The 72,089-nt window shown below is 31.7% G+C and overlaps 5 protein-coding genes and 1 long non-coding RNA gene across 6 annotated transcripts in view; 3 read left to right on the top strand and 3 right to left on the bottom strand.

Moving 5' to 3' along the window:
• Positions 1-6,240: 6,240 nt before the first annotated feature.
• Positions 6,241-8,184, top strand: LOC148312511 (BOS complex subunit TMEM147). Its single transcript, XM_088277251.1, has 4 exons — positions 6,241-6,414; positions 6,496-6,637; positions 7,031-7,153; positions 7,713-8,184. Exons 1-4 carry the CDS (start codon positions 6,338-6,340, stop codon positions 8,061-8,063), a joined length of 693 nt encoding a protein of 230 aa, XP_088133377.1. The 5' UTR covers positions 6,241-6,337; the 3' UTR covers positions 8,064-8,184.
• Positions 8,185-11,550: 3,366 nt separating this feature from the next.
• LOC148312512 (DDB1- and CUL4-associated factor 8) lies at positions 11,551-24,457 on the bottom strand. Its single transcript, XM_088277176.1, has 11 exons — positions 24,061-24,457; positions 22,678-23,134; positions 20,672-20,850; positions 19,894-20,067; positions 18,508-18,683; positions 16,588-16,763; positions 15,403-15,586; positions 15,156-15,292; positions 14,573-14,768; positions 13,023-13,142; positions 11,551-12,283 (listed from the first exon to the last, which is right to left on the bottom strand). Exons 1-11 carry the CDS (start codon positions 24,284-24,286, stop codon positions 12,101-12,103), a joined length of 2,208 nt encoding a protein of 735 aa, XP_088133302.1. The 5' UTR covers positions 24,287-24,457; the 3' UTR covers positions 11,551-12,100.
• Positions 24,458-26,337: 1,880 nt separating this feature from the next.
• On the bottom strand, positions 26,338-33,693 carry LOC148312513 (tRNA (guanosine(18)-2'-O)-methyltransferase TARBP1). The gene is made up of 7 exons (XM_088277177.1): positions 30,686-33,693; positions 29,848-29,919; positions 29,429-29,759; positions 28,038-28,706; positions 27,414-27,571; positions 26,680-26,856; positions 26,338-26,591 (listed from the first exon to the last, which is right to left on the bottom strand). Exons 1-7 carry the CDS (start codon positions 33,478-33,480, stop codon positions 26,444-26,446), a joined length of 4,350 nt encoding a protein of 1,449 aa, XP_088133303.1. The 5' UTR covers positions 33,481-33,693; the 3' UTR covers positions 26,338-26,443.
• Positions 33,694-34,499: 806 nt separating this feature from the next.
• On the top strand, positions 34,500-37,002 carry LOC148312514 (acylglycerol kinase, mitochondrial-like). The gene is made up of 3 exons (XM_088277178.1): positions 34,500-34,870; positions 34,952-35,250; positions 35,918-37,002. Exons 1-3 carry the CDS (start codon positions 34,761-34,763, stop codon positions 36,787-36,789), a joined length of 1,281 nt encoding a protein of 426 aa, XP_088133304.1. The 5' UTR covers positions 34,500-34,760; the 3' UTR covers positions 36,790-37,002.
• Positions 37,003-37,036: 34 nt separating this feature from the next.
• On the bottom strand, positions 37,037-37,777 carry LOC148312515 (uncharacterized). The gene is made up of 3 exons (XR_015839225.1): positions 37,567-37,777; positions 37,361-37,490; positions 37,037-37,172 (listed from the first exon to the last, which is right to left on the bottom strand). It is a non-coding gene; the product is annotated as an uncharacterized LOC148312515 (long non-coding RNA).
• Positions 37,778-72,067: 34,290 nt separating this feature from the next.
• The window catches only part of LOC148312516 (esterase FE4-like), a 5,353-nt gene continuing 5,331 nt past the window's right edge, over positions 72,068-72,089 (top strand). Inside the window, exon 1 of the mRNA XM_088276710.1 lies at positions 72,068-72,089. This exon is cut by the window's right edge and continues 107 nt beyond it. Within this exon, the coding sequence (XP_088132836.1) occupies positions 72,068-72,089 (22 nt within the window).

Genomic DNA, 72,089 nt, shown 5'->3' on the forward strand with positions numbered 1-72,089 from the left:
CATATGTTAAAAGTAGGAATGTCTAGTAAATGAATTATTTGAGAGCGCATAATTCTACCTCTGGATTTATTGTATCTTTGGACAACTTATTACCTACATCAATTTCACCCTTTTAAATATATTTTAAGCACACGACGTTTATAATTGCAGTTTTAATTAGTTTTCGTCATAATAACAAGAGCTTAGTCTCTTTGTGGAGAGGTATAAAATATGTTTGAAGTAGTAATGTCTAGTACATATACTATACTATACAAATTATAATAAATAGATGAAATAACAAGAAATAAAAATTTTCAAATGCCGGAATTCATTAAAACTATTAAAATTTAACCTTGTGACGAGCAATTAAAATAACTAAAACATATTTTTAAGCACACGACGTTTTTTAATTGCGAATTAAAAAATCATACAAATATATATATTGGCCCGGTCCTCGCTCCTCTTATCTAACCCTCATTTAGTTAAAATGTCTCATATTTTATATTTAATTATTGCTCAATACCTATGTGTCAAAAAAACTATATAAGAACGGAGCCGCTTTCTTCAACCCTCCCTTCCCGGTGTTGTGTACCTTGTAGGTACACATTGCTTCTAATAACCATAATATATCTATAAATATAATAAATGCAAGGGTAAGATTTAAGGTATTCCTCCGTAACATATTTACGCATTGATTGAAAAAATAATATTAATAATAATCCGAATTTATCGGGTACATCGGAGGTATTTTGTGAATATCGGAAACAAATTCGCGTATAAACAGCGCATGAAGAGTGTGCGGGGACCGCGACACTCTTGCATACTTGCACTGTGCAAGCGTAAGGAGCTCAAAGCTAAATGTTCTCTGGCTTAGCGGCAGTAGCTTTTGGGCTTCCGACAACAATGGATCTATGCTTGTTCCGTGAGCGTTGCCAGATGTTTTTTTATTGTTTTCAGCAAATAAATCTAAATTATTATAACTTTTTACTTCATTTACAATTAATTAAGAGAATTAGCTAAGAATGTCCGTATTTTTCCGATTTACTATTGTATAACTACCCAATATTGTAGTAACTACCCAATACCGTTTTAAGCACGTTTTATTTAAGCACATGTCGACATTTCTAATGATAATTTATATTCATATCTACCTCCCATATTTTTCATAAATTGTCTCTGGCGAATTATCTTTTGAAATTCAGATTTTCTTTTGAAATCATGTGGAGGTTTACAAGTAAATTCACAAAAAAGTCCGCCTCTGTAGTGCAGTGGTCAGAACGTTTGGTTACCCCACTGGAGATTCCGGGTTTGATTCCCAGGCGAGGCCAAAACAAACGTTTTTTCACTCGAATATTTATTTAATATTACCCTGGACTGGTATCTGAAGCGCAGGGCTGATCACCATTATTTAATGTATTTAACGATCAAGATAAAACTGCTTCTATGCATTTTAGTGCCCTGAGTACCATTGGGTGGGGATAAGGGTTTGAAAGAAAAAATGTTTTTTTTGGTACTCGAATAAGCTGAAATAGTATTATATTTGTTGACACAAAAACTTGATTAAAGTTTGACCTTATTAAAAAAAAGTCTATACAAAGAGATTATGTCGATTCTCAACCACTGTAACTAAATGAGAGAGGGGTACACGCCACATCCGTTCTTGTTTACATTTTTTTGTATAGACTTTTCATTACAAGGTCAAATTTAGAAGGAAATTGAATATACGACCATCTCCTGGTGATTCGTGATCCAAAAGGCTCATCGTGCTTATTCTTGAGAAAAGGTACATTTTTTTAAGTTTTAGCTTTAATAATAAATTGAAAATACAAAAAATATAAATTTAAACAATGATTGTTTAAATAATCCATTTAAATATCTTTACTTTCAAAATGGGTTCGTTTCTTTACTGATTTGTATCTTAAATAATATAATAGATGTCACTAGCTTCGATAAAAATAATCAGTTTAGAATAAATAACAAATTAATATAAACAAGCATGTACATCATTTACAACATCATGACTTTCAGCAGAATGAATTAAGTCACTTGAACATGTTCCGGAATAATAGAGTTCAAAGAAGAAAAGTTTCCTCCAGTCATTCTTTTGCTTTACTCTTTTATAAACATGAAATAATTATAATTTATATCTGAGCATTAACGTTGTGATTTTCCATTTTATAATTAAAATGTAACTTTGTTTCAAAATCACTAGAAATATTTTATTATAACTTAATTATAATGTCTACCGGTTTCGAAGCTAACCGCTTCTTTATCAAGACTGATTGTCTTCATAAAGAAGCGGTTAGCTTCGAAACCTGTAGACATTACAATAAAGTTATGATAAAATATTTATGGTGATTTTAAAACAAAGTTACATTTTAATTATGAAATTATTACTTATTAATCAGGCAGAACTGGGACGGCTGGAAGGGTTTGAGATGTGGTGCTACAGGCGCATGTTGGTGATTCATTGGTCGGGATATGTAGAGAACAACGAGGTAGTAAGCAGGGCTGGGGAATCTAGGTGGTTACTAAATAAAGTAACACAACATCGAGCCAAATAAATAGGCCATTATATAAGACACCCAGGCCTGCTTCTTACGATTGCGGAAGGCATGTGCGAAGGCACAAACAATAGATGACGAACCCGTTTAACCTATGTAGGTTTAGATGTATGTATACCAAATTACTTCCGATATGCGTTGTAGTAGATACGCTGAGTTGAAAAGGCAAGTGGAGGATAGACTGGTGAAGACTGACAATGAAAGAATCAAACCAATCATTACATTTATTGTAACTCACGAAGAAGAGAATTGTAAAGAATGTACTTTTAGTTACATACAATCATAATAATTCTTAAAATTACATTCCTTAAGGTGGAGACTGACCGGAGCATTTCGTCGTGACGTAACACGTTACGATGCGAGCATTCAGGCAGTCAGCACACCGAGCCGAGCCCTCCATCCATAGTTTCGGATGCTCGGTGATGCTCGCCGCGAGCCATGTTACGTTGTTATGTTACGACGAAATGCTCCGGTCAGTCTCCACCTTTGCAAGTGATGAGTAATAATTTTATTTAAATAAAAGAATAGTGTGTAAGAAGCCTAGAATAAACCTTTCCGTTGAACTCCGGTCCCGGAACACATTTATTTAAATTAATGCATTCTGCTACCATTACCTCGTTTTATACCATAGTTCTAAACAGTTGTAGGTGTGTATGAATAGTTGCAGCAAAAATATATTAAAGACATACAGAATACTAGTACAGAATAAACCTTCTTTGCTCAACTTTTATGTAACTAGTTTTAAGAATTATTTTGAAGTCAAAAGAGAATCAAAATCAAAAGTAAATCAATATTTTCCAGTTTCACAATGAATTGGTACTAAAAGCAATGGATTCATGAAATCTACTGGCTTTGCAAACCTACAGGAATTAAATTATTTAATGCTTTTTTTTAAGTATCAACACTAATTATTGTGAGACTTAATCAACAAATTATAAGAAATATGTGAACGTTCTCAATTTTTAAGTTCTCCGATGACTTTTCAGTTAAACAAATGTCAAGACCAGACTTATAATGAACCAAAGTGAACCAGAATGCAAGTAAATAACACCGGTTTTTTGAATTCTAGGAAATATGGCTCAGAATAAATTTAATTGTAATAATAAAATACAAAATGAGGCTGTCTTTAATAGAGGTGGGTAAAAGATTCACATCAGTGGGTCTATGCACTTAAGCTATCCATTCTCTACGATCAGATCAATTGAACAATAGATCTTTCGTTGGCAAAATTAAGTCAAAAATATAAATTATCAATAAAAAAAATTCTAATCACTTAGAAATATCACTTTCATGTAACATTATTTTCTTCTCCAAGTCTTTCTTGGTGACTTTTTTTTATATTTTCAGCCCTTTGCTTCGAAATTTTTGCCATCAAATAAATTTTTATTGCAAATTGTTTCAATTACTAACAATAACAGCCAAATAATTGTTAAAGGTGGGGACTGACCGGAGTATTTCATCGTATCGTAATGTCGTAACGTCGCTCGTGGCGAGCGCTCCGACTATGGATAGAGCGTTCGGCTCACTGTACTGACTATACGAATGCTCGCATCGTAACGTGTGACGTTACAACGAAATGGGGAGCCATTTCGTTTGTAATCTCTCATGGTGGGGACTGACCGGAGGGTCAGTCCCCACCATGAGAGATTATAAACTAGTGAATTGGTAAACCAATGAACAGGTCAGCATTAATGAACGAAATTTACTCTAAATTAGGATCCAGTCACTCAATCTATGTACATTAACAGATCATTAATATGCAGTCATTTACAAATGTCTTACATCAAGTCTTAAACAAGATGATTCAGTTTATTTAATTTTCCTTTTGATTTTCTGATTAACACATTGCTGTCGGGTGGTTTTTTCACTAACCCTGACCCTAATTATACTCAAGACAGTTTGCTACCCGACCCTCAGTATACTAATCACAAGTAACCACAAACCCTATTCCAATATATGCAATGTTTAATGTAAGCAAATAGAACGTTCATAAGAGTTTCCTACTCTTTACCAACAATATGTAAAACACGCTTTTAAGCGTTTCCCGCAAATAATGTGTTAAGACACTGCTCATAGTGACTCAAGGAATTATAGGAATATCCTCCATATGAGGAAATTTTTAAAGTTATTAATTTTTATCTTTTACAATTCCAAAGTAATCAGGCACATATAATGCATATATGTACTGAAATCCTGGCATCTTGTCCTGAAATAATTTACTAGTAAGTTTGGTTTGTATCTCAATTAAAGTTTAAATATTGATATTCTATGCACAGCTTTGAATGAACCAGTAAATCAGTGCTATTTAAGCTTTTGGAATCCTCACATTGTTTTTCAGCAAAAATATCTTTGTCTTAGATAATTTCAAATATTGAGATAACGGTTTACAAAAGTGTGTAGTTATTTAAAAATTTACATTTTAAACCCTGATTCTAATGTACATTTAAAAAATTTTTAAATGTTAACAGTGGAATAAACTCTTCTTTTAAGATAAATTATTAACTGAACACATATGAGTTTGAAACAGATACATATTATTAAATATAAACAACTCATTTATTCAAACTTCACATAAGTGGAAGAAAGGGTTGAGATAAACAAAAAAATATTATAAATTGTGTTTAAAAAAAAGAACTGAAGCCAATTAAAAAATTACTTACATATTTTTGATAAATAATCCCTCCAATGATATATAATCCATTATTTGTATCACAATTTTTATACATGTACAACAAATTATTTTATATTTTTTTATTGAATGAAAAATAAATGTGGAAATGAATTTTTTTTATTAGTTTTTACATAAATAATTTTAATAAAGTTGTTTGATTTAAATTTGACTTCTCTCAACCAAGGCTGAGAGCAGACTGATTTCAGCGGTAGATTTTATCCTTCGGTTACGAGGGAGTGTTCCCGATAGAATGCTTCGGAGCGGGACTAAGTACGTTTCATCCTACTCTTACTTGTATAGAATATGCACACAGTATTCTTCCTCCAACCCTTCCTCTCTATAAAACGCATAGACCTTTTTACAAATACTAACAAAGAATAATGCAAAGGGGTACGGCTTTTTACCCCTCGGTTTTATAGGACTTCTTTACGCTGCAAAACGCATTATTCATATATCATTTTGCCACATCGCACAAACAACTCTGATCTCTGCTTAAGACATTACCAAAATATTATTTTAATGATTGGTTTCCCTTTGCAGTTTTCTGTAAGTATTTTTTTATATAGCATATATATATATTTATCAACCAATAAATATGATATTTACACAGCGCAATGCATTGTATGCAGTATTACATATGGAGGGAGCTTTTTCACCCCTTTCTTATTTTGTAACCCTTTTTTATTCATCCCCCTCTCTTTTTTTTAATACCACACACATAGATATCAGTGCATACATTACAAATACAAACATACATTGATAAAAAATATATTGAACAAAAAGTTATGAATTGTTTAGTGTTGCCATTTTGTGCCTAACTTTTTGGATACCATTATTTAGAAAATAAAGCTTATTTACTTCAATGTTCTTCCATCAAGTCAAATAAAAAATTATTGTGCTTTATAAACGGTATACGTTTATTTTTATAATCGAGTGATTTAAAGGTATTCGATAGATACATTTCTTTATTATTTAGTGTAATGGCAATCCCACTGACATTTAAACGTTGCAAAGTTGGCAGCCATTGCTGTCACATCGAAGTTCGGTCCCAGTCATTTCGTTTTATAGTTTTTTCATAGGTTAATTAACATTTTTCATAAAATTATTAAAAGTATAAATAAAAATGACGCTTTATCACTTCGGAAATTGTTTAGCATTAGTTTACGTTCCGTATTGGATGGCGTACAAATATTCCGGATTGTTAGTAAATCTATATTTTATACTTCCGATTTATTAATGTAGGGATTATGTACTTCTTTAATTAAATTATATATTTTTCAGATCTGAATACGGCGCATTTTGGAAATGCATCCAAGCGGGGGGCGTATATGTTTTTACACAATTGTGTAAAATGCTTGTCTTGGCTACATTTTTCCCTGACACAGACAGTGAAAACATTTCTACGGGAGTGGACTTCTTAGGGGCAAGTTATCCAATTCAATTCAATTCAATTCAATTTATTTATTTATATATAATATACACATTAGAAACTTAAATTTAAATCGTATACATTAACAAAAATATAAAATAAGCAAGAATACTATTGCTAAAGGTGTAGAAGAATCCAACTTCGGAAAACTCCTTCAGACACATGGAATAGATCAATATCCAATGAGATATTGTTCAACATAGCGGTAGCTCTTCCTACAGGCATAACCATCGGCAGGTTGGTCCTGTGTATAGGAATGTGAAACAATCTATGTCGACGCTGTCTTAGGTAACTATCGGGAACATACAGACCAAAGTGAATCATTATCTTGTAACTTCGAAAGTTATCTTAACTTACAAATAATTTTTTGATTTATTTTCATCTTAGGAATTCTTGAAGTCTACTATTGAAATTGCAGACCTGGTCGGCTTGTACGTAGTACTCGCCGGCATACCTGGAAAAGGCCACTCCAAAGTTCTGACTGCTGGAATTGGTTGGGCAGGTGCAGAGGTAATATGAACACATATCTTACCATCACACCGCTTCTCCGCAGGGGTAGGCATAGGGAATAGAAAGCCACACCACTCTGTCTTTGCAAACATTCCTCGCCTCTTCCACATGCATGCATCTCCTCATACGTATCCACCGATTATTCTGACTCCTGACTTGACGCTTTCAAGTATCAACACATCATCTGTATAATGTTATTTGCATTTTTCATTATTTATTTCTTACTTATCCTTTTGGGTTTACAGAAAATAACAAAAAATTAGTCCAGAGGAAATCATCTTGCGTGTTTAGCATTGTTTTACCTCCTGCGTAGTGTAATAGTCAGCACGATCAGCTACCGCACTGGAAGTCCCGGGTTCGATTCCCAAGGGGGGGGTTCAAATAAATATTCGCAGGACTAATCACCTTTCTTTCATGTGTTAATGATCAAGATAACACTGAGTTTATATGATGCAGTGCCCTATGCACCATCAGGTACGGATAAGGGTTTGCACCATCACTATGGAGGTGGACAAAACCAAAAGGTTTACCAATTTAACTGTTTTTTTTTTTTTTTCAGGTAATTCTTACAAGAGCCTTGTTACTATGGTTCGGTGCAAGGGGTGCCGAGTTTGATTGGAAGTATATACAAAAGTGTTTTGAGTCAAACATCGCTTTAGTTCAGCACATCACTACGGCCACTTTAGTCTGGCTTTGGGGAAGACATGACCTCAACAGGAAGTTGGTTCCTGCTGTAATAGCGATGCTTGTGTTGACACCGTACAAAGGTTTAATACTAGAAGCCATTGTTGCTGTTCTAGGATCAGGACCATGGATCGGTCTAATGATTAAAGCTCTGTTTACTCTGTTCATCGCAGGAACAACACTACACATCTACGCTGGACTCGCCCAAAAACTGGGCATCTTTTAAGACAATCAGCTATATAACAAATTAGGTTATATTAAATATTAAAATTATTTATAGATTTTTTATGTGTAGTATTTAATTTCATTATGGTTTTCTTTACCAATTAAAGAGTGATTGTTACATTGATTTTGTTTGATTATTGCACTTACAAATTTACCCTTTTACCTATCCGGAAGTTAGTTTCTGCGGAGAAAACTGTACCTGGGAGGAGGACCTACATTTTTTTTAACTTTAAAAAAATCATCTTCTTCAAATCCTTATCAGAACCCAATGCTGCATAGGGTACTGCATCATATAAACACGATGTTATCCTGATCGTTGACACATTAAGGAAAGATGATCAGTCCTCTGCTTCAGGTACCAGTCCAGGGTAATATTAAATAAATATTAGAGTGAAAAATCGCTTATATTTATTTGACCCCCCCTGGGAATCAATCCAGGGATCTTTTTTTTTTCTTTATTTTAAATTCTTTTGCATTACATAGCATAAATTCAAATACAAAAAATATTAATAAAATATAAAAATGAATACAAAAAAAGATCCCACTAAGGCATGGCCAGTGTTGGTATACAAAATAAATAGTCATAGTACAGGGTATAAGGGTATAGGTTTCTAAGTAGAATTAGTTAATACAAAATACAAAAAACTTAATATAAAATACAAAAAAATACTTGACTCTTAGTAAAAATTTTTTTTTAAAACAAAATTAAAAACATATAAAAATTGAAAAAGTAAAAAATTAAAAAGCTAGCGATCATGTGCTGAAAGAAAAGGAGCTTAAATCTGTCTCTTCTATAAATAATCTAAGCAAATTTTTAAATTTACACGAACTTAGGGAATTAACATCTAACAAATAGTCTTTGTGGAATAAGTTGAGCCTGTAGTACAGTAGCCGAGCGTGCTAACCATTACACTACGGAGGTGGAATCATAGTCAGATATGTACAAGATTTTTTTCATAGTCAACATATTTTCTTGAATAAAAAAAAATCACTCTTAAATATGTTTGAGATCAAAATTATCTAGGTTTTATTTCATGAGTTTTCTTTTACAGCGTCTTACGATGATGGCCATATTCCTCTGAGAAAAGTTTTGTTTGGACGAACATATACGGTCACACTCCCTGACAGGTTAAATAAAAAAAATTTAAAAATGTATATTTATATTTATATATATATATATATATAAATATATATATATATATATATATATATATATATATATATATATATATATATATATATATAACGTGGTAATATTTTCCTTTTGAAAATTAAGTGTAAATAATATGTAAAGTGGGTGTATAATAATAAAATAAACAATGTGTTGCTTTGTAATTAAAGTTTATTCTTAATTTATCTTTATAATAATTTTTATATCTATCTATCTATCTATCTATCTGATTCTGACAGTTAACAATATTATCGGAAGTCTTTTGTTTAATTCTGAGCGACGCATGCGGCATCTGGTGGTAGAACTGTTTTATGTAGGTACTTTTTGTAAGTACTTAATAAAATGTATAGGTAGGTACCTAGTTATTTTATTACATCTCCCCCCTTGGGGATGAAAATTCATAGTAAAATTTTCACTCGTCCTCCGGATCATCTTCTTGTATAAGTTTAGTGATATGATAAAGTTTTTTTTTTTTTTCTTTCTCTCTTTTTTCCTTCTTTTTTTTCTTTCTTGTTTTTTTTCTTTCTTCCTTTTTTTTCCTTTTTTTTTCGTTCTTTTTTTTTTCTTTTTTTTTTGTATTTTTTTTTTTCTTGACCCTTTTAAAGTAGACACAGTTTTTCTCAATCCATTTGTTTTTTTCTTTTGAATTCCTTCATTTTTATTCAGATCTCTTAAAGTATCTTCTAATATAACCAAATGTACAACTTTTAATTGTTCATCTGCATTTTTATTCGATTCTAAAACTGGATTCCGGCTTAGACAATCTACTTCTAAATTCTTCTTTCCTGGAGTATATTTTATTTCATCTTTCGTAGAAGTTTTTTCTACTTTATTTTTATTTTCATTTTTCAAGCACTGTTTCTGTGTTATTTGTATGTCTTCATTTTTATTCTGATCTTTTGAAATATCTTCTAATTTAACCAAATTTACAACTTTTAATTGTTCATCTGCATTTTCATTCGATTTTAATACTGGATTCCTGCTTAGACAATCTACTTCTAAATTCTTCTTTCCTGGAGTATATTTTATTTTATCTTTCGTAGAAGCTTTTTCTACTTTATTTTTATTTTCATTTTTCAAGCACTGTTTCTGTGTTATTTGTATGTCTTCATTTTTATTCTGATCTTTTAAAATATCTTCTAATTTAACCAAATTTACAACTTTTAATTGTTCATTTGCATTTTCCTTCGATTCTAATACTGGATTCCTGCTCATACAATCTGCTTCGAAATTCTTCTTTTCTGGAGTATATTTTATTTTATATTTTGTAGAAATTTTTTCCACATTATTTTTATTTTCATTCTTCAAGCACTGTTTCTGTGTGATTTGTAAATCTTCATTTTTATTATTAATCTTATCATCGTCCTTTGTTTTAAACCAGCATGTTGCTTCAGGGTGATATCGAGTTCCCTTATTTAATTTTTCACAAATCTTACATGGACTTTTATCTTTAATTTTATCACTAGTTCTTAGATTTCCACGTCTTCTTTGATTATCTTCTAATCGTTTTCTTTGATCATCTTCTAATTTTTCTCTCTCACTCCGAACATATTGTAGTAATTGTTTTAATACATCTAATGTTTCATAATCCATTTCCATTTAACAAAATTGTCGTTTTATAACGTGGTAATATTTTCCTTTTGAAAATTAAGTGTAAATAATATGTAAAGTGGGTGTATAATAATAAAATAAACAATGTGTTGCTTTGTAATTAAAGTTTATTCTTAATTTATCTTTATAATAATTTTTATATCTATCTATCTATCTATCTATCTGATTCTGACAGTTAACAATATTATCGGAAGTCTTTTGTTTAATTCTGAGCGACGCATGCGGCATCTGGTGGTAGAACTGTTTTATGTAGGTACTTTTTGTAAGTACTTAATAAAATGTATAGGTAGGTACCTAGTTATTTTATTACATATATATATATATATATATATATATATATATATGTGTTTTCTTTTACAGCGTCATTATGATGGCCATATTCCTCTGAGAAAAGTTTTGTTTGGACGAACATATACGGTCACACTCCCTGACAGGTTAAATAAAAATAAAAGATAAATTTTAAAAATGTATATTTATATTTATATATATATATATATTAACTACAAAAAAGATATTGAACTATCAAAAATGTTAAAATGCGGCATTTAAAATATTAAATATGTATATTGGAACGGATGTTCTTAGGTGGCAATAATACTCCCAAGATAATAAGAATATTGAATATTGAATGAATAAGATGATGTAAAAATATGTACAAAAAATGACAATTATTTTGTTGCTTATTTTACAAAAACAAAAATAATAAAAAAACAAATTTTCTGTATTTATTTGCTTTATTCGACATGTATGTACATAACCACAACTTATGATTTAGGACAAAATAAACTTTGATTTTAAAGTAATTTTTGTTATATAAAAAGAAAAAAATAAAACTACATGTTTGTTTCTGAATTACATTTTTAATAATCTAATAATGTGTATGAGATTATTAAAAACACTTTTATTGAGACAAAATTTCACAAGTTTAAATGAAAGTTTGCGATATCAAGCAAGTTGTTCCTAAAGTAAGGAGAAACATTTATTTTATTTATATTACAAAATAATTTAATTTCAGTGACAATGTTAGCACAAAGAAGACTTAAAATATAAAATACAAAAATAAGATTTCAACTGGAAACAAAGAAGGCAGATATGTAACAATTTAACTATATTATTATCTTGTAGAAATCTACGTAAATATAAATATCTCCATGTGCAATCTGTATCTATACAAAATGTGTATAAAAAGGAACATGAGATAACATCTTTAACACATTGGACAAATGCCAAATAAAATTATAAACTAGAGATAAATATTAAAATGGCCTGCAGACATGATTATCAAAATCTGAAGCAGGCGCTTCATTGGAAGAGGCGTCATCATCAGAATCTTGTCTGTTCAGATCCGATCTAAACATGTTTCCTCCCCATATGCCGTATAATCCAGGTAAAAAGGTGAGAGGACTACGCAATTGAGCTCTGGAGTTTTCAGTAACAGCCTAAAATATATAATAAGGGTAAGGTTAAATTATAAAAAGGGATAAGAATACACTGGAGCAAACATCAGTCTGATTTGTAAGATTTTTACTGTTTCAAAGATAGGAACTCTATAATACGTTGTTACCAGGGTGCAGGTTCGCAGTAGCAAAAATAGGCAGTGTCAATTTTATTTAAATGCAGGCACTGTGGCGTAGTTGGGAAGACGCTCGACTGCGAAACTGGCGTTGCGGTTTCGTTCCCACCAATTGTAAAATAAATTCAAGAAAGATTTATTTTCAATTGGTCTAGGTGTTTGTGATGTATTTTTCACATTTACATTCCCTGTCCTTACTATCCTACCTGCAGACAAGCCTCTAAAAGTAGAAGCTTTGCGTGTTACTCCTTTTTAATTTAAAAAAAGTTAAATATTATAGTATAAATTTTTTTTATTGGATCTATTATACAGTTGTTGTATACTATGTACTTCTTTTTTATTTGGCCTATAGTATACAAAAGTCTACATTTACAAAAGGAAGTATTTCTTAATTTTGCAAACAGTTAATCTTTTGGAGAAGCAAATCTTTTTCTATGGTCGGCCGAATGGCCAACAACAAATTAAATCTGAAAATAATATCAAGATCTTTTAAAATTGCGGCTTTTAATTTGTGTATCATAAAATATGTCTGTTTTTTTTTATTACAAAAAGTTATATTATTTTAAGAGTTTAATAGGAAAATATCTTAAAAGAAAAGATTGTACCTCTCTCAACCCTGAAAGTTTGGGATCTTTTTCATTGGACGGAACCCATATTTTGATATCGTTATCCAAACCACAGGTGGCTACCACAGGGCAGCGGGGATGACACTCTATGCTATTTACCTGTTGAAAGAAATAGAAGATATTACAAGTATAATATATACAACATTTTGAGTGTGTCCAAATACTTGTTCACAAAATATGGATTATCTCCAATTACAGGAGTTATTTTCATATTATTTTTTGACATCTCATCAAAGAAGAAGAAGAATATGGAAGTCTGGGCATTGTAAATGCCCAGACTTCCATATTCTTCTTCATCTTTGATGAGATGTCAAAAAATAATATGAAAATAACTCCTGTAATTGGAGATAATCCAGATTTTGTGAACAAGTATTTGGACACACTCAAAATGTTGTAAATGAATTATCTGGTCAAATTATAAGCTTAAAAAAATAATAAAAATGAAAATGGTATTTTCTGGCGTTTCTCATGTGTGTGATTATAATCCAGGATTCGGACCTCACATACTAAAATAAGAGTTTCTGCTTAATAAAAAAGCTTCTTTACATCTCACCAATAGATGTCTCTAGTGAAGTTCTAGTGATTCAAGAACAAGGTTTCTAAATTGGTTCATTTATATAGAACTTCCAAGAATTTGAGTAGTGTGGTTGTCAATAATGGGTAGAATTGGTGAATGTTACACGTGTGTAAAGTGGCCACTTAAACCAGCCGATGACGGTCGTCAGCCCCGTAAATGCCCAGACTTCTGTATTCTTCTTCATCTTTGATGAGTTGTCAAAAAATAATAGTATAATATATCTTTTCAAAATAAAGTATAGTCCTTCAGTTTTCCTGGTTTTAATGATGTTATCTTTCAATATTATTTGATAAAAATTTGCAAATTTCTGCGGTGTAACAAAGACATTTGTTTACTAATGCAATTTTCTGTTAGACATTCTATAAATTATGTGTTTTAGAAGGGTAATTCACTATATGTATTTTGTATATTAAAAGCATTGTTAATATTGTGGTACGGTAATATAACACTCTCCGTATCATTCATCATTCACTTTGTGTAATGCATGCCCCAAAAATTATTTGGTATCACACAAAGTGAACGATGAATGATAAGGAGAGTGGTAATTCATTGGTTATATAGTCTCAATTTATGCAATTTTGCTTTTTCTAGGCAGTCACTTTGTGGTAAAACCTATGCATTTTTTAATTTAAGTTTTACTTGGTAAATACCATGCGGAATGCATTGAAAGACGTGTCACAATAGATTTTTTTAAATAGTGGTATGTATTTACCAACTAAACTTAAATAAAAAAACTTATGTTTATTCTGGAAAAAAAACTTTTGTTGACACTACCGTAATGAATATGAAAAATTTATTAATACGGCCGTCATCTATGGGTAGAATAATGAATGTTAAACACTGTTTAAAGTTCTCAGACTCCCATATTCCCATATCAATAGACTTCTTCATCTGTGCTGAGGTGTCAATATTAATCTTAAAATTAATTCATAATCAAATATAGTACACTTACAACGCCACCTTCATCTCCCATCATCCACTGCACTATGGCTTCAGTTTTTTTATCCCAAGTGTAGATGTTACCACAATCTGATCCGGACATGATAAACTCACTGTGCGGACCAAAGAAGGAAACCCCTTTAAAAGTTGCGCAGTTGCGGTGGCCGGAATACCTATACGTGAAGCCGTGACTTCCTGGCTGGGGATTACTGGAATAAACAAAAAACACAACTAACTCACTAACCATCACGCCGCTAGCGCAAAAGTAGACAACAATCTGTCTTCGCAAACAATGATCGCCTCTTACACATTCCTCCTCATACACACCCGCCAATTATTCCATCTTCTGACCTGACCACTTTCAAGTACTTGAAATACTTAATCATACCAAGTTTGCCTCGGTCTTTTTCTGCTTCTACTTCCAACTACATTCGCCACATAAATTTGTTTAACTGTTCTATCTTCACTCATTTGATTCACATGCCCAAACTATCTCTTAGTATAAGTACAAAAAACTTTTTATTTTTTTATTGTTATGTATTAAAATGTGAAAACACCCCAAAACTCATCTAGAGATACATATTTCTGTTACTTACTTGTCAAGAACTGAATCGAAAAGATATATATCATCATCATTATACGACGCTAGTATCTCGGATCCATCATAGTTATAAATGGCACAGGTTACATATAAAGATGTAAATTTACATTTGGTCTTCTTGGATCCACTCTCCTAGAAAATTAGAACATAATTATTTAATTTAACATATCCTTATGGCATTCCATTAGCCAAAACTACATAATTAAACGGATTTTATAGAAAGAAAAATAAGGTCAACGTACTGGTCTCAGAAAATATTCAGGGCAGTAGGAGCGAATAGCTGAAGCATTATTTCCAGCTTTGCGCCTATCGTAGACTTTGACGAGACGATTGCGTCCCGCCACGCACAATTCGTCGGTGTTCAGAGGATGACCATCCACACTGTACAGAGCTACTGGTACACCGCGGTGCTTAACTTTCAATAACCTAGAAATAACAAAGAATTTCAATAACAAAGAAAAACAATATAAAATTCATCATATAGTTCATGTTTTACAGTACCATTACTGACTCAGGACATTGCGGCACCATTACTGACATTACTGGATTGAGGAGTGGAACACGTTGAAAGATATGCATATGATGTAAGTGAAGAAGTTTGAAAAGAACATAATTGCTATATAGGAAACAAAATGGAGGAGGAATAATAAGTATTATTGATAAAGAAGAAGTTAAGGAGAAAAGAATAAAGATATTATCAGCGCACAACTTACAAAAGCTAATAAATGTTAAGGTATGTGCCTATAGTAATTACTACTACTACTACCATCACGCCTTTTATCTGCAGGGATAGGTAAAGAGGATGGAACGCCAAACTTCTGTACTGACAAACACTCCTAGCTTCCTTCAAGTCCATACATCTAGTCATACATACTCTCCGATAATGTAGACTTTTAACACCACCAGATTTTAGGTTCTGATTGATCTGGTTGTGCCTTTTTGGCCATCCTAGTTCAGTTTTCCCGTTCACATTTCGCTCACTTCTTTCAAGAACGTCATAAATAAAAAAACTTGATTTATCAGGAGAAAGTTTTTAAAGTTTCAAAATATAACACAATGTTTTAAAAATAAGTATCAAGCCACTTTTTAAACTTTTTACTGTGCAACAGATCTTTTTAGGTAAAACCTGAATGTTTTTCCTCCATTTGAAAAATATTTGGTTTATTAAAAAAAATAATTAAACAATACCTTTTCTTCAAAATGCAAAAACAACACTTTCTGCCCTGTAGCGGGTAAATATCAAGTTAAAAATATGCCGCTTTTGCTGGGATATAGTACATTTTCTCGGCATTCCGAAAACATGCACAACTGAAAATTGACGATTTTTGATTTATGACTTTCTTGAAAGGAGTGAGCGATTTGTTAAACATACTTTCACCAATCGGTGTTTGATTTTAATATTTAATATATAAACCAAAGCTTGTTACTTGTTGGGCCCTCCTTGCCGAACATCAGACAGCATGACCAGTCCATCTTCCCCGGAGGATATGATAACGTGGGGCTCCGCAGGGCTCACGTACAGCTTGTAGGCAGGACGAGAGTGGGTGGCGAGGCGGCGCTTAAACACTGCACCCCCGCTCGGCGGGACTTGAATAAGACGCACCTTAAAAACGCAAATGGTCAACTGTTAAATTCAATTCAATTCAATTTATTTATTTATAATTAACGTACACATTACAAACTAAAATTATATAATAAGTGTATACATTAACACCTCCGCCTCCGTAGTGTAATGGTCAGCACGCTCGTCAGGGGGGATCAAATAAATATAGGTGATTTTTCACTCAAATATTTATTCAATATTACCCTGGACTGGTACCTGAAGTGGAGGGCTGATTACCTTTCCTTCATGATCAAGATAACACTGCGTTTATATGATGCAGTGCCCTATGCACCATTGGGGTGCAGGTAAGGGTTTGATTATACATTAACAAATAATCGAAAATAAGCAAAAATACTCTTGTTAAAGATATAGAAGAATCCCGCATCGGAATACTCCTTTAGACACATGGAACAGATCAATATCTAGCGTGATATTGTTCAGCATAGTGGTAGCTCTTCCTACAGGCATAACCATCGGCAGGTTGGTCCTGTATATAGAAATGTGAAACAATCTATACCGACGCTGTCTTAGGTAACTATCGGGAACATACGTACAGACCTATGCTCGGGATAATTTCAGGATTATCGATCATACTGCGCAACAATCGATAAAATTGTGATGTCATGTGATATCAGTTAGTCTTCCATATAATATTGAAACTATTAACAATACACAAGTGCTGATCTAAGCTAAATTGTTTCATTGTAACAAAAAATAAGATTACGAAATTTGAATAAATAAAATTCTGTATTTAAATAAATTATGTGCAGTGATCTTTTAAAAGACATTGGTAATTTTTGTTTTACAAACTAACAAAGCAGTATATTAAATCAATTATTAAAACCAATAATAAAATTTTATCATTTGAATTGAGACGGTTGAATTTTTTTTACGTTTCTCTATTTAGTTCAATTTCATTATCTTAACTAGTGTAGAAAAAAATCATTAAAGGACCATAATTTTAATATATGTCAAAATTTCAATTATCGTTGTTTGAATTAACTTACTGGTCCAATGCCGAATCTCATTCGACGTCGATTTTTTGCTCTTAGGTCCCATGTCGGATGTTATTTGACATTTTTTTCATCATTAGTATTATTTATTTAAATTCCAAGCTTACATATTCGTGACTCGTATCTATTACAACAGTATGTGGAGGAGAGGACAAAAGATTTTTTTCCAATTGGAATGTAACTGTCTACCAAGATTTTTTTATTTAATTTTGGGGATAATGGGTTTAATGGGTTTAAGGGGGGTTAATGGGTTTGGGGTTAATGGGTGGGGTTAAAGGGTTAATGAGTTTTCTTTATTATTATAATATTAATCATATTGTATATTCTTTCAGTAAACAATGGATAATGGTCATGATACAGAGAGTGACATTAACCAAATATTTTGACATAACAACACAAATTTAAGAAATCTATATATATAAACATAAACATTTTGTCAGGTCGTGGTCCCATGGTAAATGTCGCAGACTCTTAAGTCAGAGTTTCGCGGTTCGAACCCACTATACCACAATTTGATACCTATTTCTAATATCGAGCCGCTTAGGATCACAGAAATAGTATGAAATTAAAATACTAGTGTAAATAATAAAAAGCACAAAATTTCCTTCTTTTTTTTAAAATAAGAAATAAAAATAGAGGAATCACTTCCTCCAAACCCATCTTTGGTCAGTCGATAAATTTGAAAATATTTAGTGAAACAGTAAAATATTTTTCTCATGTTAGAAATTTACCTGTCCATCCCTGGCACATGTGACTATATTCAGCTGGCTTTCAGCATTCAGGTAAAGAAATTTACTTTGAAATATATTAGTTTTATGTCCCGATTTAATCGTCTGCAAGCTCGTATTTGTGGCCCAATCCCAAATCACTACATTCAGGTCATCAGATCCGGACACAAAAAATTTTCCTGGAATAAAAATAATTATAACACTGTGAAATTGATATGTTATTATTATTAGCCAGATCCACGCGGCTCGCATAACCGTATGTGTTTTAACAAAACATGCCCCATACGCAGCTGACATAAGCGTATGTGTTTTTACTTTGCTCCAAGTTTCGAACCTCAGTTCAACTTGGAGGGATTTTTTCATGGTGTGGAACTTTGGATAAAATAATACATCAATCCTTGACCTTATGACATCTGTTGAAATATCTGACTAATAATTTGTAACATCACAAGGATAAATAAAAGAACAGATCCCTGATTTTTCTTGAGGTCGGTAATTAGTCCGCGCCATAATCATGCCCTATATCTGTCTCACTCTCGACGCTACGCATCGCCAGTGGGTATGAGTGACACACGATGCGTGCTTAGATTTATTTATGTTAAGATCTTATTTGTTTATATTACGATATATTTCAAGAATAATGTGACACAAGTGTATTACATATAGAGTACCAAAAAGGCACAATGAATCCCATTGAACGTTTTTGTTTAGGGAAATAAATCGTTTCTTAACTAAATACATGATAAAAATAATAATTTAAAAAACAAATACCGCCGCGCACGGGCTGGGCGTTTCTCAGGAACATAGTTAACGCGGTTAAAAGGTTAAGAATGCTTTTCTAAAATAAAACGGTGCTAGCCGAATTTTGGTAAGAATAAAATATTAATCACATTAGTTGCATGCCACCCAATTTTGATTGGGCTTTCTAGGAGTACAATAATTGTTGTCCGACTTTCCCTAGGGAGTGGGTTTTTTGTACATTAAATATATATATATATTTTTTTAAATAAAATCTTTGTATTACGAAGATAGAAATCATGTAAGAACAATTTAAATAAAAAATAAAGCTCACCATCCCTAGGTTTTGTTTATGACAAAGTAAAATACAAATATCCACAGATATCATTACTATACAAATAACATCATACCAACTGACAGATAGACTTCGACGTTCATTAACGTCGATACTCCTTATGAGGAAGATTCGCACTGATGTTCATTACATCCAAACTCCCGGAAAGGTTAAGTAAAATTTGAAAAATCAATTCAGAAAAATTTACGTTTGAATGCTGGGTCTCACCAAATCATACTTACTACAATAGTCATGCAGGAAACACGTTTGTCGTGTCACATAAACGGTCAATGGATAAAAAGAAACATGGAGCTTACCTTCTGGATGAAAATTAATAGAATTAACACATCCTTTGTGTTTACTTAATTTGTACATGAGCTCTAATCTTTCTACAGTATGCAAGGAGCCATAAAATCTTTGTTCAAATAAAACATCAGACTTTGCAGGTTTATTATATCCTAATCCGAAACCCCTTTCTCGGTTTACTAATTCTGGAACAAATCAAATACTTCAATAGATTATTTGCAATCATCCATATAACTAAACAAAACAACAACAAAATCACAATTGTACAGTAAAACCTCGATATAACGGACAGATTGGAGGGAGGGGGTGTCCGTTAAAGCCGAAAGTCCGTTATATAAAATTAGGTAAAATATAAACCAACAAAACTTTTTTTTGAACATATGAAAACTGTATTTAGATATAAATAAACAATACAAAACAAAAAAATATATATTTATTGTCTTCGAACACTCATGAAGTGACTTTGCTGTTTACTTTGAAAAAGGATTCAAGTTTTGTTTGCACTTTTGAAGTTTGCTGTTTTTTTTATGATTGAACTTATCTGACAATAGTCAATGATTTCACTGGATTCTAATTTATTATGACACGTGTTTCGATGCATTTCGAAACAAATAATGAAACATTTTGAAGCAATAGAAATTTGTAAAAATATAAATAATAATAAATCCATAATTAAAAATACGACAATGACTAATACCTCCCCTTATTGAATAGATATAACCGCAAAATGACTGCCGAATCAATTAAAAAAATGTATGTATATATATTCATATTAAATCAAATAAATACCTCTAATAACGTTCCAGGAGTGACTAGGTTTCCTCTTGAGCAATACACTTGGTGTCTCATAATCCGAATTGGATTCATCATTGTGCGTTGATGACTCCACATCACTCCACTGATCAGGGTCAGTATCTATATTTGAGCCACTGTCCAGATCATCATCATCCTCATCATGATGTATGGAACTAAAAAACAACATGAAGAAGTATATTTTGTATATAAAAAGCGTTTATAACTTTGTGGTATGGTAATATAACACTCTCCTTATTATTCATCATTCACTTTGTGTAATTCATTCAAAGTGGTATTACACAAAGTGAACGATGAATGATAAGCGGAGTGTAACATACAGAAGGTTTACTATGATACTCTATTCCTTAATTTTTATAACGTTGAGAGAATAAAGCAATCAATAAAATAAAATCTCATAAGAGATAAACAAGTTTATTACACAAAGTGAACGATGAATGATAAGCAGAGTGTACAATACAGAAGGTTTACTATAATATGTACTCTATTCTTCATTTTTATAATGTTGAGAGAATAAAGTGACAAAAAAAAATGAAATCTTATGAGCAACAAACAAGTTTATTTCTAAAAGAGAATACATATTTAAGTCTGAGAATTTCTAGGGTTTACAACCTATCATTGGTTGGTTTGAATAATCACTCTTTCCATGGTTTAATATTCCGATGATAGATTGCAAGCCCTGTAAATGTCCTGACCTCCATATTCACATCCTAAAAAATACATTTCTCTATATTAAGATATGTATAGAAATAAATTGAATTCCTAAAATTCCGCTCTCCCCGTCAGCTTCGCCAGCGATGCTGACATTGTCTAAACACCAAAATCAGTAGTTGTTCAGTCGCTGACTCAGCATTATAGAGTATCCAACGCATTCGTTTATACTTCCTTATCCAAACTCGTTTCTTTTTAGATAAAGATATTTCTTCTTGTAACATATCTGTGAACTCTTCTAATGGCAAATGGGAAACATTTCTGAACAAATAATTGGTACAACATTTCTGAAGAAATAATCAAACTCAGTGATTTTCCAATCAAATAACATAGATCTGAAACTACGCAAACTTCTTGTCAAAACGTATGTATGGAGTGTGCTACTGTATGGTTGCGAGACATGGTGCCTATGTGAAAGAGATAAGAATAGGCTGAATGCATTGGAGATGTGGATCTATAAAAGAATGCTCGGGATATCCTGGAGAGACCACATCTCCAATGACGAGGTACTACGATTAATCAAAGAAAGGAAGCACCAACTCGCGACTATCTCCAAAAGACGCGCCGAATGGATCAGCCACGTGCTAAGACAAGAGGGCTTCCTGCACAAAAAAATAGAGGGGACGATCGAGGGAATAAACGCCAGAGGACGCCCACGCCGCCAATACCTAAGCGACTTATACAAAGACATGGGCTGCTCGACGTATGAGGAGCTGAAGAGGGCTTCCGAAAATAGACGAGAATGGATGAAAGGATATGTCATCTGTTGCTGCAGACCAATCCGCAGGATTGAGACCAGAGTGAGAATCAAACTCTGATTTTGCCTCACTGATGTAATAGCGTATGGGTACCGTTAAATAAAAACCTCGACTAATGACTATGTGACTACTTAACAGTGCAAGTCAGTTCTCGGAGCCAGTACTGACATCAGTAACTGACTCAAAGTAAATCCACCTTTAATCGGTTCCCTGATTATTATATACCCGAGTTCCGAGCGTGACTCGGGCAAGGAGTTTGTATTGGATTTAACGAGCCTGAACACAGCTTGGATAAATGGTATTCGTAATCCTGCTTTACCAGAGTCAAATATTGACTAATTTGTTTTTATTGAATAACCCGAGCGGTGTTCTGACAGTCTTGTTTCGACTTGTTGGTGACAATTTTTTTCCACCGGCAAATTTTCTCAATAAATTCATCAGTTAAGTGTTTAGAGTTCCTCAGCTTTGGGCATTGTATGGCAGAATATGGGGGTGGATGCAAGGTTTACTCACCCATCACTGTTGCGTGGTCCATAAATCATTTCCAGATGTAAGGATCGACTATCACTTGAGCGAGTTTGTTGTTCTTCATTATTTTCCCTGTTTGCCGCTCCGGCACGTTCCGCTACTATGTTCAAAAGTGTCGGCATTATAGAATCGTGAACAAATTGATAATCTATATTCATTTCAGTGTCATCGTCACTATCATCCGTCATAGGTAGGTTTCCTGTCCTCCTCCGGTAATTTCGGGCTCTGGAAGTTCTGGCATTCCTCGCAGACTCCCGTGCCAGACTGCTTGTGGATGGCCGGACATCTATTTCACTCTCTTGGGTGCTCCTCTCACTGGGTATGAGATTTTCACTGTCTAGGCTCTCGGGTTTTTCTACTGAGATTCCACTATCTATATTTTCATCTTGATCAGTGATCGTTTCTCGGGTATTATTGCAGGTTAGAGGATCCAAGGACATGGCTGAAAATCAAAGAGAACCAGGTTAGAAGATGAACCTAATATTGAAAGTAAAGTAACTCCTTGTTTTGCAACATGGTAAGTTGGAATAAAAGCATTATATTTATAGGTTTTTAAAATTTCTAAATATATAAATGAATTGGCTTCATTCGCCGCCTTAAACTCTACTGAAAGACGGTTGGGGCCACTGGACTTGAATTCCATTCCAAGCAGTCTGAGTATTGTTCCTGTGGAGGAAGCGACTGAAGTCAATATCATACAGGTTGGTTGCGGTTTCGCTGTCAGCCTGGAATTTTAAAATGAGCACAATATATGGACCATGGTCCATTCCATTTACAAGCGGGATAATGGGGCTTTTGTTAGTGTTGTTGTGGGCGTGTTAGTCTAAAATAATTTAATTAAAAAAATAATGAAGAGATTATTGTAACTTTGACTGGGGGAAGAGAAAACACGGAAAAAAAATAAACAGACTATTCTAAAAAATATTTTACAAATAAAATAAAATACACTCCAGAAAAAAAATTACTAGCTGAAAAACAATTATTATCGCTAGGATTAAAAAGACAACCCCCACCACTGTATTAGTCCAAAACTAGGTTTTGCTTAATTTTTTACTAACATATGGGTAAAATATATTAATTATATTGAGATATTTTTCTATACATGAATATTATCACATGTCAAAACAATACGAATCTAACCTAGAAAATGTTCTATGATCAGGTTGTTAAAACAAAAATATTAAATTTGTTTATTATAGTTAAGAATTTGAATAAGTATAACACATAATTGAGTAATTTAAAATGTGATGAAACTAAAATTAATATATTCAATGTACAAATTATGTTTAAAATACGTTATGAAAAAATATGGAAACTACGCGATATCTATAGAATGCGTGTAAACATGAATTCTAGAAATAAACTTACCATCTTCTGGAATGACCTTTGGATGAATATTTATAGGTTCATGTTCATTCATATCACTTTCCGAGATAGTTTGGGGATTATCAATAGAATCCATCTTCATTCTCTTTTCTGCTGCCCTTGAATATTTGGAGCTAGATGGAGTTAAATCACATTTTTCTGCGTCAACGTTTTCGCTCTCAGTAGTTTTCCTATCGCAATTTTCATCATCGGTACTTGTGACTTCCATAGTGAAGATCGGGATAATATTTTTACTATAAACTTGACAACAATATTATCATTTTATGTAAGTAAATGAATTTTTAAACTGTAATGAATTTAGAACAATCTCTCAATTATATTTTGTATCTTGTTATGACGTAAATAAAGGTCTGACAAAACGAAAATCCATAGAAGAAACAATTAGTTTGATTTTTGAACAACGTCAATTTGCTATTGCCATTGCAAAATAATAATTGTAATTGATTTTAATACAATATTGACAAGTACTTATTAACTTTTTTTAAGTAGGTACTTTGCTCATATAAAAAAATACCAAAAAATGTGTTATGTTAGATAACAATCAAATCAATGTTTATTCTTTCAACAAACTAGTATTATCAATTTTCATTATCTCTTAAGATGATTAAAAAAGTGGAGGAGAAAAATTACACAATGTTAGAGAGGCTAAATAGTACATTTTGCAAACAATTGGGTGACGGAATCTAATTTTCCCTTAGATATTCAAATAGTTCAGGACCGGGAAAAATGAAAATAAGTGGCAAACGGACTGCAAACGGAGGCCATAATCCTGTCAGGGAAAGGACCAAAAAGATTAACTTAGTAAATTCATTTTATTTAAAATCTAGAGTATGTACCAAATTGCAATTTATTTTCAAAAGACAACCAAATTTATTAGTAAAAATACACTATACGATCGACAATTCCAGGTACTGCAAAAATGTTTCCAAATATAATGTCTTTTTTTCAACTGAATGGGGAGATTTTCGAAATTAAATAAATAAATCATATCTTCCTTACTGTCAGCTAAATATTCTTATTTTATTACCAACTAATATTTTATACAATGACGGATTCTCTAACATTCCGCTTTTTGTTTTTTTTTATAACAGAAAGCCTGTTGATGTAAATGTTTTATAATCATTGTGTTATATACCAGGGCTGTCCAAAGCATGGCCCACGGCTAATATATTTTTGTGCGGCCCGGGATGTTTTTTTATGGCCAATATGAAAATTTTTCTTTATTTAACTAAGTTTATTTTATGGAATTCCAAATAAACAAATGAGATATTTATTCACATCAATTATTAAAATTACTTGTATAACAATCATATCCCTGTATTTGTTTCTATGGCCCTCCAATGTATTTAATTATTTTGATTGGCCCGGGATCCTATCTGGTTTGAAGAGCCCTGTTATATACTATAATATTGTGACGATGGGAAACAAATCAAGTGTTCCTCAGCAAAATATCATAAGCGCCAATTTGATCAGGCAAAAAGTCATGCATTTAGAAATGTCATAAGTATCCTTTTTATAAAGGTAGAAAATTAGATAAATTAGGAATCCTCGAAATAAATACATTATACATTTGCCCCAATAAAGAAATATCAAATGACCAAATCACACACATCCATTCACTATACCCACTAGAACACAGACAATAGGTACTTAAATCTCACGTAAAATTGTTATGTTTCAGATAATACAAGACTTCCCCATACTTATGTCCAGTAGAAGAGGTCGTCAATCAACAGTTTCAGATTCATCCATATATCATTTAAATTTACATAGAAAATCCATTTCTAAAATAAAATTGTATCAAATCATAAAGGTTTTGTAAACTATAACTTAAATGTAATTATTATTATAATACAATACGTAAACTCATTCAATTTATATTCATTTTGTCAGAATTTTTATCATGGTTTTCAACCCTTGCTCTGTTGTGTATATAACATAAAATTTTATCTAGCCTCACACCAGTCTGGTGATGTCGGTCACGACGAAACCCGGTCGCTGGTCAAATAAAATTTATGTGGAAAAAACTACATTTTTAAATTTATTCTATACAGAGTTTGTTTGTACATTAAGTAATTATATTTTGTGTCAAGCAGTCCGCCATTCTCATAAAAGAAATGTACATTCTGACCATGAAGATGACTTTCTGACAGTCCCCAATACGGTACATACAGTAAATAATCTTCGGAATATCGGAATATACCATGTACATTGATTTTAACCACTTTCGTTAACTTGATAAACAATAAAACTATAGTGTGCACAATAATTATCACAAATTTATTTTTCAAAAAATGCTTATTTGTACATGTTTAAAAAAATATAAATAAATAAAAACATACACTCAGAGGTTGAAACAAAATTATTATAAGGAATGCTGTCTTGTATATTCCCAGATAAAAATTGAGGCAGTTACATGGACGTTTAAAGATCGCACCAATCCATGTTGAGGGATTTCAACGCAATAATCCAAAAAACTTAATATATCACACGGAATACCTTCTTTTTCATGTCTGAAATAGGAAAAACATATTTTGATATATTATTTCATTAAGTTGAAAAAACTGCATGAAATTTATATAAAACCATAAATGTACATACCCAAGTAAGAGTAATGTGTTTTTTGGGAATTTAAAATTATTTAATGTTATACTCGATGACGTCTGTTCCGCGCCGACTATAATATAGCCATTATTCTTCATTTCAATTAAGTATTTTTTTAGGGCAACACCGGGAGCTATCTCAATTATACTATTTATCCACCTTTCAGATGAAACACTAAAATAAAAAATTAAATAAAAAATTAAATCAAGTTTTTTACCAAAAATAACTAGTTACCACTTTTAGATAACATATTGAATATTATATTCAATCATGTACTCGATGAAGAATTCCAAATTTAGATTCTTACCTGAATGCAGAAGTATCCTGACTGAATACATAAAAGGAATTTTTTATAGGAGAAGCAATTAATATTTTGGAAGTGATCAAGTATCAATCATTTAGAAGATTTTTTTGTATTTCGATTCAGATTGTTTGAAAAGCAATTTTTTGAGCTTAGCAGTTTTAGCACAACAAAATCAATTGCATAAAGAATACAATACAGTAGAACGGGGCTACTTGAACTTTAATGTGTTACTTGAGCCCAGTACAAAACAGTTTTTAGATCTGTATTTGGTCTACAATAATGAACGTATCAACATGATTTATTGTTTCCCTGACAGGTGACACTTATACGTTCATTATTGAAGACCAGATACAGATTTAATATTTTTAAAAAATACATATACACACAAGAATTGTAAAAATAAAACATGTAAATATGTAGTATCTACCTTAATGTTTGGAACTGTTTATCTTCAAGGTGTTTCAGACTGTCAATAACATACTCTTTAACGCTGAAAACTTCACAAGTTCGTGCCAAGCCACCGAGATTGGGGGCTCGGTCAATAAGGGATGCGACTACAATTAATTTACTGCCATCATCATTTTTCTAAAATAAAACAATAACGTTGGTTAAAAGACTGATATCATTTCACACATATCACTCACTCCTTTCAACAACGTTTAAAATAAAAAAAACTTGATTTTTCAGGAGAACATTTTTAAAGTTTAAAAATATAATACAATGTATTAAAAATAAATATCAAGCCACTCATTGAACTTTTTACTGTGCAACAGATCTTTTTAGGTAAAACCTGAAGGTTTTTTCTCCATTTGAAAAATATTTAGTATATTTAAAAAAATAATGAAACAATACCTTTTCTTCAAAATGCAAAAACTACACTTTCTGCCCTGTAGCGGGTAAATATTAAGTTAAAAATATGCCGCTTTTGTTAGGATAAAGTAAATTATCTGGGCATTCCGAAAACATGCACAACTGCAAATTGACGATTTTTGATTTATGACGTTCTTGAAAGGAGTGAGCGATATGATTTAAATAATTAAAAATTACAAACCATTTGTTTTCCAACAGGTATGCCAAGATCTGCCAACATGTTCCTCCACGGTACAAACTTTTTCTGAATATTCAAATTACTTGGTAGCGCTGCTTGATTTTCAAGATTGCACAATTTATTCATTTCTTCCTGCACTAATTTTTCATTCCTTTTTAAACTCTCATTGCTGTCACTATTTTTCATGTTAATAAAATTACATTCTGAATCGATTTCATTAGATAATGTCAAAGTCACATGTTCATCTTGAGCAACGCCTGTAGCAAGTGGAATATTATAATAAATACTATTCACACTGAGACCATCCGATACATCAAAATGGTTCACGTAAAAATCGTTACTGATTTTAATTAGATTTTTTTCAGAGGAACTCAAATCAAATGTAGTTTGAATTGTATTACAAATTAATGCATAATCGCTACAAACAGGATTACCCCTCATCAATTCATTTAATTTTAATGAAAAATATTGTGCATGAAGTCTTATGTTAAACAATTGCCCCATTGTGTAGGGCAAAAATAATTTCATGCCGAAATTAAAGTTTTCATCCGATTTATTATCCATTTTAAGTATTTGATGCTTGATCGTTTGATATACAATCATAAAATATGATATTTGTGGTATTTCAGATAGACGCAGGTCAGTTACTACTGTGTCATTGAAGGTGTATTTCTGAAACAAAAAATTATTAAAAAATAATTATTGGTCAATGACGTTATCTATTAAAATTATTACACCTTGGAAAATTAAATTATTATACTACATAATTACAAAGTTCAGGATAGAAATTAATTAAAGTTTAACACGATACAATAACGACAAAAAAATTAAAGGTGATTGTGTTAATTATTTTATCATTGAAAAAGAAAAAAAAACATCTAAAACATAAAAAAAAATAAGAAAAGCAAAATTGAAAAAAAAATATTTTTCGCGTCATACAATTCGGTACAAAAGCTAGCCAGTTGATAGGTCGTAAACGCTGTAAATTCACAGTCTTCCTGATTTCCATGTTATCAAACCTCTTCATCAAATCATTAAAACAAAAAATTTAACTCTTTTTCAAAAGGAAGTATGTTTTTTTATTTTAAAATTTCATTAATTGATTTGGCAGCCACTTTGTGGGATAGATTGTACCACAAAGTGACTGCCGAATTTATTTAAATCCACTATTTCTTAAAATCTCATCATTTTCAAACACCGTATGTGAAGCTTATTCTAAATACATATGTATTCTCAATATTATTAATATTAAAAGCATTTACTTTGTGGTTAGTCATTTTTACTTTTTTTTTTAACCACTCACCGTTATATAACCTCTCACCGAGATTTTTATGTCTACCAGTTTTTAAATTAAGAATTAGCTTCACATACGGTGAATAGTCACGTAAACTTACTTTTTGAATAATGTACAGGGCAATGTACCACTCGAGCATAATTCTTGAACTAATATGATGAGGTTGTTTGGCCAAGCGTTGAATGCACCACCGAACACTATCATCAACGTGACAGCCATCGGCATAAATTTTAAACGAAAAAAGCAAACTTTGCAGTGTCCTGAGTAACAATCTGTGTTGCATAGAATTGCCATGATATCTATTACTCGGTTTGTTTATTAGGTCAACCCTGTTTCTTAGATTAGAAGTTATAAATGCGTGAACACCAATATCCCGTGTTTTTAATATTTCAAGAGCTGCACTTCTTATCTGTGGAACTGGATTTATTGTGCTGAAAAATAAAAATAAAACATTTTTAATGATAAAATGCATTTTTAGCAACAAAATTTAAAAAAAATATGTTACACTAAACCACTTACTATTTGACTTCTTCTGGTATAATAAAATCATTGTTATTTTTAATCACAAATTCACAGCATTCATATTCAATTCTGTAACAAGAAAAAAGAGCATAAATAATTTTATTCCCACAAATAAGTAATTTTTTCAAATTCATTTTATATTATTTTTATTTGACTTTTTTGAAATTACAATGACACATTTTTTGTATTACAGAGTCCCATTTAGATGCTTTGTCAACGGAGAAAGATCATATCTATGTTTTCATTAGATATTTAAAAAAATAAATTATGGAAAAAACATATAATTTCATTGGGCATTCAACAATGCATTTTTTTTTCAAATTACTGGATTTATGTTTTAGTTTAACTTAATTGTAATGTTGAACAGTACTAGATTATTCCAGGAAAACTTGGAATGTTCAAGTACTTCAAATACTTCAAAGTGGACAGGTCAGAAGTTGGAATAATTGAGAGGTAAGTATGAGAAGATGCGTGGCTGTGAAACAGGTGAAGAATTTATGCAAAGACAGAATGGCGTGGCATTCTATTCCCTTTGCCTACCCCTGAGGAGAAGCGGAATGGTGGTTAGTTAGTTTTTTTAATGAGTTATATAACGGAAAATTGCAAAGTTAGTGCTTCAAATATTAAAAAACATACCATGATTTTCTTAAATGGCTAATTTATGCACATATTTTCCATACTAGAAAAAATATATATAATCTTGACTATTAAATACAAGGTGATAGTCTTATTCTTCAAATACTAGTCCACGATAACAATTAAAATATATACAATGAAAAAACGACTATTAAAATATTAAAATTTAAAATTTATTAATGCATGTGTACATACATACCTTTGATCTTTTCGTAAAGACATTCCAAATGACAAGGCTTTACAAATTAATGTTGTAAAAGGAAATGGAACACCTTTTGTAACGACAACTCCTAAATGTTCCATAAGTTCCTGCACAACGTATGAAACTTGTTCGCCAAGATCAAATATCTTTTCTCCGTATTCCAGTAAAGTTGAATACAATAAATCTGATGGTAAAAGACTTCCTTGAAACAGCATCTTTATAAAAGCCTTAAAACATATTCTGAATTGTTCATTTTTTCTCAATTCAAACGACTCTCTCCATATTCTGTCTACTAAAATTCGAGTTTCACTTATAAGTTCAGAAAAAACTAAGTTTGGTAAGAGTATTTGAGTCAGCTGTATGATTGGGAGTAAACATCCATGACCTCCTGTTTCTAGAAGATCTATTACTTCCTTGTATAATTTACTTATGCAATCGGAGCTCCAATTATCAATTTGAGAGTAATATAAAATGTAAACTTGCAGTTTAGCTCGGTTGAATTCAGATATCGTTTTGCCATTCGAAATTTCAGATACATCTTTATTTGGTGTATTTGCTTCATGGGTTAAGTCAAATAGGATTTTAATTCTGTTAGTCCTGATATTTTTATCGTAACTTTCGTTGTTTGTATAAAATGTTACAGCTCTTGATATGATTTTCAAAGAGAAATATTTCTGTGATAAATTTTCACTTGTCCGTAATAGGGATTCGGCCATAGTAAATAGAGATTCCAATGATTGATTAATGGATACAGAAAAATTATCTAGTCTATTCCAGTAGTCCACAATTATACTTAAACCTTTGATGTATTGATTAATTAGTTCCAAATCTTTTATTTCTGTGGAACTACGTAAACGAGTCTTCAAATAACTTGGAAGGATATATCCATTAGTTTCCAAAACATTACTCAAAAGTTCTGTTTTTAACATGTTTTTATCCTCAGTGGCATCAACAACATTAATAAAATTGACAATGAGGAAAAAATGGCTATCAAATTCCTTATTCGATGAGTATTCTCTGTTTTCAGATTCTCTCAAATGGATCAACATCATTTTAATGTTACTGATAACATGTAACATATGATCAGAACTTGAATCACACAAAATTAATAACAAATGTGATAAGGGTGTGTAATCGATGATATTTTCCATGTATGATTTATCCATTATGATTTTATAAATTTCAGTATTAAAATCTTTCCCTTTCACAAAGTCTATAATTTTTTTCCAAAATAAATTACCTCGGGTGAGTATTTTTTTCATCGCAATGGGGGAAACCAGTTCCATTAACGTTTCTGCTTGAAGAATTTCAATGGATTGATTCAAAACGAAGTTAAAAAAACAGCATTCTGTAGCACATTGTATCATGGCATTATTTAATATTGGTGAATTTGAACCAAAAAAGCCTGAAACTACTGTTTTCAATGAAATTTTCAAATCTTTTAACATAGGAACCGACATCAAGCCATATGATATATAAAACTTTGGAATAGGTGATAAGTTCACAGACGGAAGTGTAAGGATTATGTTTTTCATATTGTCTATATTACCCAAGAATGTTTTTAACAATGGCATCAATTGATTTTTTTCATAATCATGAATATTTTCATACAAATATGTACTGTCAAGTGCAATAATCAACTGTTTGAATGGGAATTCATCAATTCTTAAATTTGGCTTTTTGTTTGTCAAAGCGATTTCAATCGCTTTTTGCACCACAGCATTGGCGTCATGAGAAAATGTTCTGACCAAAGCGCAGTTATACCACGAAGGATGTAAACTTGATAAATTATTGAATAGTTTTAATGCTGAAAGAACAAGATGAGATTGTTTCTCTTCTAGTGTTTCCAATAGGGTGAAGAGAGCAAACCACGAATATTCCACTGCATTCTTATTCCCTTTGTTCCAGAAAAATAATGGCTCTTCGCCTTGTGATTTGCAAACAGATATTTCTTTATCATTTGCACAATGGATAGCTCTCCTGGCGAGATAAATAGAGCATTTTCGCACAGAATAATCTTCATGTAAAAATCCATGATTGATCACATTCCAAAATTCCCATGTCTCTAGAACAGTGCTCTCAATTTTTCCAAACGTGTGGTCAGTTGTTAATGGTAAATAAAATTCAGATAATGAGCATAAAATAATAAAATCATTTTTGTTCAACATGTTCTGTCTGCTTAAAATTCGGTCCCAAATCATATTTAAAACATTGTAGTCCCGACAACAATTAATAAACAATGGAACTGTTTTTGAAAAAAACTGAGTGGCAACAAGCTTTTCATGATCAATGATAATTTTTTCTAATTCGCTGTATAAGAAGTTGGCGTAGACTGTGACTTTGTTCTCGATGCATAGTTCCAAAATTGTGTCAATAATTTTAAAAAGTAGAGACGAGTCTTCGAACGAGGACGAATTCAAATTGTGAATTGTCATTACTTGCTGAAGAATGTGTTCTACGACATTATGCAGTCTGTCAGGGCATAATAATAAGGAAACTGTCAAAATTTCTAGTAAAACATCATAATTTTCGGACGAGCCAGACAACAACAGTTTAATCGAAAAAGTGATGTATACATCATTGTCACAATCGGTGTCTTCTTGCAAACATATCATGTATTTGTATTTTAGAAAAGTAATTATGGTTTTTAAATGGTTACGCGTTGGAACCGGTTTTTTCATAAGAATTTCTAGTTTTTCATCGATTATGGATTCATCTAAATCCAGCATGTCCAAAGGTTGTAGAAAGCCGGCATCTTCGGTCAGTTCTTTAAGCTTTTTTAGGTTATTCATTGTATACCTCTCGTAACTCTCTATTTTACAGGAATCGTTTTCGAAATCACATACATACTTCAGCTACAATGAATAATGTTCAATAATGAGACATGATTCATTTTAAAGCTTTCACAATAATTTCCATTGGACAATACAGAGCACAAAATAAATACACGATACCGACAACATGTGATGGAAGTTTGACAGAAGTTTGACACTTGACAGTAGAGTACCAGAGACAAAATGAAAACCTTGGTAGGAGTAATTTTAGGAGGAGGCAAATGTACGTTTTCAGTATTCGATTTCCAAAACCGAACCTTTGAATGCACCGAGCAACTCTAAACCTAAGGGCGTTTGTGCACTACCCGTAATTTTACCGTCCAGCAGTCCGGTTTTAAAAAATGAAAGCGACTACGACGGTTAAACGTGATCGAATTTACGCGCAACGTGTTTACGCACTGATCAAGACCACCGATCCAAAAAAAATGGATAAAAGCACAAGCTAATCATCGTTTGAAAACGCTAACTGACGTGCCGGACGGTAAAATTCCATATAATTCCGTGTAGTGCACAAACGCCCTAATAGTGGGTACTGACCGGAGACATTTCGTCATAACGTTACGATGCGAGCATTCGTATAGTCAATACAGCGAGCCGAGCGCTCCATCCATAGTCGGAGCGCTCACCACGAACGATGTTACGACGAAATGCTCCGTTCAGTTCCCATTTCAACGTGCCCATGGTTATTCTTTATTCGAACAGAAAATATTTCGTATTTTCAAGACTAAAAAATGTTTCTGATGCCATGGCCCCAAATTCGGAAATCCCATCGAATAATGATAGAAAACTTGCAATGATTAAGAATTTAAATTACTTAATATGGTCAGATAAGGAGTTGGAATAATCAAAGGGTATGTATAAGGGGATACATGGAAAAGGCAAAGATTGTTTGAAATGGAAGATTGGTGTGGTGTTCTTTTCTCTCTGCCAATCCCTACAGGGAAGCGGTGTGTTTGTTTAGTTAGTTTTCATTTACATCAAATAAAATAAAAACGTACCGACACTTACCCTTTGGGTTTTATTTTGATCCTCGACACTTGACGCCAGTTGGCACTGATTGGATTTATTTGGGAGGCATTGAAATTTCTCATAGACAAAATAATACCTACATATAAAATATTATTGTATCTGTCAAAATTGAGATTTTGAATTTGTAGGTTAGCTCATGTCGGATTCTGATAAGATATTTTTATAAAGTTGTTCAATTATATCTGTTCCGTAAATGATTTAATAATAAAATGGCTGCTGTATTAAAAACTGCTAAAACGCTTCGAAATCATTGGAAGAAATCCACGTTTGGCGCTTTAGTTTTATCTTATGCGGTTTCCTCTGCTAAAGGCAACTATGAGTAAGTTTATTGCCGCTTATTTATAGTTCCATCTAAACGTATGTTTTCTAGTTAAAATAACAAATTTATTATTTATTTCAGCACAAATGCTTTTATGAAAGTTCGTTGCGAAGAAGCTGTTAAATACGGTGAAGAGCGATTGCCAGTTACAGAGAGTCCTCGATCTATAACCGTTATTTTAAACCCTGCAGCTAATAAGAGGACAGCTAAAACGGATTATGAAAAGTATTGTGAACCATTATTTCACTTGGCTGGGATCAGCGTAACATTACTTCAAACTAATGCAGAAGGTCACGCTAAAGAGTTGGTGAAAGATTTGCCTGAAAATCAGTCCATTGTTGTAGCAGGAGGAGATGGGACCGTTTGTGAAGCGATAACAGGTTTTTAGAATTATTTTCTATTTAAATACAAAATAATTCATTTAGAATTGTTACCAACATAGTTAAGAAATATACCCTTTCCATTTAATAAAAAATGTTACAACAACAATCATAACTTTGGTTTGATAATTATGGATATTTATTATATCATACAAGATATTGATTATTGAAAATGAAAAAAGTATGATTATAAAATTAAGTCACGTAGAATTCATCTTTTTCAAAAATACACTTGAAGTTTATATGGACAATATGTACAACTATAAACATTTACACAATTTTTGTCACAATGTACTTTCATATTTAAAATATATCGTAGTCGTACAGGAGAAAGTGACCAACTGACAAAACGTAAAATGTTCAGGAGGATCATTTAAGCCACTTTTGCTTAGCAAGAAAATAAACAACAATGCAGTTAGTCATTTTTAATAAGTCAATATACTATACTTCCAAGTTTAAATTCCTTTGAGATTTTTTTCAGGGCAATATTAAACTAGTAAGATACGAAATAGTCAATGATCATATTTTTGTAAAAAAAAATGCTCTTGGTCACTTTCTCCTGTATGACTACGATATGTATTATAGTTCCTAAAGTAACTTGCAATTAATATCTCATAGATTTCTTTAAATACACTAGTTTTAACTTTGATTTTTATGTTTATTATAGGATTACTCAGAGACGATGAAAATAAGTGTAAACGAACCATAGGAATTCTGCCTCTAGGAAGAAGAAATCTGGTCGGCAATCAACTTTTTCCTATTGGTAATACCTTACCTAAAATTAAACAACTTACTGATGCTACAATGGCTGTTATTAAGAACCACTCTCAACCAAAGAATATAATGAAGATAGAGGCCATTCAGACAGAGACAGATATTCCGGCTAAACCTATTTACGCGGCTGCTGCAATCGAATGGGGGGCATTTAGGGATGTGTATGCCAAGAGGGATAAGTATTGGTTCTATGGTAGTCTGAGAGAATACGCTTCGTACCTTTTTAATGGCTATAAAAGCTCTCTCTCTTGGGATTGCAAAGGAACTATTAAGTACACCCCGCCGTGTGAAGGCTGCAACAATTGTAGATCTGCATTGCTGAAACAACCCCAGAAGGCAAGGTGGGTCGATTTGATCATGCCCAAAGTCAAGGATGAAGTCTCTACAGGCAAAGATTACACAGGAATATCTAATCAAGTCTGCACTAAAGTTGAAGAAAAGTGTTTTAAAACAACTGAAGTCAATCTTACCTTGAATGATGGAAATATGCAAGTTCCACCGCATTTGTCAATAAGCTTAGGTAAAATGAATTTAGGATACTTTGAGTTTGTAACTGAGGGTTGGAAACGGCTTAATAAGAATCCACCAACCGTAAATGAAGTAATAACAGCAAGATCGTTGGAATTATACCCCTTGAATGTTTCTAAAGAAGGCAAAGAAATTTGGTTTGCAATAGACAATGAAGAATTTGATGTGAAACCAATTAAAATAACTTTCCTTCCTAGCGCGATAAAGGTTTTTACAGAAAAGAGTAAGGATACTTAGGAATAATAAAAATATTTATGTGTATTTAAATATTTTTAAGACAGCTTTGTAAATAAACCTATTGATAATAAACCTCAATTCACCAATGCATAAAATGCTGTGTGATAATGAATTATGTAATGAAGCTATGTTTCTTTTATGCAGCAATCAATATGGGAATTTTTTATGTTTGAATTCAGGTTTATTTTAAGTATTAAATACATTTAAAAAAAAAGTTATATTATGGTTTTATTACACTAAAACTTACCCTGCTACGCCATTGATTTTAATGTTTATATGGTAGAAAATATACATTGTCATTTTCTAATCACATAAAAAAAGTTTAACCCCGTGTGGACTTTTAATTTTTAGATGTATAGGTTCCATCTGTTGCTGGAAATCCGCTGAGAAATAAGGTTTGAAATTAAAAAATGTGATGCAGCGCCATCATTTGAAAATAAATCGATTGTATGCTCATAGATGTCACTAATATGTATTTTTTACTTTTTATTTATTTTAGGTATTTCAGAAAACAAATTATTTACATATCTATATGATCGTATACTTGCACAATAAACGAATGAATTCTCACATGCAAACGTCTTGGCATAATCTTCTATCAATGTATAAAGTTCAGTTAATAATACCAATGCGAATTAACCCATAATTCGCTTCAAAAATATTATTTGATTCTTGCAGCGTGTAGACTTCATCAAAGTTTTCTGTAAAAGGAATAAAAATAGAACAAAATTTATTCATGCATTTTTGTAACGTAACGCACCCACCAATTCTACTTACAAGATCACCCACTGTCGAATTGCATGATTACTATCACACTGGAATGAAACTTTTTTTACCTCTCTGAAATCAACTTTATAACCATTCGAAAATCATAATTACAAAAATCCATCATTTATGTGGCATTTAATATAAGTATTTAATATAAAATATATGCTTAAATATGAAATTTTGTTAGGTTTCTTTTTAAGTTTAAATTTCTAGGAACCATTTCAAAGTAACCTAACGATATGTCAAAATATACGAGTGACTTATTGAAATGGCGGGATAATTCAAATTCTGCAGAGGTTCCATTTAATCTACATGAAAGTACTTGCATAATATTAGATATTAAGCAAGTACCTTGTATACTTTGTAATTGGTGTCTAATTTATCAAATAAACTAAAAATCTCTGAAAATAGTAACTTGCGGATTTTTTTTGCGCATGGCATGCACTGGTTAAATTAGGTAAAAAATAGTCACCATATTGTTGAGCCTCTGGTGGAAACTTATGCGGATTTATGGCGGAAATTTTTAGAGGTATCTATGGCAACTTACGGCCTATATATTTACATATTTATCTATAGGCGCATATTTTATTAGATGTGTCAGGCAGGGTTTTATGCATCCATTTAAGGCCTTTTATTTATAGCTTTGCTGATAGTTTTGAAAAATTCTGCCACATGCGGTAACGCTTTACCCTGTACACTATGCACCATTACTTACATAAGGTATGAAACAAAGAAAAAATATTATATTGACGTAAATTATCTGCTATAATTTCTCAGGCACTTTAAGCGTGTTTAACGTTATACATCAAAACCTCGTTAAAATAATTGCCTTTGAGGACTCAAGGGATGTACCTCAAGAAATGTCCTTCACCCAAAACTTATTTATATCCGTTATATGTATTCCATCAAATCTGATCATTTTGGTTTCATTTTATAAGAAATCAAATTAACACTGCATTGAGCCGATGCGCCATTTGAGAGCGGATGGGTTATATTTTTCATTTAGTGACCAAAATTACTAATAGGTACATGCGCATGAAATCCATTGCATGCATGGAAATTATCGTTTTAACTACGTGATATAGACATTTTGTTTCAGACCTTATGTATTATGACCTTATTATATATTTGATTTGAAATTGCTTTTGGATCAGTATTTTCATGAATTTAAAATTATAGATTTTTAAGACGTTATTATTTAAAACTAATTACAGCAAAGTTAAAGTTATCTACACTCCGTAGTTAATTTCCTCATAGAATCTTAGTCCTAGCGCGGAGAGACACTACAAAAATCCACGTTGAACATTATTTCATAATGAACAAAATATGCTTGTCGACTTATTTTTAAGCGCCCTTGAAGTAACATTTTACGAAAATAGGGCAATATAAATTATTCAAAATTATGATAAATATTATTTTAAAGTGAGAAGACGCTTAGATAAGTACGTATTACGCACTGTTTTTTTTTTAGCTGAGTATTAAGTTTTAATAAGAAACCTTTGTCCCATCATTGGAATGGCTCTATTAATAAGCCTTCGGTTCCATGATCCAAATTACAGGCTTCGCGTCCGCTATACCCATTCAAGCATCCCCAAACAATCGGCGCAAGGGGTAATATGTAAATAGTAAAATAAGTTCATAATGCGAGCAATCATTCTGCGCGTTGAATGCCTCGGCAGCCATTCAATTGTCAGGCGTGAAAACGGGTATCCCCTTATGTGAATTTCACCCCTATCCTCACGTGGTAAGGGCGGTTTTCCTTTCCGCTCCGGATCGGTGGTAGCGACGATCGGAAAAGAGCTGTACACAAGGCGGGATGTTGTAAAACACGGAGCGTCGGTGTTGGGGCACAACACACAAGTATCGAGTTACCTAATAGCACAAAACGATATAATTCATAAATACAAATAATGGGGTCTCGCGAGAACCGGCCAACCAATCTCAGGTAGGCTGTGGTTCCATTATCAAGCGAGCTCGGCGGCTCGGATCAAAGGTGTGTCTGAATTTCGTGTCCCATTCAGCGTTATATTGGGAAAGGATTAACGGCTCCTATGACATCGGGAGCGGCTGATAAAGCTGAGGGATATTTCATATTCCAATAAATTAGTTAATAACATTATTATGTTTGTGTCGATTAGATGTGTCCACACTTGTCGGCACGTTAGGGAGAGGCGTTATAATTCGTATATTAAAAAAAATACCCGGATCATTTGGAATAAATGTATCTAATTAAAATCATAATGAGATGAACTCGGCATTCATCCAGCTTTTTAAATAAAATTATACGTATAAAAGGGAATTGAGATGGTATGGGCATATAGGACGCAGAGAACCTGATCATATTGCGAAGCAGGCAAACTTCCTCGAAAGACATTTAGAGGAAGACCAAAGAATTCATGGTTGCTGCAGAAAGGAAATATGACCTAGGTAACGTTGCCCATGACAGAAGGATCTACAACCTGAGGACGAGGAGAGTTGACCCCGACAGTCTATGAAAGGGATAGATACAGATGACGAAAATGAAGGAGTTCATGGTTAAACTTTGACATTATTGCTATATGGCCGAAGGAATCACATATAGGAAAGAGGAAAATGGTTGTAATAGCTAGGGGTCTGAGGGATGCATACCTATATGTACCTACTCGTAATAGATTGTGTAACTTATACACTGCTAAAATGTAGGAGTCCCATGAAGTATATTAAGTACCTATGTGCAATAGCAATCCTTTTAAGGTATTGGTATTCGCTTGAATAAACTATAATTAGTCGGTAGAGTTCTTATTAATTAGAGAATTATCAAGGAGGCAATGGATTAATCCAATTTAGGTACGTACTTACGTTGTAATATGTGGGTATACTTTATAAATGGATAACGTGATTTGATATTCGCATACCCACCATCTTGTACAAATAGCGAGGTTCCACCGTATTCACTTTTTTGATCACTGAAATATTTTACATGGCACTTTTTTCCGTTTTATTTTTTGTCGCAATTCAAGAGCGCGGGTGGATCAAATGGAGGCTCTTAAGAAATGCATTTTAATAAGAAATCCTGGAGCTTATTGTGCGCGAAGTAGACGTGTTATCCGCTCAAGTCTTAATTAAAATATTTACGAGACAGGAAATGAAAACAAGAGTTATGCGACCAGCAGCGAGAGGTCTCCGCCATTATGTCCAGCACAATCGCGCGACCTTTCTTCGCGCTCAGTCGAGTCTTTCTAATAAAGAGATTTATCGCCATAATTAAGTGCGACTGAAAGGGTATTATAATTTTTCCCAAATTAAAGTTTGTTTTGTGAAGCTGACATCGTAATAAATGCTAATAAGTACATGGAAGTCCCTGCATACCTTTAACAGGTTGTGAATTGTATGTTGTCCGCCTCCGTAGTGTAGTGGTCGGGACTTCTACCGTAATGGAGTTCGAGTAACCGGGTTCGATTCTGGAGTTGGAACAGACAATAGAACCTTTAAACATTTATGTACCGACTGATTTTGACGACATTGGTGCTAACTTATTAACTTACGAACAAAAAAATACGTATATATTTAGATAATACGGCAATATGAAAAATGAACACAAAAACAATTGATAAAATTATTGATTTTTCAGATTATTAAAAAAATATATAGAATCTGAAAAAAAACTGCATGTAGAGTGTGTCAAATCGTATATTCAACCTGACTGATGATGCACAATGATATTTAATTAAAAAATCTATAATTTTAAAAACAAAATTTGAAAATTATTATTTTTCTTTTTTATATAATTTATAAACATAATACATTACATATTTTACAAATTGTTATATACCTAAAAATATTTTTAAATATACATAATATTGTAGTTATATTACTAGAAAACATTTGGATATCACTGTACATATATATTAATGCTAATACATACTCGATATTTACCAATTATTTCGTGTACATAATTACGTATGTATTGTATATAATGTATAATATACGAGTATACTCAAATGTAAATATGTAAATGACTACGTCCATTAAGTACGTAGGTATATATGTATGTATTATACATATTGGACATTGTGTTAAAAAATGGCCATATAATGTTTAAAATAATTATAAACTTTCATTCAAATCTTTCATACAGTCAAGCAACGCGCATCAATACGACTCATTCTTAGAAAATCACTTCCTTTACAATGCTTCAGTATCCATTGCAGCCATCGACATCCCAACGTCAAAATTTATGATTCATAAATTTCCTAATTGCAAGTGCGAAGGAACCTTTTGTCTTTTGTGTGTTTAGGTGCACGTTATGTCAAAATATGGACGGGTGCCATAAAAATTCAATAGACTAATATGCAATCACAATATCATCACAATATACCTCCCGTGAGCACATTTCGCCCTTGACAATCTCACTTCGACATCTCGCAAAAACACTTGGTAGTACTGAAAAGGCAGGGAATAAAAAGAAACATTTGAAGACAAGGCCCTTGGGGATTATATCTGTGATACAAGAAGACTTTTTGGCTCAGACGCTTTTATTTTTTTGTGCGTTATTTAAATTTCTTGTGTTGGGAAGCCCAACCTCACTTTGGACTTCTGTCCCGTGGTTTTCCTAATGCTGGTACCTTTTCGACTGTCAATCAAACTGTCATTTTGCATACATTCTATAGTATGACGCGAGAATGTGTTTTTACAGCCTTAAAACAATGATCTTAGAATGCATTGTTTTAATTTAGAAAATAAAATTTACACATTTTAAACACATGTACAATTGTCCGCCTCCGTAGTGTAATGGTCAGCACGCTCGGCTACCGTTCTGGAGGTACCGAGTTCGATTCCCAAGGGGGGTAAAATAAATATAAGTGATTTTTTCAGAGTAATATTTATTTAATATTACCCTAGACTGGTACCTGAAGCGGAGGGCTGATCACCTTTCCTTCATGTGTAAAACGGTCAAGATAACACTGCGTTTATACGACGCAGTGCCCTATGCACCATTGGGGTGCGGATAAGGGTTTTATTATTATTATTATAAACACATGTACAAAACGTCGTCAATATACGTATATTGCAATAAAATTTAAAAAAAATAATAGTAATAATATTGGATGATTTATATAGTGCCATTTTCGTAAAATACTACCTCAAGAGCGCTTATACAGATATGGATTATGATATGAAAGTAATAATGATAGATAAATTTTTTTTTACGGAAAAACGTTGTCAATTGGCTGATTCTGAAGGGGGAAAAGTGGAGCCGCCGTATTATTACGCTTTCCTCTCGATCTGTTATATAGTAATGTAATAAATACCTTTATGAATATTATAACCTATGAAAAATGCATTTACAAGCACAATTTAATGTGAAAAAAGCACAGATATTAACTACCTAACTAACCATCACGCCGCTTTTCCGCGGGGGTAGGCAGAGAGAACAGAACACCGTACCACTATGTCTTTGCAAACATTCTTCGCCTCGTCCACATTCATGCATCGCCTCATTACCCCATACCCGCCTATTATTCGACTCCTGACCCGGCCGCTTTCAAATATTTGACATACTTGATTATGGCAAGTTTTCAACCTTCCTCTACTTCTTTTCCCAACTGCATTCGCCTAGTAAATTTGTTTCACCGTTCCTTCCTCACTTATTCGTTCCACATGACCAAACCATCTCAACACACATTTCTTAATTTTTTCGATAATGCTTATCTCAGCCCTGCATTCTTTCCTTATATAACCATTCAAACATCTATCATACATCGATCCCTCAGACGAATGTTTTGTCGCACATTTGTCTGAGAGATCGTATTTCGACTGCCTTCAGCCTACTTTCATTCTTCTTTTGCCAACTCTATGCTTCGCTTTAATTTTATTCATATCCATTTAAATTCATTTAAAAAACTGAATCTTATATTATCTGGGTGATGTATGCTCAATTCTTCCACGTCAAGCTAATGTTTTCTGTAATTATTATTATTATGACTAATTACGTTATCCTCGTTTAATCGTAATCACCCCTTTATGAAACATTTAAGCTGCTGAATTAAATTAATATTCAAATCATTATTCAAACTTCATAAAAATTGAACGCTAATTATACAACAGCTAGAGACTACAAGTATTAAGGCCCAGTATTCGTTAAGTCGCTACTTAATTTTCTCTAAATCCAGGTAACATTTTATGTAAATGAATATTTTTCTTAAAACACCGTTTTTGCATTGAAAATTGAGTTTTTCTTAAAAATAATTACAGTGAAACCTCTATCTATCGTTTTTAAAGGGACCAATTGAAATAAACTACGAATGCGGGAAAATAATGAATGCGGGATAAAGAAGTCAATACACAAGGAGATACGATCGAGTAAAGATACCGTCCTCCCAATCTGCATAACCATTAGTAGGTGGAAATTTCAAGAATACAAGTTTTAGATGTTAGTAAATGTATTTATTAAAAAAAATACAAAGTTGAACAGAACCCAAAGATCTTCAGACCTCTTCTGCTGTATCCATCACACACGCTTTCGATAGTCTGTATCGTTGAAATATTGTCGTCGAATGTAACATAATTCAGAATATTTAAAAAAAAAGTAAAAAAAACAGACAAATTATATCAAACATGTAGCATAATTTAAACGATGAATGCGGTAAAATGGTGGATAGAAACGATCGATGCGATCTATTTTTTTAATGAAATGAATTCGGGGTAGAAGAAATAAACGACTATTCGAAGAACGATAGATAGAGATTTCACTGTATATGGTTGTCAAAAGAAATTAATTATTGAAAGGTAAAAATATTTAAAAAATATTTTTTCCATATAATTATGAATATTCTAAAAAAATAAAAATAAAACCTCAACATATATTTCTGAAAATAATATCGGAGCGTTTCCCAACGCTGAATGAGATAAGTTATTGCGAGTATCTCCTTAGCAAAAATAATGTGAAGACGTGAGTTTCGATGCTAATCGAATTTAAAATACACATGAATTAAGATTTTTTACATAATTTTGACCTGTCCCGACATAAAGTACAAATATTTTTTTGTTAAATTTATCATTTAATAAGCTCAGGTTTTTTTTATGAGATACTTTGATTTAATTGTGATATTTTTTACCTTAAAAATGTGAAATCTCCTTACAAGCATTTCTAAGTAATATGTCAATATTTTATATGAGAAATTTCTTGATGTTTTCAATGCAGGGAGCTTTCGCACTGTTCTAAGTAAATTCCAACTGCGAGTATAGATACAACATGTTGCTTCGCTTCTGTGTTGTAGATACTCCGAATTTTAAAACAATTTCATTTTCCAGTAAGCAGGAACAAATATATCAGTTTCTATGTGATTATAATATATAAGGAGCACGTTCCTTTACAAAAATTTCATCTATTTTATAAAAGCACAGTAGGGCTCATGGATAATGAATTCTTCTTAATGACCGAGTAAGCACCCAATTCGCCTTTATCTTTGTCACCAAAACAATGCGATCCTCCCCTACAAAGCTTCCAGCCATGTTCCTTTTAATTCCTTTATAGTTCGGTTTCAAATTATAAAACAATTGAACATCCGTATGGTATTGGACACAAAAATGTCTGACCAAACATTTCAAATCTATAGCACGCGAGGAACATTATTGCCCGCCATAAAACTTTGGAAAGAAATTTTCTACACTTCAAGGAACTTCATTATACGTTTATGGGACCATAGAACACCCTGAAGGTGTCAGAGGCGACCTTAGAGGATGGTATGGAACTTAGAGTATTTACTAATCTCATATATCTTTCTATATTATGGATGTCTTATGTAGCTGAGAAGAAACATCTATCGTTTTTTATGGGAAATAATACGGAATTTCATTAATTGATTTGGCAGTCACTTTGTGGTAAAATCTTTTCAATTTTAATTTAAGTTGTACTTGGTAAATATTCCTATTTCTTAAAATGTATTGTGACACGTGTTTCGATGCGTTCCGCATCAATAATATGGATGTCTGAGCATTCCAGGACTTACGACCTGGCATTTGGCTGACCCAGACTCAGCCGATTAACGACGTTTTAACGAATGTTTTTGCCTAGAATTTATACCCACAAATTAGATGAAATTATAGTAACTTTAAACATAAAGAGTAAACCCACTCACGAGTAGGTATACCTACGCTATAAAACTTATGAATTTGAAGCCTAAGTGGGGCCATGAAAAGCGGTGTTGCATAAGCTGAAGCTAGATTAGAGTCACTTGGACGTTAGGTAATTTAAAAAAAGACAACGTCTTCCTTTAATATTTTTATTATTATCTATCATTATCATTTTAAAATCATAATCCTTACATGTTTAAGCGCCCTTGAGGTAGTAATTTTCGAAAATGGCGCTATATAAATTATCCAAAATTATTATTATTAAGTAATCGCTTTATACACTTGTTTAACGTTCACCACTCTACCTATTATTGAATATTCACATTGCATTACATTTTTAATGATGTATAAATGCGCTCTTGTATAATTCCTTTCGCATGTTAGTTGTAATTTTAGTAGATGTAGAATTTTGGCTGATAGTGTTTTCTTCAACAATTTTGTATTTTCATCTATTGTATTTATGAGAACATCTGTAGTTCTCGAAACTAGTCGTGCTCACATGAATAAACTTACTGAAAAGCAGTCTTGAAAAGTGTTTTATTTTTATATTTAAAACATGGTTACTTCGTTAACTTTTCACTGTAATTCTAGTCGTGATATGGTATTTCTTGCTAGTGATAAAAACGATTAGAATATTTTATTGAATTTGGGTATAAAGAAAAGCTCATTATTTATATTTTATAAAAATATGCCAGCACCAATTTGATGTAAATTATATAAGTAAATGTTTTTTGTTTAAAATCAGTGATTTCGATCTTCACATACGTTTATCGCCAACAGGTGGCATCACCGTTCTATGGTGATCCATCACCCAAGAAGATCTACTCCATGACACGCTTTGTTACTCGCTGCCTTACGACCAGACCCCATGTTCCTTCCTCATATTTTATAACAGTTGTTGGTTTACACGTTTGTTTGGATGTTAGAATTTTGAATGCCATGTATTATATATAAGCACATTTATGTGATCACCTCGATTTTAATGGATCGGTTGCTTCCACTAATATGACGCAGACAGCAGGCATACCGTGACATTTGATCAATTCAGAGAAACTTTGGAGATAACCGTCGAAATATTTTTTTGTATTTTTTTTATTTTACTTATTTAATATGGTTACAAATGTTTTTTTAATAATTTTAATTCATTTTACAGATATTTAAACATAAACAATCTAAAAATTAATAACGCAGTTCTTTCCAATAAGCAAATTGAGCTTTTGTGCTTGAAGAGGAACTTACACTTATTATTTATTGTTTATATTTGTTGGTAATAAGTATATGTTATTATTTTTGGTGTTAATTTTTCTTTCTTAGATTAACATGCATATAATTCATTTTATTTATTTTTTAGCATTTTAATGACTTCAATATTTTTATATCTGTAGGAAAGTTTTTGAAGTACTTGGTTCCCAAACATTTAAAATTCTGTTGGAATTGTTTGGTATTGCATTTATGGTGTTCATAGATAAATATTATTTTCAGTTATTTAATTTTTAGTGAAATCCTCAACTTACAATAGTTTTTAAAAATATAGTATAAAAATACAATAACAACCTTTTAAAAGTTTCTATTTAATGTTTCTTTGTTATTAATGAACCTAAGAGGTCTAAAACAAAATTAAATAAAAAAATAATTTTTGTATTCTTTCGTTTTAAGCCCAATTTAATAGTATAATTCTCATATCCCATTTCATATTTAAAAGATTTAATATTTTTTAAGTACACTTTATTTTTATTTTTTATAATTACATATTTTTTGTTCTATGTTTCCGTGTACCGTTTTCTTCTCCTGTAAATATTGTATAACATGAAAATAGTTACCATGCTAAGCTAAATTTTAACTGGAACCAACAATACTAACTGAAACTAACTGAAACAAGAATAAAACATAATGTGTAAATTCCTTACAGTTATAACCTGATTAAAAATATTTTTAATGAATTATTTTAAACTATACTCTTGTAATGAGAGGTTAACCCATTCCTTTATAATATATAACGCAGTGGCGTACACAGTTTTAAATCAATAAATTTATGGCAGAAGGAAAATGTACACATTTTACATTTGGAGACCCACCAAGTCGTCATCTGATGTGGCTTGTCGGCGGAGTTATTTTAAAAATTCAAAAAAGCAACAAGAGCGCATACATAAGAGAAGAGAAAAAACTTTGGTAGTTTAAAATTCTCTCTGTATTGATTCGTCAATCCTTTTTCTTTTCATTTAAGTATATATTTTTATAAATGCCTCAGATACGAAAAATCAAATAAAACAAGTAAAGTCGCTACCCAGCAATACAACAAATATTAAAAAAAAAACAATTATAGCACATACATGAGAGAAGACAAAAAACTTTGGCAATTTAAAATTCTCTTTGCATTAATTTGTTAATCCTTTTGAATTTGATTCATATATTTAGAAATGCCTCAGATACGAAATACGAAATAAAACACAAATAGTCCCTATAACACAACCCAGATTTTAGAAATTTATTTATTTAAACACACATTTTCTCTGACTATCGCATTTTTCCATATTTTTCATTCAAAATACGCTGCATATTATAGAAATAATACTAATTCATAATTTGTAGAAATTTTGAAATATTTTTTGATTATTTTTATAACGAGAATTGGGTATTGTAGGCACCGCTAATGTGCGTGAATGGAATGCACGCCACTGATACGCTGAGGTTAATTTCATACAAATTAATGAAAAATTTTCAACGTAATCAAAAATTACATTCATGTCTTTAATAACAGAGAAAACTTCTGATTGCAAGGTAGTTTACAAATAATTTTAAATTGTCTAAATTTTTGTACGGTGTGAATTCTTTTGTTGTTATTTTCGAATCAGCCTTTGATTCCTGTAATTTATTTATGGGATGGTTTTGCGACTTGATTTACCGTGTGAACATTTCCATTCAAAAACGAGTTATTCGTTTATTTAATCCAAACTTATAAATCATTTAACTGATTAAATTTATGATTTCTTCTAATTATTTTATTGCCACTTCGAAGTTTATCGCGTTTTAACAATTAAAAGTTTGGCCCAAAATTTTAATAACAATAAATAATATTGTTATTTTTTTGATTGGTTTATTGGACCATCAGTTAGGATAAGTTAATGACGACATTGAAATAGTGTGTAATAAAAATACCAACACGGCTATTAATTAAGTAGGCATCTTGGAAGATAGGAGACCAACCGCTGGGAAATGCCTTTGGAAATGACTTACTACTATTGGCTCCAAATATTTAGCATCAAATACTCAAGTCGTGCCAATGGGGAAGAATGTCAGGTTTTCGAAAATAAAGCATTTATTTGACAATACGTCAGCAGGACCCTATCTCCTTTACTACCAACGCATGGGACACCAACCATTGGTTAGCAAATATTTCTGAGTTTAAATATTATTTACTTTTTACCGAGAATTACTTTAAAGGACTAGAAAAAGTATTTAAGTTTTGAAAAGTCTAAAACTTAGACAACTATAGCATCAATTCGTATGGCATAAATTGTAATTTTAATACACAATCGAAATTATGTACATTTTCAGTATCAAGATATACAAACGTTAGGAATTTTTCGTTTTATAACAATTCTTTAAAAAAATTCTATGCTTAATAAATACTCCGATTATTTTTATTTTTATTACAAGCGACCATTTTAAATGGAAAAATAATAAAATGCATTTTAAGGTTGATTCTAATTTTCGAACCCTTGAAATAAAACGTACCTTATGCCAGAGGCATGGTAATAAAAGCTGAGGAAGATCGAAGATAACTTGGCAAAATTAAGTATTTCAAATACTTGAAAGTGGTAGTAATCAGGAGTCTGGATAATCGGCGGGTTTGTATGAGGAGACGCATGAATGTGGAAGAGGCGAAGATTGTTTTCAATGACAGATTAGTGTGGCGTTCTATTCTCTCTGCCTACCCCTGCTGATGGTTGGTTAGTTAAGTTAGTAAATTTAAGTTAATATGTGTCGGGTTGTGGTCCCGTGGTTAGTATCGCGGACTCTTGAGTCAGAGTTTTTGGGTTCGAACCCACTCTACCACAATTTGTTACCTACTTTTAATAATGAACCGCTTAGGCTCACAGAAATAGTACGGAATTGAAGTATTTTTGTAAATAATAAAAACAAAAATATTTATCTTTAAAAAAAAAACAAAAGATTCAGAACCCCTGACTACACATATTCTCTCCTTGAGTTCCTCGACACCTCCTGACGAGCGGTGATTTGCTGCATGTCACTGCATTCTGCTGTTGGAGGCGTCCTTCAAGATGATGTAGGTTTATTGCAACATTAGTACTTGTTATAAAATGTGTTTGTTCTGTAATGCGGAACGTAAGTACGCAATAAAATCATTTATTATACGTAATTACTATCATTGGAATAATGTAATAAAGAATTTGAATAGCCAAGACAAAAAATACGTAACAAGAACTTTAAATTCGTAATGGCACTATGGTTGGCTTTATCTATTGTGGTAATTCGAGAACACATTTGACATTTTGATAAATTATTATTAAATTGGGAAATTTTTGAAGAGCTGGATGATTTTGTGTAATCGGAAAGTATATTTTCTAGGGATGTAGATAAAGATATAGAAGGTAGAGTGAATGCTGGAAACAGAGTTAATGATGCATTGAAATTCTTTCAGCAAAAGGTAAACTGGCAGTGCACAAACGAGTCCTGGGTTCAACTTTCAACCCTAATAGAAAAGTATGGAAGTGAAGCGTGGAATTGGCAAAATGATGAAAGTAGACCAAATGCAGTCGAAATGCGATCTCTTAGACGAATGTGGGATAAAACTAATATTGATATAAAATGAAGATAGTAGAGTTCAGATATTTTGGGCATGTAAATCGTATGAGTGAAGAAATTATATTAAAACAAATCAATGAGACAAATGTGGTTGGTAATAGAACCAAAGGAAGATAGAGGGTAACTTGGCATCATCAAGTATAATAACAATCACGATATTTTTGAGGAGACGCATGAATGTGGAAAAGGGCGATGATTGTTTGCAAAGACAGATTGGTGTGGCGTTCTATTCTCTCTGCTTACCCCTACGGGGAAGCGGCGTGATGGTTACCTATTTTTTTCTCACATTTTAAGGATGCACCCAGCATCTCATATTTTTATTCGTCGACGTAAACATAAATTAGATCGGACTCATTACATTTTTACAGCGTCCATGAAATATGGTTCCCTTCCGAGTATTCAAGATTCCTCCTAAGGTTGCCAGTAAATAATTTTCTTTGACGAAATGTCTTACGGTTTTCCAATACCACTCGTCAATAGTGTTGCCTACTGGTCGGTTTGGGGTTCGACCTCCCGATGAGACATTTGTTTGGCCTGTTTTACAACATCTTACAGCAATAAACCTTGGAGTTATTTACGGGTCCTTCTATTGAGGACTCATCATTATTTTTCAAAACACATCTCACGCAAGGAAGTCACTTCCTGCAGACGTGGGCCCAGATAACAAATTAAGCACACAATTACACAAGACTTTAAATTGCAATTTTATGAACATTAAGGATTTGTAAGATATATGGATTATCCTTGAATAAACGACCTCCATACATTATATTATATATAATTCCATATATTTTATTGAACCTACATATGTACATATCGTAGTCGTACAGGAGAAAGTGACCAACTAACAAAACGTAAAATGTTCAGGAGGGCCATTTTCATCACTTTTGCTTGGCAAGGAAATAAACATAAATGCAGTCATTTTTAAAAAGTCAATATATTAAGCTTCCAAGTTTAAAATCGTTTGATTTTTTTTCAGGGCAATATTAAGCTAGTTAGATAAATAGTCAATGATCTAATATTCAATGATCACGTTGTTGTATAAAATTCACTTGGTCACTTTCTCTTGTATGACTACGATATGTAGGTTCAATAAAATATATGGAATTCCATCTACGTAAGTAGAATTCTGTATCGACACTGTTGCAATCACCTTTTTTTATAAGCCATTATTAAAAACACAAAAAAAGACAATTGCTTTGCCTTTTTATAGACGAAACAATTGTCATAATTCTTATGTGTTTTTAATAATAAAGTACAATATAGTAGATTCTAAAAATCTATATGTAGGTTTAATAAAATATATGGAATTCCATCTATGTAATTTTTAGAATTCTGTATCGACACTGTTCCAATCAACTTTTTTTTTCAAAAGCTTTTATCTCTTTTTTTTCATGCAATTTGTTTTAAGATACATTTTGCAGTTTTTTTTAAAGGAAACCCTCACCAAACTTTTATTTTAGAGGCTTGTCTGTAGGTAGGATAGTAAGGATAGGGAAGGTAGATGTGAAAAATACATTTCAAACACCCAGACCAATTTTAAATAAATAAATTTATACATATTTATAATAACTCATTTTATAATTGGCAGTTTTTTACAAATACTTTGTGGCACATTTTAATAAAACTTAAATCAATTTTTAAATAAAATTTATGCTATGTTTTCAACTAGTTTTTTTAAAAAAAAATTTTAAACTTTTCTCCTACTAGTTTTGATAAGAACTTCGTAATCTTCAGGCGTGGAAATGTACATATCCATCCTTGAAGATGACAAGCTTCTTATCGAAACCGATTGTAGAAAAGTACCAAAAATAAAAGTTGTTATAAGCAAAACTTTTAGCTATATTTTTATAAAGATTCATTTATTTAAATCTAACACAAGACCATCTATTTGTGAGATATTTTGAATGCCTTGGACTTCGAAAACAAAGATGAAATTCCATGGGTCATTTCCTTAGAAAAGTATACAAAAAGCAAAGGAGCAATAAAGATATAAAGTGTAAAAAAAATCCTAATTCCTTGTCCCAAGCGCAGGCGGGCCCAGACTCTATGGAGGAGGATAAAATAAATATATGACCGCAATAAAGAAGTTAAACTTTGTGAAAGGCAAACCATACAAACACGTTAAAATAAAGCGATTATATTTAATAAGTAAAAATGTAAACATGTTGTAAATGATAATTTATGGCTGCGAGGTAGATGGTCGTTAGAGGAGAGTGTGGTTATGGAGTCTGAATTATAGATGGGAAGTGTGAAGTTTGTTGTAGAGAAACATGTAACCATCTAAATTTTAAAATAAAACATAAATATAATACAACTTGTGCAAGCACTTTTTGAGTTTATTAATGTAAACACGACTTTGTTGACATCTAAACATAGATAAAAAATAATATGGAAATCTGGGCATTTACAGGGTTGAAGATCTTTCTCTTCTACTTTTCCAATTACATACATACGTTGCATAAATTTTTACCGTTCTTTCCTCACTCATTCGTTCCACATGTCCAAACCATCTCAACACACCTTTTCAAAATTTTATTGATAGCGCTTATCTCAGGCTTGCATTCGTACCTTATTTCACCATTCGAACATTCCATTCGATCATTTTGCCGTACATTCGTGCTAGTTTGAAGAAATTAAAAAAATATATCGATTTTTACAAAGAATATGTTAATAATTGAACGTCCAGAAATTAATACACACATTAAAATGTTGGAAATACATATATCCTACCTACGTAGTACACAAAGTGCCTTTTTTATGGAAATGTATGTCGGAATATACATACATATATGTTACCCATCTACACATCTTTATAAAGCGTGTGTTCATTCGACGTAATATATTTTAATCATTCCACAAAACATGATTTTTTAGTAATTGCCCGTAGTTTCAAAACATGTATATCTGCTTCTGTTTAATTTCGTTGAAATTTAGATTAAAATTCGTTATCTTCACGCTCAAGTTGGAAAAATATTTATCGTTTTCTTTATTAAAATTCGGATATAAATTAGTTTCTACGAAAAAAAAAACGAACGGGAATGATAAACTAGCAACATTTTGACTCTCGCACCACGCCTAGCCGGTGGTACCCTGTAATTACGGCTTCCTTAAAAAACAACTCCACTATTATTTAATGTCTTCATGTAAATTTGTACGAAGACCTTCCGTAAAAACATCCAGTTGCACTCTTATTAATATAAAGATTTACTGCATTACATTTTAATAACTATTTTACGTTGGAATCGCATGGAGTCGGTCTGGATGCGGAGCACCAAAGCGTGGATTTTATTATGTTTTGAACGGTATTAATAACAAAAGAATAACAATTAACTAATTTTATTTTCCTACAGATTATTCATTGAAAACGATTTTTTAATATGTTGGAGTAATATTCATACTAAGCCGATGAACACAGAACTCTATTCAGGTACCTAGCTGACTCAAATATAATATATTGAGAGATTTTAATTATTATGTCGACTTCTGGCAACTCGGAAATCTTCAGGAGATATTTTGGTTTCTGTGGAAGCAACATATATTTTAATGGAAATGATATAAAATTTAATGTTTTTCTTGTTCTAAAGGACTTATATGACATATTTTTAAATTCTATGTAATATTATGTTTAGAAATACTTTTCGTAGAGAAATAATAAAATTCCCGAAAATTTATTAAAATAACATTTTATTTATTTTATAGCATTTTGTAGGAGGAATATTAGATTAAACATCCTCTTCTACATGCAATATTTTTTGTCGGATACGATTATCATTTTTTATTATTATTTTAAAATATAACCTACTTATATGAGTGTTTGGCTAAAACTTGATTGGCTAAGCATGATCAAGTATTTCAAATGTTCAAATGAGGTTAGGTCAGGAGTCGGAATAATCGGCGGGTATGGATGAGGAGATGTATGAATATGGATTAGGCAAAGATTGTTTGTAAAGATAGATTGGTGTGGCGTACTATTCTCTCTGCCTACCCCTGCGAGGAAGCAAGTAATGGTTAGTTAGTAAGTTATGTATCTATAATAAAATAGAAGTTTTAAAACACTATAAAGTTATTAGATTTTAAAATCTCATTATATATGTTGAGGTGTTAAGATGCCAAAATGTAATGACAAATCTTAAGTAAAAAACCCAGATTTGTGAACAAGGAATTATATATATTGCTTCACTATATAAAACTCAATAGTGGTCTTACAAAAGTGTTTTCTTTCTACTTTATTAATAATTTGGCGTTTGATTTGTAGAAATCCATTTTAATTTATATATTAAATGTTAAATCAAACACTGAATTTTTGAGTCTACTAAGTTGTATTTTATTGTTAAAAAACACATGAAAAATCAATTTTGTGACAATTGTTTCGCCTAGTCATGGCATTTTCAAATGAATGTCATTTGAACATGCCATAACTAGGCAAAACAATTCGCTCACACCTTTCAACAACGTCATATATCTAAAAAACTTGATTTTTCAGGAGATCTAAAGTTTAAAAATATAATAAAAAGTATTAAAAATAAATATCAAGCTACTTATTGAACTTTTTACTGTGCAACAGATATTTTAAGGTAAAACCTGAATATTTTTTCTACATTTGAAAAATAATTAGTTTATTTAAAAAATTATTAAACAATACATTTTCTTCAAAATGCAAAAACAACACTTTCTGCCCTGTAGCGTGTAAATATTAAGTTAAAAATATGCCGCTTTTGCTGGGATATAGTGCTTTTTCTGGGCATTCCGAAAACATGCACAACTGGAAATTGACTATTTTTGATATATGACGTTGTTGAAAGGAGTGAGCGAATTGTCACAAGAATGATTTTTTAATGTGTTTTTTAACAATCAAATACGACTAAGTACACTAAAAAAATCAGTGTTTAATTAACATTTAATACATAAATTTTGTTTTTACATTTAAACCATTATGTTATTAAATAAATAAGTTTTAAATTGAAATAATAGGAAGACCACTTCATTATGAACTGTATGTTGTATGTTTATCGCATGATTTATAAATGGTACCATCATATTAGATAACCGTACCAAATGTCTCCATCACACCATAACCGGTATTTATAAATATTTTCATATTATATTAGGTGAATTATAAAAATATGCACCCCAAATTTGATATGCTTAATTCAAACCGCCCCTAACGTTCTGAAGCCCAGACTAAAGTTTACTTTTTTACAATAAAGGGTCGTCACAAAAAAAGTAATGTTACAATTTCATATCCATGCCTTTTATTTATACATATGTAGACTTGGCGTTTAATTTGTACAACTCCATTTTGATTTAAATATTAAAATCAAACACTGATTTTTTAAGTCTACTTTATTGTACTTTATTATTAAAAACACCTAAAAATAGTTTCACCTTTTTATGGCCTTTTCAAACATTACCTTGAAAATATAACTAGGCGAAACAATTGTCATAATTTTTATTTTTATGTGTTTGTAATAATAAAATACAAAATGGTAGGCTGTAAAAATCATTGTTTGATTTTAATATTTATCATTTAAATCCACTTTAAAAAAAAAAAAAAGGGTTTATAAATCGTCTCCATCCTAACATAAAAAATGTAAAATATATGTTTGTTGCCTGTTATAAAAAATGCTTTGTTAAGTGAATTTATATCAATCTTTTATTCGGTACATTTTAGAACTCCCTCTTTTATAATAGAGAAAAAATTCACGTCAATAATTTTGGACCCAAAATTACAAATCCTACGTTACGTTAAGGCTATCTATACATTTATTAGTGTGTTTATTTAATCATAAAAAAAAAACAAAACCAATACTTAAGGATCTGCTTGTATTCACCTATTCCACCACGATAATTATTTATTTACTTATGTATAAATTTTTGCTCGGTAAATACCACCATTACTTAAAAATTGTCGTGAGACGTGTTTCGATCCATTCTGCATCATTTTCAAAACCCGTATTTGAAAATGATGCGGAATACACCGAAACACGTGTCACAACAGATTGTTAAGAATAATTGGTATCTACCAAGTAAAATTTTAATTATAAAAAATATATAGGATGGTTACCGGGTATCCAATCTGAGTAATTTTCAATCATTCAGTACATATCCGACTAATTTAAATGAACAACTAGTTTTATGTCTGTTTGAAATCTGCATATAAGCGATACATTTTTATTTTATTTATATAATATTTAGCCACGTAATGTTTATTTAACAGATAAAAACTGATGAAAAGACATTTATACGTACTTATTTTTTATTATATCAAATTAAAACAGAATGTCCGTGACTAATTATTGACCAGAATTTAAACCAGATTATGCCGAGCGATGATATCTGGAAATTGTAATAGTATCATAATATTAAAAACAATGGAAATAACAGACCAGCTTTTATTTATGTTGCTATTAGTAAAATTTAAGTAGTCCATTTCTATTTTAATAATACGTTTATTGTAAGTAAGTGCTTAATATTCCTTAAGTAGGAATATTTATTAAATCTTTTTTAGGATAATTTTCCGTGAAAATGTTTACAGTCTTTGTATAAATATCCCATAATTACGGGAATAATTAAATTATACATGTATAACCCGATTTAAATTCGCCTTTTCCGCGTACAATTTCTCTTATTCTGTTAGATAATCATCAGCTGATAAAATATACCATTGTTGAGCTGAAATAAAATTTAGCTAATAATAAAAGAAAAACCTTTAATTTCTCGTAATATTTAAATAATATTCATGTAAGAATATATGTACGTGTTAATTACAAAAAAACACCTAATATGATAAGTCGAATAAAAAAGGCAGACTTTAAATCCAAACGCAGAATATTTTTGAAGAATTAACTGAAAACTGTTTTTGCCAAGAAAAAATATAGGAAAAATAAAAATATTTCATTGTTAATTACAAAAACACCCAATATGATATCGCTCACTCCTTTCAAGAACGTCATAAATCAAAAAAACTTGATTTTTCAGGAGAACGTTTTTAAAGTTAAAAATATAATGCAATGTATTAAAAATAAATATTAAGCCACTTCCTGAAATTTTTACTGTCCAACAGATCTTTTTAGGTAAAAACCGAAGATTTTTTCTCCATTTGAAAAATATTTAGTATATTTAAAAAAAAATATTAAACATTACTTTTCTTCAAAATGCAGAAAAAACATTTTCTGCCCAGTAGCGGGTAAATGTTAAGTTAAAAATATGCCTCTTTTGCTGGGATATAGTACATTTTCTGGGCATTCCGAAAACATGTACAACTGAAAATTGACAATTTTTGATTTATGACGTTCTTGAAAGGAATGAGCGATATGTCGAATAAAAAAGGCGGACTTTAGATCCAAACGCAGAATATTTTTGAAGAATTAACTACAAACTGTTTTTGCCCAAAAAAAATAGGAAAAATAAAAATATTTCATCGAAATAAAACCTTGTTCTCTACGTTTTGTGCTAAAAAAACTCTTGAGGTATGTATTCACCTAAATAAATATTGCTTAAAAATGCAATATTTTGAGAGAATTTGAAACAAACACATAATTTTTTAAACAAAGTTTTTTTAATGCCGTTAAACGTACCTACTTTTTTCAAGCAATTTTAATTTCTTTATTTGAAAAATATGATTCTTTTAAGCATTTTTATTGCAAACGTTATGTTTAAAAGAGTTATAAATTATTCTTCAACATTTTTAAACAGGAAAATACTACTTTAAAACATATGAAATGTGATATTCGAGTAATTATTTGAACATTCATTTATCTTAAATACATACTCGCACTTGTACACTTTTACAAATCACATTACTTTGTGTTATTTGTTCAAAAGCAAGTGAAAAGTATGTTTTTAATATTGTGGACAACTTGGTGTTGACTTTTTTTATAAATCAAATTATTTTATATTTTGTAGATAGATGAAGAAGAATATGGAAATCATGGTATATACAGGGCTCATGACCTGTCATAGGTTGGTTAAGTGATCACTTTACAAACACGTAACATTCATCATTCTACCCATGATCGAAGAGCACACTACTAAAATTGTTGGTACTCCTACATATATCATAAAACCCATGACGCTTTATGTGTGAGTTCATTGGAGCTATCTATGTTTTGATTGAGAAAGCTTTTTATTTAGCAGATAGGTACCCTTTTTATTTAGATGTTAATAGTTTCTTAGTGGAGAAACATATATTTGTGAACAAGTATTTGGACAAACTCAAAATGTTGCACAATATGTTAATTTTTGATGATATTTTATGATGGTTTATTAGTTTTTTTTTATTTATTTAATAAATATACATTTTTATTTTTAATATAATACATTTGAATCATTTATACATATGGAGAACTTTTATATTTCGATTCGCTGTGCCTCTCCATAAAAGAGTCTGTGCTCTTGTGCTTGGAAAGGGACTTACACTCGTGGTTTAATGTTATATAATAAAATATATAATAGTTTTTTTAATTTTTTTTTAAGATTTAAATGTAAAGAGCTTTAATTTTTTTCTTAAGGATTTTTATATAATCAATTTTTTATTTCTTTAGGGAGTTTATTGAAATGTTTGATTGCCAAATATTTGAAGTTTTGCTGAAATTGCTTGGTGTTGCATTTTGGAGTAGAAAAATTGTTTTAGAATCTCGATGATAAATTTTTTGTTAAATTTAAATAGTTGTCACCCTTTAGTATTTGAAAAACTGCGGTTTTTTTTATAAATTTTAGTTGGTTAGTTACTTTTTAGGTGACTTATGAAAGGATGGTGGTCAGTAGCGATAATCTTTTTTTTAAGTAATAACCCTCAAAGCCAGATGCTTCTTCAGATGCTTGTCTGCAGGTAGAATAGTTAAAAATAGGAAAGGTAGATGTGAAAAGATACATAACAAACACCCAATTGAAAATAAATATTTCTTGAATTCATTTTGCACTTGGCGGGAATCGAAACCGCGACGCTAGTTTTGCAGTCGAGCGTCCACCCAACTACGCCACATTGCCTGTCGCATGTAAAAGAATACATGAGACATACATGTAAAGTACTTCGTTATAGGTATAGATTTGCAGGATACACCCACTGCCATTAAAATGCAGGGCATACCACACAGTCTTCTTACACGTTTCTTGACAAACATTCGTTGTTAGCGAGTGTTGGATTTAATTTGACACGAGGAACACAGTTTTATGACGACCAGGAGATCCTAGGATCTTACTGCGAGATAAGGAAGTGCGTTAATAAAATAATTTCCCGGGTGCATTTTGAGATGCAGGGCCGCATTTTGACTTGAAATATATTTATTAGTTTTTTTTATTTATTAAAATTTTACTTAGTTTAAATGTACAAATATGGTGATTGAGTATTATGCGGAATGCATCAAAACACGTGTCACTATAGATTAAAAGAAATTCAAGTAAAATTTCAATCAGGAATGGATAGACATTGACATAAAGTGATCTTATAAAAATGTGCCCTCTCTGAGTTTCCCGTACCAAAAGGTACATTTTTCATTATCTCTTTATAAAATTGTTCATGATATACTTGAGACGAAACATCTATCATTTGTTTGACATCTGGATGAAGAAGAATAGAAAAGTATGGAAGTCTGGGTATAGGTGATAGGTTGATTATGTGATAACTTTATGAGTTCACAAGAGTTATCGTTGCTTCATTTAGCAGAAACCCTTATTTTATACTAGGAAACACCTGAAAACATGATTTTCAATTCTATCGAAAAAATTAAAAATACTTCCAATGTGGAGAAAACCCAGATTTGTGAACAAGTATTTGGACACACTGAATATGCTGTGAAACATCAACCGTTTATATAGGATAGAAGTCTAGGCATACCAGACCTATTACCTGGCATCTTGCTAGCTTAAGTGATCACTTTATACACGTGCGTAACGTTCACCATTTTTAATCATTATTAACATCCATATTGATTTTTTTTCGTAAATGATTTCGTATTATGGGTAGTATGTTTTCTAGGGATGTAAAGATTGATAAAGACATCGAAAGGAGAGTGAATGCTGGGAAAAAAGTGAATGGAGCAATGCGCTCAGTTTTAGAATAATTTATTATTTAAAACGTATTATTATTAGTTATTACTGAAACCTCCCTGTATTAAGTGGTCCTTAGACCCTCCTGTGTTCTAACATGGTTTTGTGGTTTAACATAATTATTTGATGGCTTCATTCGGGGGTCGCCTCTGCGATGAATTATTACCGAGGACCTGGGTGTGTGTATTATTAACGGACAGTTAATTAAAACGACCGTTGATTGTTATGAGAAGGAAGGTATATCGTTTTCACAAAACTTTAATTTACGAATAATACCATAAATCAAAAAGGAAACATTAATCTTTTATATAATGCAACAAATTAGAATTCATTATAATACATACATCACTCGCGTTAGAGATTTTGAAATTGGATTATTTTGTTCGCCAAAAGCTGAAGAATCACATCGCAGTCATACAGGAGAAAGTGACCAAGTGCATTTGTTTACAAAAAAACGTGATCATTGTCTATTTTATATCTTACAAGCTTATTATTGCCCTGAAAAAATCCTAAAGGATTTTAAACTTGGAAGTATAATATATTGACTTGTTAAAAATTACTAACTGCATTGTCGTTTATTTTCTTGCCGAGCAAAAGTGACTTAAATGGCCCTCCTGAATATTTTACGTTTTGTTAGTTGGTCACTTTCTCCTGTACGACTACAATATATAAAGTATAACTAACTAGCTAATAATGACGTCGCTGACCCGCAGGGATAGCCAGAGGGAATAGGACACCACACCACTCTGTCTTTGCAAACGTTCTCCGCCTCTTCCACATTCATGCATTATCTCTTCATACATACCCGCTGATTTTTCTAACTCCTAACATGACCACGCTCAAGAATTTGAAATTACTTAGTCATGCCAAGTTTTTCTCGGTCTTGCCCTAGTCACATTTACAACTAAATGAAAAATTTAACATTGTCGTAACAAAAAAAATAAACAAAAGATGATTATTAATTGAGACTCTTTTATTTAGAGACATCGCAACATAGTATTTTACAAATGACATATTTTACGAAATCGGATTTGATTTATATAATTTTTATGTACCACTTTTAAAGTTATTAATTTTTACAATATTATTTTTAAAATATGCAAAGTATAATATAATTAAAAAATATATATATATATTATTCGACCACTGCTGACAATTCGTCGGCAGTTCTCGTCAGAACTTTGGGACGCGGATCTGACTTGGGAGGATGCAAGGGAGCTGGCATCCGACAGAAAAGCCTGGAGACGGTTTGTGGACTCCATATGCTCCACCTAGGGAGCGGATATGGTTATTACTATTATTATTATAAGTGATTTTTTTCACTGTAATATTTATTCAATAATACCCTGGACTGGTACCTGAAGCGGAAGGCGATCACCTTTCCTTCATGTGTAAACGATCAAGATAACACTACGTTTATATGACGCAGTGCCCTATGCACCATAAGGGTTTTTTTTTAAAATTTAAAAAAATAATATAATTACTTTAGTTAATTACTTGCAGTTGTTCATAGTAGAAACGTTAACTGATTCATTTTAGGATTTTATAATGCTTTGTTTATTGAATTTACCCTTTTATTAGTATTAATTCGATTAATTCATTTGCATTCGATAGTAAATAGGTACTGTCTAAAAATATCCATGCACTTTTTTCAACTTAACGCGACTTTATCTAAATGCTTTTCATTGTAACAGGGTTATGTAAATATCTCTTCATTATTCATTAATTATGTGAAGGGTTGTCCTAGCCTAAACAAACAATAATTAATATTAACATTTTAACTTTTTTGTTTCAAACAAAACATAAAAAAAATGTTTCAAGGGATTTATTTTCATTATTCTTCTTTTACTTTTTACCCCGCAAGCAAATGTTTTATTTACGGTTTTTGCCTTCATTTATTTAAGATGAATGTGCGGTAAAACGGTTTGATAGATATTCAAATGGTAACTCAAGTATAATTTTTTTTGCGTACTAGTGAATTATTGGTAATATAATCGCAAATAATATAAAACCGATACACATGTATTCGTAAAAGCTAAACAGCAAAACACGTTGTCAATTTTGAAATTCGTTGTCCAATATTAAACAATTTTCAAATGGATTTAACACCATTCAATTCAGGCACAAATGCTTTTTCATAATTGTCAAGGAAATATTATTTTAATGTAAAATTAAAACACTTTTAAAAAAACACTTTTTGAATTTATTAATGTAAACACGACTAGTTTCGAGAACATCATTAGCTCTTAAAACTAGTCATGTTTATATGGATCAATGAATAACATAAGGGAATTCACATAAATTATTTTTTATTTGGCGTTTAATTTGTAGAACTTCATAATTAATATTTAAAATATTGCAATCAAACACCGATTTTTACTATCTAACAAGTTGTAAATTTTAATTTTTAAAACACGAAAAAATAAAATTCATAACGATTATTTCGCCTTGTTAGCCCATTATCAAACTATTGTTCATACTTCAAACTTAAATTATTTGAAAAACTTACTTGAATCGCGAACAGTATCCATTTATTTTCTTTAATGTTTTTTTGCAGATACTTAGTGGCACACTTCATAAACTTTATAAAATACAACAACTTTGTTTTTAACTACTTTTTCGTTGGTACGTGTTTTCTCTAACTGGTTTCGACAAAACCTTGTCATCATCAGGGTTAAACATGTACATGTACATGTTCAACTCTGATGATGACAAGGTTCTTATCAAAACCGGTTGGAGAAAACATGTACCTACCAATAAAAAAGTGGTTAAAAACAAAATTGTTTTATTTTATAAATTATTCATTTGAATTAAATAAAACTTGATATCCACGTAAACTAACCAACACATAAATCCTTTAAAATAATTTGACAGTAGGTACCTACCTACCTTTTTTTTAATGTTTCGAATTCAGTTTTTGGCAGCCCTGCACCTGACATTAATACGCCGACAGTAGTCACTTCATCATCATTACCGTCCCCTCAGGATAGAGGGTGTAAAATTGTTAAGGAGTCCGGTGTCGGGTGTGGTGCGGGGGTGAGGGGGGGGGGGCGATCGCGCATGCGTGAAAATTTAATTGCCCGCCAATTAATATGCTAATCCACGAAACCGGTGGCCGGTAACAAAACAATTGATATATCACTGTGTCTATCTTAAATAATAAGCATCTTTATTTATTATACGGGATGGAAATTAACATGAATTGACTGCTTCGAAATCGTGTTTATTTGTAATTTGAGGCAACAATGGCGCCCCCTTTATATTGATCTACTCCAAGTAAATTCTTCTTCTTCTAACCCTTATCTGCACCCAATGGTGCATATGGCATTACATCATTACATGACAATATTTTAAATGTGTCCAAATACTTATTCACGAAATCTGGATTATCTCCAATTACAAGAGTTATTTTCATATTATTTTTTGACATCTCATCAAAGATGAAGAAGAATATGGAAGTCTGGGTATTTATCTGGGCTGACGACCCTATGACGGTCGTCAGCCCCGTAAATGTCCAGACTTTCATATTTTTCTTCATCTTTGATGAGATGTCAAAAAATTATACATAGTATTGACACTGTGTATCTTGATAGTTAGGTACTTTCATGTAGGCAAAGTGATCACTCCTACGTTTCGGTACAAGTCCAAGGAAATATTAGGGGGGGGGTGAAATAAATGTGAGCGTAAAATCACAAATATTTATTTCACCTCCCCCCCCCCGGAAATCGAACCAGGGAATCCAGCACGGTAGCTTAACACTCTAATCATTACAGCACGGATGTGGACAAAATAATAAGTTTCTGTTGGCTGAACATTTTCCGTCATTTTTCCGCATTCATAGTGTAATGGTTTCCGCGTTTGGCTACCATGCTGGAGGTCCTGGGTTCATTTCCCAGGCAAAGTCAAAATAAATGTGTTTTATTACTCAAAGGGTGATGTGGACACGTGGAGTGATTGGATAGTGAGAAAATGACTAAGAAAGTATATTTGGCAAATAAAAACGGGAAAACAGAACGTGGACGTCCAAAAAAGACTTGTCACGATCAGATCAATCAGAACCTAATATCTGGTGGTGTCAAAAGTCTGCTTGATTGGAGAGCATGTATGACGAGGTGTATGGATGTGAAGGAAGCTAGGAATGTATGCCAGGACAGAAGAGTTTGGCGTTCCATCCCCTCTGCGTACCCCTGCGGAGAAACGGAGTGATGGTATATGAAATGTAATAATATTGATGTAGCTTTGTAATTTTGCTGTCTGTTTTCTGGATGATATTATCTTTTCAGACATTCCACTCAAATGTAACGTTTATTGTTTGAGTAAAACCGTATAATTAAATAATTGTATACTCCATCGTGTCAATTTTGGTAACTAGATAGATTGAAAGATTCCAAGAAATAGTAACTAGCATTAGTCACTAACTATTCTTAATTAGATTTTTGTAGATAAATGTAACTTTTTAAATATACTTAGCTTTAAACTTTATAAAATAAAACAACCTTGTTTTTAACCACTTTTTGTTGGTAAACTTTTTCCAACCGGTTGGAAAAAAGTACCAATAAAAAGTGGACAAAACAAAGTTGTTTTATTTTATAAAGTTTATAAAATGCGCCACAAAGTATCTGCGAAAAACATTCAAGAAAAAATATTTAGCTTTAGTTTGGAGCTGTGAAAATCGCCGTTTAAACGTGTGTTTTAAAACAAACAACAAGGATTTGGATACACTTAAAATTTTGTGATTGAAATATAACTTTTTTAATCATTTTTAAATGGTCCTAAAAATTTTTATCAAATAATAATGTCAGAATGGCAGTAGGCGAAGTACTTAATAGTATTACGCCTGCTGCCATATACTTATATATGTTTATATTATTTTTGAGTTTCCAGGCCTTAATAGGCCTAGATCTCAAACGTTCAAATAATAACGCGCTTGGCCGCATTAAGCGTTTGTTCACGCTCATTTAAAAAAATGCATTTTGATGTTTTTTTGTTTTTTTAAGAATACATAATAAAATAAAATAATTTATATATTTTTTTAAATCCTTACCTATCAGTAACTCTTTTATTCATATATTAATTGTGAATAAAAACTATTTTTCCAATACAAAAACGTTGTTTTGAGAAAATAATTTAATTGCGTCAAAGGTTACCTGGGTTCAAAGAAAAATATGTTGCGATTTATCGTATATTGGGCCGTAATTTTTGTGCTACCGCTGTGTTGAACAATATCACACTGGATATTGATGTGTTCCATGTGTCTGAAGGAGTATTCCGAAGCGAGATTCTTCTACATCTTTAACAAGAGTCTTCTTGCTTCCTTTAAATCTATGTTTTTAATGTATACACCTTAAATGTTTGTTTGTAATGTATATATTATTTTTTAAATAAATTGGATTGAATTTAATTGAAAGCTTCGCAGTACACCAAAATATATGTGGGTACATATTAATTTTCAGTTTATGAACGATGGATGGCCCAAGGAAGTACTGATACATCATGATCGTCATGATAATACATTACTTAGTGTGGTACTAATTCGAGCACAATGGCAGCTAGCTATGATTCTTTGTAAGTCGCGTCCAGTCTGGTTAGTCAGTCTGTGGGCTGATCTCAATTGGTTGATTGGTCCATCAGCAAACAAAACGACAGCTGTTGTCCCCGTCGCTGCAAACTGTGAAGTATGGCCAGCGACTATAGCAGCTCGTGGATCACATATTCATCCCGTCTCCCTACGTGACCTGGATACGAGATTGACCATTTACATACGACCACTAAAACAAAAGAGGACGCCATCTGATCAGCGGATTCTTAGGGATTAAGTGTCTTAAGACTCACTTCTCTTTGCGAAATTTCTTATTACCTTTTTTGAAGAATGTTTTATATATGATCACTTTAACTCGTATGCATCTTATGCAAGCGTACTTACGATGTCATCTTTATCGTGGAGATTAATGGTGACGAAGCAAAGTCAATAAAAATATTAAGACTATAAGATATTAAGACTTACTTCTCATTACGAAATATATTATTACCCTTATTTGAGGATAGTACATAAAGCAATAATGTACAATATTACTCAAGGTAATAGCCAAGTTTAAAAAGTCTTAAGAATTGCTTATCATTGCGAAATTTCTTATTACCGTTATTTGAGGATAGTACATAAAGCAATAATGTACAACATTACTCAAGGTAATAGCCAAGTTTAAAAAGTCTTAAGAATTGCTTCTCATTGCGAAATTTCTTATTACCCTTATTTGAGGATAGTACCTACACAAAGCAATAATGTAGACTAATATGCAAGGTAACAACCAAGTTTACCTAGTCTTATTATTAATTATATAATTAGTAATTTTGATATTTTTTGTTTGAATAAATATATAAATGTTAATGTTAATACCATTTATAACTTTAATATTAATTTTCCGTCTCAACAATTTAAAACTTGGTAAACTTGGCTGACACCTTGCATATTATTATACATTATTGCTTTATACATACATTTGTATTTTATCCTCAAGTAACGGTAAAAAAAATTCGCAATAAGAAGTAAGTCTTAACACTTGTTGAACTTGGCTGTTACCTTGCATATTATTTTACATTATTGCTTTGTGTATACATTATTGTTTTACGTACTATCCTCAAATAATGGTAATAAGAAATTTCGTAATGAGAAGCGATTCTTAAGACTTGGTAAACTTGGCTGTTACCTTGCATAAGAAATAAGTACGTTATTGCTTTACGTACTATCCTCAAATAATGGTAATAAGAAATTTCGTAATGAGAAGCAATTCTTAAGACTTGGTAAACTTGGCTGTTACCTTGCATAATATTGTACATTATTGCTTTACGTACTATCCTCAAATAATGGTAATAAGAAATCGCAATGAGAAGCAATTCTTAAGACTTTTTAAACTTGGCTATTACCTTGAGTAATATTGTTCATTATTGCTTTATGTAGGGTAGACTGGGTACGGTTGAAACAAAGGACGGTTGAAACACAGCAAATATCTTGCAAACCGTATGCGGTAGGGTGAAGGGTCCAAGGGACGAAGAAAGTGGACAACAAATTCAAACACAAATATCAGTGTTGCATCGCTCGCCGCACTGTGCAGTTGCTTGTAGGAGGTCCTATTGTATTTTGATAACCAAAAGTAAGTATTTTTGTTCTGAGAATTTTCCTTTTATTACGGTTTCTATTGAAACGATATTATTGAGTATGATTTCGTGTTTGAAATGAAGCTTGTAGAACACGATATAGTGATTAGTTTTAATGTGCCATTATTGTTAACATTACTATTTTCTGTTTTCCACCTAAAGGAGGGGTTGGGGACGGTTGAAACATTTTTTGTGGGTACGGTTGAAACAGCATATTTTTTCAGTTTTCCTGTTTTCTAGATGCCGAGAGTACGCGCAAGAAAGACTTCGAGATAAGAGGTCGACTTGTCGAGGTATACATACGCTGATGAGGAGGTTAAAGCAGGAGATTCACTGCGAAAAGCGTCGGAAAAGCATGGATTAAACCACTGTTCGCTCATTAGATATATACGAAAGCGAGATGCATCTGGTGAAGAAGAAAATGGGATATGAACCCCACAACGAAGTTTTTAATAAAGAGCAAGAGCAGGAGCTTGCAAAATACTTGCTACTAAAAAAAACAGAGAAAGAAGAGATAAGAAAGGAGCATGAAATAAGGTTGAAACGTATGAAAACTAAGTAAGTGAAGAAAAAATTGGATGGAGGAAAAAGTAGAAGGATCGTTAAAGGAAAAAATAATCATAATACGCAACAGGAATCATCATCAAAAGAAGACGAGTGCTATTGTCTTGTTTGTTTGTCACTGTATTCAGAGAGCAGATCCGGTGAAAAGTGGATACAGTGCACCACTTGTAAACTGTGGGTTCAAAAAGATTCCACAAAAGGTGGTCTTAGCTATGTTTGCCACAATTGCGACTCGGAATGATCCCAAAGCTAGATTTCCGCTTGATTTATGACTAATCAAAATGACAGAAGTGTTTCCTTTTAGTTTATTCACAGATTATTTTCGTTCGATTTGTTTTTTTTTTAATGCCTTTGTTTTTAGTTGTTTTTGTTCATTACATATCTGTAGACTGATTAATATTGTCATGCGGTGCCATAATTATTTATAACACAAAAATAAATAATGAATAAAACGTCTTACAATATAAATATTGATTTATTTGCGTGTGTTTCAACTGACCCCAATCACTGTTTCAACTGCCCCTGGTATGGGGACGGTTGAAACAAATCGGATATATTTTTTAAATTTGATCTGCCACTAAAAATAACACACCGGGTACTGAAATTATACTTCCCATTAGTAGACAGAAACACGCTCTTGTATTTAATGCATCTTCATCATCGCTTGATTTGTAAAGAGCAATACTATGGACAATGTAAGCAAAATTGTTTCAACCGTACCCAGTCTACCCTACTATCCTCAAATAAGGGTAATAAGAAATTTTGCAATGAGAAGCAATTCTTAAGACTTGGTAAACTTGGCTGTTACCTTGCATAATATTGTACATTATTGCTTTACGTACTATCCTCAAATAATGGTAATAAGAAATTTCGCAATGAGAAGCAATTCTTAAGACTTGGTAAACTTGGCTGTTACCTTGCATAATATTGTACATTATTGCTTTACGTACTATCCTCAAATAATGGTAATAAGAAATTTCGCAATGAGAAGCAATTCTTAAGACTTGGTAAACTTGGCTATTACCTTGAGTAATATTGTACATTATTGCTTTATGTTCTATCCTCAAAAAATAAATTTCGCAATTAGAAGTAAGTCTTAATATCAGGGCGTTTTATTGACTTTGCTTCGTCACCATTAATCTCCACGATGAAGATGACATCGTAAGTACGCTTGCATAAGATGCATACGTGTCAAAGTGATCATATATAAAACATTGCTTATTGCAGCGATTATGGCTTGTTGTTACATCAACTCAATTGTATAATGGGTCTCCAATGACTTGAAGCCTAAATGCATTAAGCAATCATACCTACACATTTAATAAAGGATTCAATATATTTCAAACACACGCGGTTACTTAGTATAAGCATATGTGCAATGAACTACATACTTGTCTTAACCCAATTAAATGACCCAACACAGTTTTATCACATGGTATTTTTTTACAGGGAAAGGTTCAGATTTTGTGCTGACATTTCTTGGTGGAACTTCATTTTATAGAATAAAATTCATGTATAAAAGACTACATACATAGTTGTTATTTTATTCAAGAGAAAGGTTGCTCTAGACATATTGTCAAAAGAGAACAAAACGCTACACCAATCTATCTTTGCAAGTCTTCGCCTTTTCCACATACATGCTTGACCTGACCACTTTCAAGTGTTTGAAATACTTGATCATTACAAGTTTTCTTCGGTCTTCCTCTGCTTCTATTACCAACCATAATCATGTCATACATTTGTTTTACTGTTCTTTCTTCACCCATTCGATTCACATGCCCAAACCATCTCAACACGCCTTTTTATAATTTTATCGATAATGCTTTTCAGAATTATCGATAAAATTATATAAATATGATGGCCTTTATATCATCATTTGAACATGTATTATTTGGTATCATACATCATAAAAATAGTGAAAGACATTGGTACCATAAATCATGCTAGGTCACAAAATGCCGAGCCCTCTTCTAGTGGAACGGAAGGTCTGCTGACGACAGTCAACAGTCCAGCATCTCCAGGGGAGTTTTACGTGGTTCCCTCCCAGCAATGGGCAAATGCTGAGAAGTTCCTGATTGGTCCGCATTAGATTAACCTTCCTGCTTTCAACACAGATCAAAATAAAATATCTTTTTTAAGTTAGAAGAAACAAAAATCCATTTACAACATTTTGAGTGTGTCTAAATACTTTTTTTACAAATCTGAATTATCTCAAATTAAAAGTTAAGTACATTGGCGGGCTTATTGCTAAAGCGCAATATCTTCCAACCAACCAAAAACTGACTACTGATATTGATCAAAACGTTTGATACCATAAATAGCTGTTTGCAATCAGAGGGTAGATAGTACCTACTTGAACATTAAAAAAATACAAAAGATGATAATATATTCTTTTTTGGCATCTCATTCCATATTCACGAAGAATAATATGGAAGTCTAGTCTAGAATATGAACAAGTATTTGGACACACTCAAAATGTTGGAAACAAAAATCCGCTTAACGATATATAAACCTTGTACATAATAAACAAGAAAAATAATAAATGCAACTTCCATTTAAAAAAATGATATCCATTTTTCCTACTTTTTGTAATTCTTTACTTTCGAGACACAGAAAAGTTACTGTAATATAGAAATATGTATCGAACTGACATTAGAATTTCTGATAACGGTTTCGGACAAGCCGGGCGTTTATCGCTACTTGAATGATTTATTGATCAATAAGTTATTTAGCATACTCGTATGTAATGCGAAAAGTGCTATGTGCAATATGCACAAGGTTAAAACTGTTTTAAAATATCGTGTGTTCAAGCATCATACTTAGATGTGTTTTTGTTTTCAAATAATTTGATGAAATATACTCTCATAACAATTAAGTCTTCTCATGCTTCCATTCCTATTTTTATGAAATAGCTGTACCCAGCCACGCGTTTCTTTGGTTTGGTCCGGTTAAATGAAAAATTAAGAAAAGAGAAAGAACACATTTCCAATACTATAAATTTCAAAATACCCGATTAATTCTGATTATTATTCATATTATTTTTTTAATCAATGCGTAATGCGTTTGAAACTTCTTACCGAGAAAAAAATCCTTTAACCACACTTATTAATTCCTCTCCTTTCCTTCTCCTTCCTGCTAAATCTATTATTTTATAAAATACCCTTTTTTTTGTTTTTTGTTTAATCTCTGAATGTTTTTTAATAGTTTTATAACATAATTGTGGAATTGTTTCATTGGCTTTTTTTAACGTAACTACTTTTTGTCAATGTAATGTAATGTTTTTTATTGTTAATGTAACTATTGTTTTATATAAATTTTTTTATATGTAAGCTGTACAATTCCCAAGTAAATAAAATAAAATAAAATAAAGTAAATATATTATGGAGGAATACCTAAAATCTTAGCCTTGTATTTATTATATTTAAAGAGATATTGATGGTTATTGAGAACAATGTGTCCAAGGTACACAACACCAGGAAGGGAGGGTTAATATCTTTTTTCGAGAGGCACAGCGTAAGATATGTTAGCGTATATAATATGATGTGGTAAAAAATACATAATGCCAGATATTTTCAGAGTACCCTATGGGCTTTAGTGTAAACTCATATAAGTAACAATCGATAATAATGGCATTAGTCAAAGGTTAGTTCTTGATAACAATACAACTTTTTAGTTACTTTTTAACATAAATACTTGTATAAAAGCAAGGATATAATATTTTTTTTATATTAAGAGGTTTTCGTAGTTGTTACATAGAGGTGTTTAGTTGACCAGCTAAAACTGTTAGGAATTTTTCGGTGCGATGACGACAGTTAGTATAAATG

Source organism: Brachycentrus maculatus, unplaced genomic scaffold (assembly GCF_059751285.1).
Source record: "Brachycentrus maculatus isolate JH-2025_06_01 unplaced genomic scaffold, ASM5975128v1 h1tg000039l, whole genome shotgun sequence".
Lineage (NCBI taxonomy): Eukaryota > Metazoa > Arthropoda > Insecta > Trichoptera > Brachycentridae > Brachycentrus > Brachycentrus maculatus.

What these genes read in the sequence shown, in the direction of transcription:
- LOC148312511 (XM_088277251.1), top strand. Translation starts at nt 6,338, where the DNA reads ATGACGCTTTATCACTTCGGAAATTGTTTAGCATTAGTTTACGTTCCG. An exon ending in CGGGAGTGGACTTCTTAGGG is followed by an intron (nt 6,638 to 7,030) that starts GCAAGTTATCCA and finishes TTTTCATCTTAG; the next exon opens with GAATTCTTGAAGTCTACTAT. An exon ending in TTGGTTGGGCAGGTGCAGAG is followed by an intron (nt 7,154 to 7,712) that starts GTAATATGAACA and finishes TTTTTTTTTCAG; the next exon opens with GTAATTCTTACAAGAGCCTT.
- LOC148312514 (XM_088277178.1), top strand. Translation starts at nt 34,761, where the DNA reads ATGGCTGCTGTATTAAAAACTGCTAAAACGCTTCGAAATCATTGGAAG. An exon ending in TCTGCTAAAGGCAACTATGA is followed by an intron (nt 34,871 to 34,951) that starts GTAAGTTTATTG and finishes TATTTATTTCAG; the next exon opens with CACAAATGCTTTTATGAAAG. An exon ending in CGTTTGTGAAGCGATAACAG is followed by an intron (nt 35,251 to 35,917) that starts GTTTTTAGAATT and finishes TGTTTATTATAG; the next exon opens with GATTACTCAGAGACGATGAA.
- LOC148312513 (XM_088277177.1), bottom strand. Translation starts at nt 33,480, where the DNA reads ATGAATAACCTAAAAAAGCTTAAAGAACTGACCGAAGATGCCGGCTTT. An exon ending in TACCTGTTGGAAAACAAATG is followed by an intron (nt 27,572 to 28,037) that starts GTTTGTAATTTT and finishes GTTTTATTTTAG; the next exon opens with AAAAATGATGATGGCAGTAA. An exon ending in AACACATTACTCTTACTTGG is followed by an intron (nt 26,592 to 26,679) that starts GTATGTACATTT and finishes TTCCTATTTCAG; the next exon opens with ACATGAAAAAGAAGGTATTC.
- LOC148312512 (XM_088277176.1), bottom strand. Translation starts at nt 24,286, where the DNA reads ATGGAAGTCACAAGTACCGATGATGAAAATTGCGATAGGAAAACTACT. An exon ending in GGACCACGCAACAGTGATGG is followed by an intron (nt 20,851 to 22,677) that starts GTGAGTAAACCT and finishes GTTGTTTTTTAG; the next exon opens with TTCCATACATCATGATGAGG. An exon ending in CGGCAAGGAGGGCCCAACAA is followed by an intron (nt 15,587 to 16,587) that starts GTAACAAGCTTT and finishes TGTTATTTCTAG; the next exon opens with GTTATTGAAAGTTAAGCACC.